The sequence below is a fragment of the Triticum dicoccoides genome, chromosome 6B, assembly GCF_002162155.2.
Source record: "Triticum dicoccoides isolate Atlit2015 ecotype Zavitan chromosome 6B, WEW_v2.0, whole genome shotgun sequence".
Taxonomy (NCBI): domain Eukaryota; kingdom Viridiplantae; phylum Streptophyta; class Magnoliopsida; order Poales; family Poaceae; genus Triticum; species Triticum dicoccoides.
Window position 1 is genome coordinate 163,024,074 of NC_041391.1, and position 72,089 is coordinate 163,096,162.

A 72,089-nucleotide genomic window follows, 5' to 3' on the forward strand; every position below is an offset into this window, starting at 1 on the left:
TGTCGAAACTCAATCTGTTAATGACCATTAACCTAGTGATAATGAAAAACATAATGATGATGTTCATGAAAATACTCAACCAGATAATGATAAGGAACCAGATAATGATGTTGAGATAGAACCTGTTGTTGATTTTGATAACCCACAACCTAAAAATAAAAGATATGATAAGAGAGACTTTGTTGCTAGAAAACATGGTAAAGAAACAAAACCATGGGTTCAGAAACCCATGCCCTTTCCACCTAAACCATCCAAGAAAAAGGATGATGAAGAATTTGAACGCTTTGCTGAAAAGCTTAGGCCAGTCTTTTTGCACCCGCTTGACTGATATTTTAAAGATGGCCCCTTATGCTAAATATATGAATGATATTGTCACTAATAAAAGAAAGATACCTGAAGCTGAAATCTCCACCATGCGTGCTAATTATTCTTTTAAGAACGGACTACCTAAAAAACTCGGAGATCCAAGAATACCAACTATGCCTTGCTCTATTAAAAGAAATTATGCCAAAACTATTTTATGTGACTTAGGAGCTGGTGTTAGTGTTATGTCTTTCTCTTTATATAAAAGACTTGATTTAAATAAACTCACACCTACTGAAAATACCATTGCAAATGGCTGACAAATGAACTGTCATAGCTATCGGTATTTGTGAGGATGTGCCCGTTGTTGTTGCAAATGTCACTATCTTAACAGACTTTGTTATACTTGAGATGCCCGAGGATGACAACATGTCGATTATCCTTGGTAGACCCTTTTTGAATACTACAAGGGTTGTTATTGATTGCAATAAAAGCAAAGTCACTTTTCATATCAATGGTAATGAGCATATGGTGCACTTTCCGAAGAAACAATTTCAAGTGAATGGTATTAATGTTATTGAAAAGTCTCCAACAATTACTATTGGAAGTTTTCAACTCCCTCTACCTACTGCCAAAAAGAAATATGACATACTCATTATTGCAGACATGCATATCCCAGTTGAGGTAACTTAGTGTTTTTACAAAAGTTCTTCGGTTTCATGCTAACCGAAAGTGGTTGTTAATAAAAACTTGATCAACCTTATTCATGGATCATTTTTGAGAGGTATGAAGTCGATGAATAGTAAGCACGACTTTCTGTTCCTACCTTTTGTTTTCTACTTTTCTTAGTTAAATAAAATAAAATGCCATGTTTATCCTGTCTTCTGGATTTTCCGTGCAATAAAAAATGACCCAAAAATAAAAGTGCTCAAAATGGCCTGAAATTTTAACATGATTTTTTTCTGAATATTTGAGAATTTTTGACACAAATAACATCAGAGGAGGGGTGCCCCTAGTGTCCACAAGACACCAGGGCGTGCCAGCCACCCCTGGGGCGCCCTGGTGGGTGGTGGGCCCCACATAGGTCCCCTCACTTATCTCTTTATCCCATGTCATCTCCTACCTCCAGAAAAATATCACCTTAGCTCTCTATTTCGTGTTCTTGCTCTCAAACCTGCTGATTTCGATCTCGTAGCTCGAATCTCTGTTTTCTGAAACTGTTTTGGGGGATTGCTACTTGGTATGTGACTCCTCCACTGCTCCAATTAGTTTTTGATTTAGTGGTTTATATTTTGAATAATTAGCTACTCTTGGTGTTGCTGTAAATGGGCTTGCATGTTGAATTCTTAGAGTTCTAAGTAGTTTGAATGCTTATTATGGCCTCTAGGCATCCTTATGATTAGTTGCTATCAATCTTGTGAAGTTTTGTTTTATGACCCAATTTTTTTTCTTCAAAAATTTGTGCACGAATAAAATTTACCTTTTTGGAAGGAGTTCTTCGAGGAGGAGGTCCTCGGAGGCATCATCGAGTAGTGGCTCAATACGACGGTCTTATGTTGATCCAAGTGCAAGCTCGATGCGGGATGCCGTGACCAAATCATGCATATGGCTGTGTAACGAGTTCATGGAAGGGGCATGTATTTAGGAAGAATTTGAGCAATATGTTCATAACACCGAGCTCGGTCCCTTCATCGCAGATGAGTGCATCCAACACCTCAACCTTATAGAAACATTCACAAAGAAATTAAAATATTTTCCTCGTGAGTCTAGAGTTTGATTTGGTCTTTATGATCATCCATTTACCATGCCTTTAGAAGTGTTCTGTGATGCATGCAAAATTCCATATTAGGGTTCACTAGACAAACCCAAAATCTGAGTATGAGTCATTTTTGATTAATCTTTGTTACGGTGAGAACAGGGGAGTGACACAGGGTAGAATAAAAATTATTCATTTCCCATCAATTCATTACTTTGCACTCTTTAATGGAAAATTCATCATGGGCAAGCAGGATTGTAGCACACTATGTGCCCTTGACTTGAGCCTCATACACGCAGCTCTGACCGGAATTAAAATTAGAATCTTAGAGTGATCGTTGCACAGAGATTGCAACACAATGCTTAAAGTGGTCACTTTTATGGTGGGATATATGCCTCTCATTTAGCTAAGGAGGTTGGTGTGTCACCTTTTCCTAGCGATCCCATTCTACCTACCCAATACTTAGACTTTGAGGCCTTGAAGCGCCATAAGTTCCTTAGGGCAAACCCACTGATTGTAATTATAACTTGATGTTTAATAAAGGTCCCATTGTACTTGTTGTTTTACCTGCGCCTGCTCTATTTGATTATCACAGTAAAAGAAAATATTACATTCTTGAGAGTGAGGCCTAAGGGAGTCCTAGACTAAGGGGTCCTCGGGCGTCTGGGCTATGTGATGTGGGTTGGACTGGTGGGCCATGAAGAAACAAGATAGAAGAACCTTCCCCGTGTCCGGATCTCTCCTTTGCGTGGATGGCAAGCTTGGCGTTCGGATCATGTGTTTTCCTTCTTCTGTAACCGACTCTGTACAACCCTAGATCCCTCCGGTGTCTATATAAACCGGAGGGTTTAGTCCGTAGGGAGGGAGCACAATCATACAGCTAGACATCTAGGGTTTAACCACTATGATCTTGAGGTAGATCAACTCTTGTAACCCCTATACTCATCATAGTCAATCAAGCAGGAAGTAGGGTATTACCTCCATTAAGAGGGCTTGAACCTGGGTAAACATCATGTCCCCTGCCTCCTTGTTACCTTCGATCCTTAGACACACAGTTCGGGACCCCCTACCCGAGATCTGCCAGTTTTGACACCGACATTGGTACTTTCATTGAGGGTTCCACTGTGTCGTCACCAGAAGGCTCGATGGCTCCATCAACCAACCACAATAATTCTACCCTGAAGGAGACTTTTCTTCCCGGCCAAATCTTCATATTCGGCGGCTTCACACTGCATGCCAATTCGATTGGCCACCTGGAGCAGATCGACAGCTACGCCCCTGGTCATCAGATCAGCTTCGGAAACCTAAACTATGTCGCTGATATCTGGGGAGACTTGATCTTCCAAGGGTTCGCGGCCTCAACCACAGCTCCAGACTTAGATCCGGAACTCCTCACCGAGTCTGAAGTCGGGAGTTTAGAGCCCGCCGGACCCTTTACAGCCATAGAGCTCAGCACTGGAGATACGGAGGGGATTGTTCAACCGACCAGCCCAGAATCACTCCTGGATCCCTTTATCCTCACCGAGCCGCTCACCTCCATGCACCAGCTCCGAACTCTTGAGGTCTGTGTTACGCGAGCTCGGCCAGGGAACTCCTGTCCCGCCCCGCTCCATGGATTCTCGCTTCCCTGTCCATACCTCGCCCTTAAACGAGTCTCTGGACTTAATGCGGTCTCTCGCCATTACAGAAGGATCGCTGCCGAACTATGCCCAGCCCGCACTAGGGGTTGAGTGCTGGGAATTCTACGTCCCACCCACCACCCACTTCATAGCCACTATCAGGGACTTAACCGACATGCTTGATTACGCTTCCGAAGACATCAACATCATAGAAGACGATGCCGGAGAAGAGCAAAGCCAGAAACCGTCACTTACCGGATGTTGGACGGCTACCTCCACATATGACGTATACATGGTGGACACACCCAAAGAAAATGACGGCAAAGGTGGGAACGACCCAGTCGAGGATAATTCTCTTGTGGCACCACCAAAGCATCGTTGTCAGCGGCGCCGCTCTAAACCGTGTCGAGAAAAATACAGCAATACTGGCACCGGAGACAACAACACTCCGGATAACACCGAAAACCAAGAAGCCCCTGTCGAACCACAATCCGAAGATGATGAGTGGGAGGAGGGGCAAGTCGACCCTGACGATCCCATCGGGAACGAGGGCTCGGAGGATGGTAGTTACGTACCGATCTCCGAAGAAGACGAGAGCTCGGCGATGAAGAATTCATTGTGCCAGACGAACCCTTCTAACAAGAGCGCTTTAAGCGCCGACTGTTAGCCACGGAAAGAATCCTAAAAAAGAAGCAGCAACAGCTTCAAGCTGATCAGGATCTGCTAAATGATAGATGGATGCTATGTCTTGAGCTTGCGTTGGTTTTCCTTGAAGAGGAAAGGGTGATGCAGCAATAGTAGCGTAAGTATTTCCCTCAGTTTTTGAGAACCAAGGTATCAATCCAGTAGGAGGCTCCTCAAAAGTTCCACGCACCTACACAAACAAACAAGAACTCGCAACCAACGCAATAAAGGGGTTGTTAATCCCTTCACGGCCACTTGCGAAAGTGAGATCTGATAGAGATAATATGATAAGATAAATATATTTTTGGTATTTTATACTATAGATAGGAAAAGTAAAGATGCAAATAAAAGTAGATTGAAAGCTTATATGATAAGAGATAGACCTGGGGGGCATAGGTTTCACTAGTGGCTTCTCTCAAGATAGCATAAGTATTACGATGGGTGAACAAATTACTGTCGAGCAATTGATAGAAAAGCGAATAATTATGAGATTATCTAGGCATGATCATTGATACGTCCATTTTGCATCATGCTTTTATATCAATATTTATTGCATTATGGGCTGTTATTACACATTATATCTCAATACTTATGGCTATTCTCTCTTATTTTACAAGGTTTACCATGAAGAGGGGGAATGCCGGCAGCTGGAATTCTGGCTGGAAAAGGAGAAAAAATTGGAAACCTATTCTGCACAGCTCCAAAAATCCTGAAACTCCATGGAACTTATTTTTGGAATTAATAAGAATTAGTTAGTGAAAGAAACACCAGAGGGGGGCCACACCCAGGCTAGGAGGGTGGGGGCGCGCCCACCCCTATTGGGCGCCCCTGTCTCCTGGGCCCCCTGGTGGCCCTCTGGTGTCCATCTTCTGCTATATGAAGGCTTTTACCCTGGAAAAAATCAGGGGCAAGCTTACGGGACGAAACTCCGCCGCCACGAGGCGGAACCAATCTAGAGCTCCGGCAGAGCTGTTCTGCTGGGGAAACTTCCCCCGGGAGGGGAAATCATCACCATCGTCATCACCAACGATCCTCTCATCGGGAGGGGGTCAATCTCCATCAACATCTTCACTGGCACCGTCTCCTCTCAAAACCCTAGTTCATCTCTTGTATCCAATCTTGTATCAAAACCACAAATTGGTACCTGTGGGTTGCTAGTAGTGTTGATTACTCCTTGTAGTTGATGCTAATTGGTTTACTTGGTGGAAGATCATATGTTCAGATCCTTAATGCATATTATTACTCCTCTGATTATGAACATGAATATGCTTTGTGAATATCCTTAGTGCATATTATTACTCCTCTCATTATGAACCACAAATATTTTTGTTTCTTTTTCGGTTTTTATTTCTAGTTTAATTTAGTTGTAGTACTAAAAGAGAAAACCCAAAAGGATTTCCCAATTCTTCTTTTGCTTGTTGGGAGTTTTCCCGTGTAAATAGTTTTCTCATTTTTTGTTTTTCGTTCTTTAACTTTCTTTCTTCAAGAAAAAAAATAAAAACTCCAAAAATATTTCAGTGTTTTTCTTTGAATTTCTTTCCCGTTCTTTTGTTGAGTCGTACCAAAGGGAAGACCACCATGAAAATGTTGAGTGGCTCTCATATGCATTATTGTTGATCTAACAAAGAGCCCATATTATTTTGTCTTTCTCTCTGAATAAAATCTTGCAGATTCCAGCCTAGTCCACGACACTCTTGCACTATTATTATTTTCATATCATTCGATCGTGCAAGTGAAAGGCAATAATGACGATATTCTGATGAAGTGACTATGGTAGCGGAAAGTGGATATTAACTCGACTTGTTTTTGTTTTTGTAAATATGTTTAACTTGGTATCCATGATTCAACATATTATGATCAAACATGTTTGTAGTGAAAATTAGAGATTAGAGTTGCTCATGACATGCTTAAGTAGCTAGGAGTGGATAACGAATCATTTTGGATGTCAATATGCATTTAAAATGATTGTGATGTAGTATGATGATATGGTATCCTCCTCTGAATGTTTCAAGTGGCTTGACTTGGCACATGTTCACGCATGTAGTTGAATCAAAACCGACATAGCTTCTATGATATTTATGTTTATGGTGTTTATATCCTACTCATGCTAGTATTCAATGTTGATTATTCATAAAGCATGTTCATGATCGTTTTCGCTCTCTAGCTAGCCGCTTCTCAATCTATTTGCTAGCCTTCACCTGTACATAGCAGGAATACTGCTTATGCATCAAAATTCCTAAACCAAAGTTATTCCAGATGAGTCCACTATATCTACCTATATGCAGTATTACCCTGCCGTTCCAAGTAAATTTGCATGTGCCACCTCTAAAATTTCAAATGAACATCTGTTTTGTATGCCTGTACCGCTCATGGAGCAACAGGGGGTGGTCAGTATCTTCCATGCTAAGCGGGTTATTCTCATGATGAGTGTTTATTCACTCGTCCTTGCACAAGAGGGGCCGGTATAGGGATGCCCAGTCCCGAAATAAAAAATTACAAATAACTAAACAAAACTCCCCCAGGACTGTAGTTTGTATGGAAGGTACCCATGGATTTGGCTGGCCGTGGAGTGTGCTTTGTTGGTGGAGGGGGAGTAAACATTTACTTTTACCGCTTGGGAACAGACGCTAATTTGTTTAGCATGGAATATATTCATAACTCTTGGTCGTAACATTGATAGGAAGGGTGTACCTCCCAAAATTATATTTATCTCTGATTTAAACCTTGAGCTTTGGCACCTCTGCAAATCACTGCTTCCCTCTTTGAAGGCACTATCTATTTAATTTTATGTTGAGTCATCACCTTCTCAAACAAGCGGCGGACCTGAGAGCACTATTGTCATCCTCATGCATTGTGTATAGTTAATGTTGAATGCATCATGACTGTATCTTCTCTACCATGAATTAAAATGTTTAGTCGCTGCTTGAACTTTGGAGGTGCTCTACATTTATGTTTTGCGGTCTCAGAAAGGGCTAGCGAGATACCACTATTGTCATATTGTATCATGATTGTTTTTTGATAAAGTGTTGGCATTCGAGATATCTTATTATTGCTCGCTAGTTGCTTATGCCATTGATTTAAGTTAATATAATTTTTAACAGTTATTGTTGATATGGCTAGTCATGATCTTTGCTGAAAACCTGGGTGTTATTTAAGCATGTTTGTGTAGACAAGGACAAAAGAGTTAGTAAAAGTTTTTCTTTATCACTTTCAGTTTGTCAATTGAATTGCTTGAGGACAAGCAATGGGTTAAGCTTGGGGAAGTTGATACATCTCCATCGTATCTACTTTTCCTAACGCTTTTGCTCTTGTTTTGGACTCTAATTTGCATGATTTGAATAAAACTAACCCAGACTGACGTTGTTTTCAGCAGAACTACCATCGTGTTGTTTTTGTGCAGAAATAAAAGTTCTCAGATTTGGAAGAAACTTTTTGGAGAATTATTCCAGAATATATAACAAATTATGGAGCCAAGACCCACTAGAGGGGGCCCCACATGCCCACAACCACAAGACACTAGGGCGCTTCCCCTCTGGCGCGCCCTGGTGGGTTGTGGGGCCCTCGGGGATCCACTGAACCTAATCCTAGAGCTATAAAATCCTATTTTTTGATAAAAAATAAAAAAAATCCATCGCGTTTCACGATACGGAGCCACCGCCACATCCTGTTCTTTATCGGGAAGCCAGATCTGGAGCCCGTTTGGGGCTCCGGAGAGCGGAATCTTTGGTATTCGTCATCACCAACCCTCCTTCATCACCAATTCCATGATGCTCCCCACCGGGAGTGAGTAATTCCTTCGTAGGCTCGCTGGTCGGTGAGGAGTTAGATGAGATTCATCATGTAATCGAGTTAGTTTTGTTATGGCTTGATCCCTAGTATCCACTATGTTCTGAGATTGATGTTGTTGTGACTTTGTCATGATTAATGCTTGTCACTAGGGCCCGAGTGCCATGATTTTAGATCTGAACGTTTATGTTTTCAACATTTATCTATGTTCTCGATCCGATCTTGCAAGACATATGCACCTCTTATGTGTTATGATCCGTAAACCCCAAGGTGACAACAATTGGGATACTTTCCAGTGATGACCATAGTTTGAGGAGTTCATGTATTCACTATGTGTTAATGCTTTGTTCCGGTTCTCTGTTAAAAAGAGGCCTTAATATCCCTTAGTTTCCTTATGGACCCCACTGCTACGGGAGGGTAGGACAAAAGATGTCATGGAAGTTTTTTTCCATATGCATGTATGACTATTTGCGGAATACATGCCTGCATTATATTTATGAACTGGAGCTAGTTCTGTGTCGCCCTAGGTTATGAATGTTATATGATGAATATCATCCAACAAATTCACTGATCCAATGCCTACGAGTTTTTCACATATTGTTCTTGCTAAGTTACTATTGCTATTGCTACTGTTACAACTGCTACCGAACTGTTACCACTGTTACCATTACCACTACAATCGTTAATGCTACTATCAAACTATAATATTACTATGCTACTAATCACTTTGCTACAGATATTAAATCTCTAGGTGTGGTTGAATTGACAACTCAGATGCCAATACTTGCAAATTTTCTTTGGCTCCCCTTGTGTCGAATCTACAAATTTGGGTTGAATACTCTACCCTCAAAAACTGTTGCGATCCCCTATACTTGTGGGTTATTGATAATTTTTGATTGTTCCATGCTGTTATATTATCATTCTTGGATGTTTTACAATCATTTTGTAGTCATTTTATATCATTTTTTGGTACTAACCTATTGACATAGTGCCCAGTGCCAGTTGCTGTTTTCTGCATGTTTTTTACATCGCAGGAAATCAATATCAAATGGAGTCCAAACGCAACACAACTCCTGGAGGATTTTTTGGGCCAGAAGAAAGCCAATGGGCCAACGAAGCACCTGAGGGGCTGTTCGAGGTGAGCAGCACTCACCAGGGCGCGCCAGGAGGCCCAGGCGCGCCCTGGGGGGTTGTGCCCTTCTCGGGTACCCCCCGAACCGCCTCTTTGCTCTATAAATACCCAAATATTACAGAAACCCTAGGGGAGTCGACGAAATATTGATCCAGTCGCCACATAATCTAGAACCACCAGATCCAATCTAGACACCGTCATGGAGGGGTTCACCACTTCCATTGGTGCCTCTCCTATGATGTGTGAGTAGTTCTTTGTAGACCTACGGGTCTGTAGTTAGTAGCTAGATGGCTTCATCTCTCTCTCTCTCTCTATTATCAATACAATGGTCTCTTGGAAATCCATATGATGTAAGTCTTTTGGCGATGTATTTGTTGGGATCCGATGAACTTTGAGTTTATGATCAGATCTATGTTATTATCCATGAAAATTATTTGAGTCTTCTTTGCTCTCTTATAGGAATGATTGCTTATAGCCTCGTATTTCTTCTCCGATATTTGGGTTTTGTTTGGCCAACTTGATCTATTTATCATGCAATGGGAAGAGGTGCTTTGTAGTGGGTTCGATCTTACGGTGCTTGATCCCAGTGACAGAAGGGGAACCGACACATATGTGTAACGCCCCGAGACCGACGCTCCAGAAGACTTCCAGATACTCCGAGTTTCATCGTGTGATTTGCTTTGTTTGTTGCATCATTTGCATTGCATCATGCCATCATGTCATTAATCTTTGCATCTCTACTCAACTAATAAATTCCATAGATGGTTCATCTATTTAAATCGAGGGAAGGGTGACTTCTCTTTATAACATATCCTCCCAATATTAGGGAGCTATTATAAAGTATTCCATGGATTTGGAAATCACCATAACACACTTGCAAATTATCCCAATGCCTTTGTTATCTCAATTCTTGGTCTCCAACCTTGCCCATAATTTCTGTCATCATTTTCCGGAGCTCCACCAAAATCTCAACATTTTTTGACCTTCCCAACCCTCACTTCCTATTCAAATCATTTGAATTTAAATCAAATGAGTTTGGATTTAAATCTCTCAATCATGGCCTTTTCTATTTTCTCGGAACAAGCACATTTTTGTGAGTCCGGGAAAATTATCCGCGTGTCCAACTTCTTCCCCAACACCTCATTCCTTCTTCTTTTCTTCTTTGTTATTTTCTGTTTTAGAAAATAAGAGGGAGGGAGAAGGGAGCCCAGCAACCCAACAGGCCATCTAGGCACACCTAACCCTCCTAATCCCTAGCCCGAACCTCCTGCCCGATCCCCATGCTCCTCCCTCCTCTCGCTCGCTCCCTCATCCCACACCTACACCTCGTCCTCGTGGACCCGCGCCTTCGTCGGCCTTGCTTGAGCTTCGCAGCCATGGCATCGCCACCACCATCTCCAGCCGCTCCCCTGCAGCTTGTCCTCGCCTCGTCTTCAATGTCCGGCCTCGTCCCCGACCCGTCGTCCGCCTCCTCCATCGACCGTCCCGGCCACCAGAGCTGTTGACGGCCGAAGCCCAGCCGTGTCGCAGCCTCTGCTGCCGGCGACCTCGACCTCCCCTGCGCCAAGCCCCGCCACCGGCCTGCTACCTCGCCTCCCCAACCCGAGCTGGTCCGGATTCGGCCATCTTCGACACCTCCTCGCCGGATCCCGCCGTCATCCGCATCCCCGGCCTCCTCGTTCTCCATGCCTCTTCGTCAGCGGTAGCAAGTCCCGGCCTCCTCTGCTTCGTGGTGACCACCACCATGGTCGCGGCTACCATCAGCCAACCACGCGGCTAGCCCCCTGCCTTGGCCGTCTTCGACCTTGCCTCATGCACGACATCGGCCGCCGCCTCTGCTCCAGCCACGGGCATCTCCTGCCCGAGACAATGCCTCTGTTTTGCCTGCAGCAAACCCGCATCTCCCGCACCTTGGCCGTGGTTTGCCGCTGCCTAGACCACCTTCAGCCGGGGCTCCGCACTGCCTCCACAACCACCGAACCAGGAACGCCAAGGCCATCTTCGAGATTTTCACCAAGTACCAGGAGGTCGATGAATGGTTCATCTACGTGCGTGTGCAACCATCTTCGGCAAGGACCCGTGTACGACTACACAACGAATCGTGAAGTTCCACAAGATAACGTGTACCACTACCGTCGCCCGAAGACGTTCGATTCGTCAAGTACCTCTTCGAAACGAACGTGTACCACTACTTCCACTACGACCGTTCCGAGAACGTCTACTTCCTCTATGCTGCTCCGAACCGCACGCTTTGGAGGTATAACCGCCGAGATGACCTTTCGAGAACGAATGTTTGCGATGCATGAGATGCTCGTGTTTGCACCGTGTTCGAGTTGTCGGATCATCGTAATGTTGCCGTGGCACCATTTCCATTGTCGTTGTCGTGGCACCCCTTTCATTCCGCCACGGTGACAAATGCTTCATAACATGCTCATGTCAACATTTTCATAAAATTTCATAAAACTTGCATATGTCATCCGCATCATGATAACAACATTTAAAATGTTTAAAATTGTTGCTTGCTTTAAATTGCTAAATAACATATGGGGATTTTCCGGAATTATCGTTTGTTGTTCCGGCCTCATTTAAACTTGCCTAGATAGGTAGTTTAATTATTCTTCACCTCTTGCCATGTTTAACAACATTTAATATTGTTTGGTAGCTTAAACGAGATTAAACTAAATCTGTCCATGTGGTGTTTTGTCAATATGCAACTCATTGCATATTGAGCTCCACTTAACTTGTAGTATTGTTTGTTGCACTTTGCCATGCCATCCTCATTAAACCAGACATGCATCATACTTCTTTGTGCATCATGCCATGATTATGCTTGTGTGTTTACCATGTTGTTTCCTCCTTTCCGGTTTGCTTCTCTCGTTAGCTTCGGCTTCGTTCCGGAGTTGTGAGGATTCGTTCGACCATGTCCGCTTGTCTTCTTCATGGACTCGTTCTTCTTCCTTGCGGGATTTCAGGCAAGATGACCGTCACCCTGGATCTCACTACTATCATTGCTATGCTAGTTGCTTCGTTCTATCGCTATGTTGCGCTACCTATCACTTGTTTATCAAGCCTCCCCAAATTGCCATGTCAGCCTCTAACCTTTTTCACCCTTCCTAGCAAACCGTTGTTTGGCTATGTTACTGCTTTGCTCAGCCCCTCTTATAGCGTTGTTAGTTGCAGGTGAAGTTGAAGATTACTCCATGGTGGACAGGATTTTGTTGGGATATCACAATATCTCTTATTTAATTAATGCATCTATATACTTGGTAAAGGGTGGAAGACTCGGCCTTATGCCTGGTGTTTTGTTCCACTCTTGTGGCCCTAGTTTCCGTCATACCGGTGTTATGTTCCCGGATTTTGCGTTCCTTACGCGGTTGGGTGATTTATGGGACCCCCTTGACAGTTCGCTTTGAATAAAACTCCTCCAGCAAGGTCCAACCTTGGTTTTACCATTTGCCTCACCTAGCCCTTTTTCCCTTGGGTTTCCAGAGCCCGAGGGTCATCTTTATTTTACCCCCCCCCCGGGCCAGTGGTCCTCCGAGTGTTGGTCCAACCTGAGGGATGTCCGGCGCCCCCTGGGCAACCAGGGTCTATGCCAACCCGACGTCTTGCTCATCCGGTGTGCCCTGAGAACGAGATATGTGCAGCTCCTATCGGGATTTGTCAGCACATCGGGCGGCTTTGCTAGTCTTGTTTTACCATTGTCGAAATGTCTTGTAAACCGGGATTCCGAGACTGATCGGGTCTTCCTGGGAGAAGGTATATCCTTCGTTGATCGCGAGAGCTTATCATGGGCTAAGTTGGGACACCCCTGCAGGGTATAATCTTTCGAAAGGCGTGCCCGCGGTTATGCGGCAGATGGGAGTTTGTTAATGTCCGGTTGTAGATAACTTGACACTTGACTTAATTAAAATGCATCAACCGCGTGTGTAGCCGTGATGGTCTCTTTTCGGCGGAGTCCGAGAAGTGAACACGGTTTCTGGGTTATGTTTGACGTAAGTAGGAGTTCAGGATCACTTCTTGATCATTGCTAGTTGACGACCGTTCCTTTGCTTCTCTTCTCGCTCTTATTTGCGTATGTTAGCCACCATATATGCTTAGCCGCTGCTGCAACCTCACCACTTTACCCCTTCCTTTCCCATTAAGCTTTGCTAGTCTTGATACCCATGGTAATGGGATTGCTGAGTCCTCGTGGCTCATAGATTACTACAACAACAGTTGCAGGTACAGGTTATGCGATGATCATGACGCGAGAGCGATGTTGCTTGTTTTGGAGTTCTTCTTCTGCTTCTCTTTCGATCAGGGGATAGGTTCCAGGTCGGCAGCCTGGGCTAGCAGGGTGGATGTCATTTGAGTTTCTGTTTGTGTTTCATCCGTAGTCGGATGGTGCTCTTATGTAAGATGATGTTGTATTCGTATGGCATTGTATGCCTTTTGTATGTATCCCCATCTATTATGTAATTTTGATGTAATGATATCCACCTTGCAAAAGCGTTTCAATATGCGGGTCTATCCTTGGTGGGACCTTCGACTTCCTTTTGGATAGGGTCGCATATTGGGCGTGACAATATGTATCGTTGCTACTAAGGATAACAAGATGGGATCTATATCTCCGCAATAGATAAACGGATCTCGTCTACTTCATGTCATCGTTCTTATTGCATTACTCCGTTTTCTCATGAACTTAATACACTAGATGCATGCTGGATAGCGGTCGATGTGTGGAGTAATAGTAGTAGATGCAGGCAGGAGTCGGTCTACTAATCTTGGACGTGATGCCTATATAATGATCATTCCCTAGATATCGTCATGATTATTCGAAGTTCTATCAATTGCCCAACAGTAATTGTTTTCCCACCGTTTGCTATTTTTCTCGAGAGAAACCACTAGTGAAACCTACGGCCCCGGGTCTCTTTTCATCATATTTGCCTTTGCGATCTATTTCCCTTGGCATTTATTTTCAGATCTATTAAACCAAAAATACAAAAATACATTGCTGCAATTTATTCGTTCCGTGATCTATTTATCCTATCTATCACTTTTTACCTCACGCTTTTGCCTATCTTGAGGCGTCGTACCCGAAAGGGGTTGACAACCCCTTTAACACGTCGGGTTGCGAGTATTTTTTATTTGTGTGCAGGTGTTGTTTACGTGGTGTGAGGAGGTTCCCCTACTGGTTCGATAACCTTGGTCTCATCACTGAGGGAAATGCCTACCGTCGCTATACTGCATCATCCCTTCCTCTTTGGGGAAATACCGATGTAGTTCTAGCACACATCAAAAGGAATTTCTGGCGCCATTGCCGGGGAGGATCTTCAACATCAACCAGGTTCCTAATCACAAATCTCATCTCCTCGCAATTTACATTATTTGCCATTTGCCTCTCATTTTCCTCTCCCCCACTTCACAAAAAAATGTCGTTTTATTCACCCTCTTTTTTGTTCGTCATTTTCTCGTCAGATCTCTTATTTGTTTGAACTTGTCGCCATGAGTGACTTTGGTATGGCAGAAACATATGATGGCCTAACTCCTAAAGTGGAGTGTACATGTAATCTGGATGCCAAAACTTTTGTTTTGGGGCAAGGAAATTTTATGGGAAAAGAACATATACAAGAGTTTTTCAATTATGTCGGAAAATTAAGTCTTGATGATATCCCTATACTTAAAAGGACTAAATCTTATGCGGAGGCTATTTCGGCACTTGTTTTGAAACTTGAAACTAGACTTATTCGTACTCATGCTACCTTGCAAATGTTATTTTATGACTTGCCCGTTATAAAGGATCCTAAAGCTAAAAAGTTAGCCACTCTTGTTTTGATGAATGAATTTGACTACATAATACAGGAAGTTAGGGAAATCTTTGATTTTTATGGCACGAATCGTGAAAAGCTCATGATTGATGAAATTCTTTATAATAGTGATTATGCTTTGAGACATTTGCTTGGAGATTACCAAATCTTTGATGAGAATCTTAAGAAGCAAGTCCCCATTTTAGAAATGATCCAGCAAGTTTTTAACGATGTGAATCAACACTATTCGTGGATCGCTGCCGGAAATCAAAGGGGTTATGATAAAAAGCAACTTGATAGTGCTAAAGTTTCCATGGATAATGTGTTTTATGTCTTATTTACAAAACCTCCCAACACAAATACTTCCAAGGGAAACAAGGATAAGAGTGACAAAACTTAGATCCTACGCGTTATGCCTAGCTAGGGGCGTAAAACGATAGCGCTTGTTGGGAGGCAACCCAATGAATAAAATTTATTTTTGCTTTTTGCTTTCCGTTCTTGAGTGTTAGAAAATTATGCTACTATTATGTTTGTGTTTTTGTGTTTTAATTAGTGTTTGTGCCAAGCAATGCCTTTGGAAAGACTTGGGTGAAAGTTTATTTGATCTTGCTGAAAAACAGAAACTTTTGCGCTCACGAGATTATTTGTCATTTTTATTAGAAGGGTGCTTTTGAGTTGATTATTTTTGCAGAAGATTAATAGACAAATTCCTCACGTCCACTAATTCATTTCAAAAAAAAATTGAGTTACAGAAGTATTCGAAATATTCAGATTACTACAGACTATTCTGTTTTTGACAGATTCTGTTTTCTTTGCGCCGTGTGCTTGTTTTGATGATTATATGGTTTTCTTTGATGAGTTTTTTGCCATAGAAAAGTTGGAATACAGTAGATATAATTAAAAAACAAAATAATAATAGGTTTTCTACAGTAGTTATAGTAGTGGTTTGGTTTCTTATACTAACGGATCTCAGAAGGTTTTTTTGAGTTTTGTGTGATTGAAGTTTTCAAGTTTTGGGTTATCTTACGATGGATGAAGGAATAAGGATAAGCAAAAGGCTAAGCTTGGGGATGCCTGAGGCACCCCAAGATAATATTCAAAGAATTAGCAAGCAACTAAGCTTGGGGATGCCCTCGAGTGGCATCCCCGCTTTCTTCTAACAACCATCAGTATTTTACTTGAAACTATATTTTTATTCATCACATGATATGAGTTTTTCTTGGAGTGTCTTGTATGATATGAGCCTTTACTTGTTTTACTTTGTGTTTAAAGTATTGAATCCTTGCTGGACACACCCTTTTTAGAGAGCCAAAAATTATGCTATGCTTGCTCCTATGCTTCACTTAAATTTTTAGAGCCATGGACTTGCTCTAGTAGTTCACTTATATCTTTTTGAGCACGGTGTGCTTTGTTAATTTTGAAGAAATGATCTCATGCTTCGCTTAGATTTATTTGGGAGTTAGTAAATTTTTAAGAAATTCTCTCTTGCTTCACTTAGATTATTTTGAGAGAAAGAAAAAATTATGCTCATGTTCTTCACTTATATTTGTTTGAGCTTATTAAAAGCAACATATGAAAATAGTCCCAAAGTGATAGATATCCAAGGAGGATATAATAAAAACTTTCATGAAGATCATTGGACAAAATAAACTTGATTCTTAGTAATGGTTTTGAGATATGACGATATGATATGTGAGTCATGTTGATGAGTAATTGTGCTTTAGTAAGAATATTGATGTTAAGGTTTGTGATTCCCTATGCAAGCATGAAAGTCAATAGTCATGCAATGAAATTCATATCCTACTTATGGTGCATTATTCGATGTTACTTATGCTTAATGCTTGGGTACGAGATTTTTCACTTTTTGGTTGGTCGCTTCTCAATCTTTTTGCTAGCCTTCATTTTGCACTAAGTATGATCACTACTTGTGCATCCAAAACCCTTTAAACTAGTTTTGCCATATGAGTCCACTATACCTACCTATATGCGGTATTTCCATGTCGTTCTAAGAAAATTTGCATGTGCCATCTCTAATGTTCAAAATAAATTTCTCTTTTGTGTGCTCTTCTACTCGTGAGGCGGTAAAGGGCAGCCAATATTTTCCATGCTAGACGTGTTATTCTCATGATGAGTGTTTATTCACTTGTCATTGCACGAGAGTATGGCAAAGGTACTAGGGATGCCCAACCCCGAAATGAATAAATGAATTTACTTTATTTTGTCAAATAATAAATTCCTTGGAAAGTGTTGGTATGTAGGGCACCCGTGGATACGACTAGCCATGGAAAGTGAAAGTTATGGTGGAAAAAGGAATAAACTTTTTTTTGGGAACCGCCTATGATGTATCTAGCATGGAAAGTGTTGGGGTTCTCTAAGTCGTTTTCGTTGGTAGGAAAAGTATGCCTCTCAAAGATAATTTTATCTCTCAATTTAAGCTTTGAGCTCTGGCACCTCTACAAATCACTACTTCCCTCCGTGAAGGGCCTTTCTTTTACTTATGCAATTTTTATTTTGAATCTCCATCTTCTCTTATAAATCACCAACTAAGGGGCACTATGATCGTATTTGAGCATTGGGTGTAGCTAATATTCGAGTATGTTTCATGAATGGATCAATGATTGAGCATGATGGGCTAGGGATAACTTGCTTTAGTGTTGATATTTTGAAAGACATGGTTGCTTGTTGGTACGCTTTAGTATTAAAGTCTTCATGTCAAAACTAGACTATTGCTTTGAACCATATAAAAGTCCATATGTCCATGCCATAAATAAAATATGTGATGAACATGTTATGCAGCATTCCACATCAAAAATTCTGTTTTTATCATTTACCTACTCGAGGACAAGCAGGAATTAAGCTTAGGGATGTTGATATGTCTCCAACGTATCTATAATTTTTTTTTGTTCCATGCTGTTATATTATCATTCTTGGATGTTTTACAATCATTGTATAGTCATTTTATATCATTTTTTGGTACTAACCTATTGACATAGTGCCCAGTGCCAGTTGTTGTTTTCTGCATGTTTTTTACATTGCAGGAAATCTATATCAAACGGAGTCCAAACGCAATGCAACTCCTGGAGGATTTTTTGGGCCAAAAGAAAGACAATGGGCCAAGGAAGCACCTGAGGGGCTGCTCGAGGTGAGCAGCACCCACCAGGGCGCGTCCTTGGGGGCTGTGCCCACCTCGGGTGCCCCCCGAACCGCCTCTTTGATCTATAAATACCCAAATATTCCAGAAACCCGAGGGGAGTTGAAGAAATATTGATCCAGACGCCATAGAGTCCAGAGCCACCAAATCCAATCTAAACACCGTCATGGAGGGGTTCACCACTTCCATTGGTGCCTCTCCTATGATGCGTGAGTAGTTCTTTGTAGACCTACGGGTCCGTAGTTAGTAGCTAGATGTCTTCCTCTCTCTTGAGTATCAATACAATGGTCTCTTGGCCATATGATGTAAGTCTTTTGGCGGTGTGTTTGTTGGGATGCAATGAACTTTGAGTTTATGATCAGATCTATGTTTTTATCCATGAAAGTTATTTGAGTCTTCTTTGATCTCTTATATGCATGATTGCTTATGGCCTCGTATTTCTTCTCCGATATTTGGGTTTTGTTTGGCCAACTTGATCTATTTATCTTGCAATGGGAAGAGGTGCTTTGTAGTGGGTTCGATCTTACAGTGCTTCATCCCAGTGACAGAAGGGGAACCGACACATATGTATTATTGCTACTAAGGATAATAAGATGAGATCTATATCTGCCGCAATATATAAACGGATCTCGTCTACATCATGTCATCGTTCTTATTACATTACTCTGATTTCTCATGAACTTGATACACTAGATGCATGCTGGATAGCGGTCGATGTGTGGAGTAATAGTAGTAGATGCATGCAGGAGTCGGTCTACTAATCTTGGACGTTATGCCTATATAATGATCATTGCCTGGATATTGTCATGATTCTTTGAAGTTCTATCAATTGCCCAACAGTAATTGTTTTCCCACTGTTTGCTATTTTTCTCGAGAGAAGCCACTAGTGAAACCTACGGCCCCCGGGTCTCTTTTCATCATATTTGCCTTTGTGATCTATTTCCCTTTGCATTTATTTTCAGATATGTTAAACCAAAGATACAAAAATACCTTGCTGCAATTTATTCGTTCCGCGATCTATTTATCCTATCTACCACTTTTTACCTCATGTTTTTGCCTATCTTGAGGCGCCGTACCCAAAAGGGATAGACAACCCCTTTAACAGGTCAGGTTGCGAGTATTTGTTACTTGTGTGCAGGTGTTGTTTACGTGTTGTGAGGAGTTTCTCCTACTGGTTCGATAACCTTGGTCTCATCACTGAGGGAAATACCTACCATCACCATACTGCATCATCCCTTCCTCTTTGGGGAAATACCGACGTAGTTCTAGCAGACATCAGTTATCAATGAGCCCTTGCATACCATAATCCAAGCATTGGTTTGTGAGCTAAATATCGAAGAATTCGTTTCACAGACTGGTGGTGTGATTCCTTCGGTGTCGCCTGAAATCGGGCACACATGAAAACACTAAGCATGATGTTTGGCCTAGATGCACATAGGTAAAGAAGCAAACCAATGATGGAGAGATATACCTTCTGATCAAAATCTTTACCATTTTCGTCAATGCAGAGTTAACCATTAGTAGGCGTTGATATTATGAGGCCTTTGCAGTCTTGCATGCCCAATTTCTTCAAGCAATCTTTTAGGTATTTCTCTTGAGAAATGAAGATGAAATGGGTCTGTTGACGAATTTGAAGACCAAGAAATAATTTCAGTTCTCCCATCATAGACATCTGATATTCTTCACGCATCATATATGTGAATTCGTCATTGAAACTCTTGTTAGTGCAACCAAACATAATATCATCAACATATATTTGGTGTATGAACAGTTCACCATTCATAAGACTTTGTGAAAAGAGTAGGGTCAAGTGAATTGGGTTTGAATCCCTTTTTCTTCAGGAATTCCTTCAACGTATCATACCAAGCCCGTGGGGCTTGTTTGAGGCCATAGTGAGCCTTTTTTTTTCAATCTGAAGACTTTGTCAAGATGCTTTGGATCTTCAAAACCTGGTGGTTGAGCAACATATACTTCTTCCTCGGGCTTACCATTGAGGAATGCACTTTTCACATCCATTTGATATAAGAGAATATTATGATGGTTAGCATATGCAAGCAATATATGAATAGCTTCAAGCCTAACAACTGGTGCAAAAGTTTCACCAAAGTCAAAACCCTCAACCTGTGTGTAGCCTTGTGCTACAACACGAGCCTTATTCCTTACCACTTGTTCATTTTCGTCTTGCTTGTTGTGGTAGATCCACTTAATGCCGATGATAGTGTGCTTGTGTGGATTAGGTCGATACACAAGCTCCCACACATTGTTGAGCTCGAATTGTTGTAATTCTTCTTGCATGGCTTGAATCCATTCAGGCTCCAGAAATGCTTCATCAACTTTGGTGGGCTTTGTGATAGAGACAAATGCAAAATGCCGACAAAAGTTAGCTAATTGTGAAGCTCTTGATCGAGTGAGGGGACCAGGTGCATTGATGTTGTCAAGCATCTTCTCAATCTGCACTTCATTCACCACTCGTGGATGAGCTAGGCGAAGAACTTGTTGTTGTTGAGCATTTTCCTCAGTGTCATTTTCTTCAGGATCAGCAGTTTCTTCATGACGAGGAATGATCACTGAGGGAGTCCTGGATTAGGGGGTGTCCGGATAGCCGAACTATCACCTTTGGCCGGACTCCTGGACTATGAAGATACAAGATTGAAGACTTTGTCCTGTGTCCGGATGGGACTTTCCTTGGTGTGGAAGGCAAGCTTGGCGATACGGATGTGTAGATCTCCTACCATTGTAACCGACTCTGTGTAACCCTAACCCCCTTCGGTGCCTATATAAACCGGAGGGTTTTAGTCCATAGGACGAACAACAATCATACCATAGGCTAGCTTCTAAGGTTTGGCCTCTTTGATCTCGTGGTAGATCTACTCTTGTACTACCCATATCATCAATATTAATCAAGCAAGAGTAGGGTTTTACCTCCATCGAGAGGGCCCGAACCTGGGTAAAAACATCGTGTCCCTTGTCTCCTGTTACCATCCGCCTAGACGCACAGTTCGGGACCCCCTACCCGAGATCCGCCGGTTTTGACACCTACATTGGTGCTTTCATTGAGAGTTCCTCTGTGTCATCATCTTTAGGCCCGATGGCTCCTCCGATCATCAACAATGATGCGGTCCAGGGTGAGACTTTTCTCCCCGGACAGATCTTCGTATTCGGCGGCTTTGCACTGCGGGCCAATTCGCTTGGCCGTCTGGAGCAGATTGAAAGCTACGCCCCTGGCCATCAGGTCAGATTTGGAAGTTTGAACTATACGGCTGACGTCCGTGGAGACTTGATCTTCGACGGGTTCGAGCCACAGCCAAGTGCGCCACACTGTCACGATGGGCACGATCTAGCTCTGCCGCCGGACAGTGCCCTGGAGGCTGCACAAGTGTCCGCTCCGACCCTTAGCTCAGAGCCAACTACGCCGACCGAGGACGGGTGGCTGGACACCGCCTCGGGGGCTGCTATCCCTACGGCGATGGAGCCGAATACTATCCCTGTCCTTTGCAAGGCTCGTAACTCCAAGGTACCGGACTCCTCTCCGAGCTCCGGACCTTCCACGCCCCTGCCAATCGAACCCGATTGGGCGCCGGTCATGGAGTTCACCGCCGCGGACATCTTTCAGCACTCGCCCTTTGGCGACATCCTGAATTCACTGAAGTCTCTCTCTTTATCAGGAGAGCCTTGGCCGGACCACGGTCAGGAAGGCTGGGATGCGGACAACGAAGAAATTCAAAACCCACCCACCACCCACTTTGTAGCCACTGTCGATGATTTAACCGACATGATCGACTTCGACTCCGAAGACATCGACGGTATGGACGGCGCTGCAGGAGACGACCAAGAACCAGTACCTACAGGGCACTCGAAGGCCACCTCGTCCTACAACATTTACATGGTGGACATCCCAAAAGACAGGAACGGCGATGGAAAAACGGAGGATGACCCCTCCAAGAAACAGCCTAAGCGCCAGCGTCAGCGGCGCCGCTCTAAATCCCGCCACAACAAAAACGGTGATTCCGGCACGGGAGACAATAACACCCCGGAAAGTGCCAAAGACAACCCCCTCCAGCAGGATTCAGCACAGGAGGATGAAGAAGCCAGCCCTCATGAGAGAGCGGCAGACAGAGAGGTAGAGGATGATAATTACATGCCTCCCTCCGAAGACGAGGAAAGCCTCGACGACGACGAATTTGTCGTGCCTGAGGATCCCGTCGAACAGGAGCGTTTCAAACACAGGCTTATGGCCACGGCAAGCAGCCTCAAGAAAAGTAGCAGCAGCTTAGAGATGATCAAGATTTGCTAGCTGACAGATGGACTGAAGTCCTTGCGGCCGAAGAGTACGAATTCGAATGCCCCTCCAAGAGCTACCCAAAACACAGGCTGCTACTCCGATTAGAGGAGGAAGCACTCAAACCTACATCACCAGCGCAGGATGTGGCCGACCGGCCACCTCATGGCTGCGACAGAGAGGCCTCTCGGCCCTCCACTCAAGCTGCATCCTGGTGCCGCTCAAAAAATACCAAGGCACGGGGAAGTGTGCCAGACCTGCGAGATATATTGGAGGACAAGGCAAGGCAGACAAGATCGATCTACGGATCGCATGGGCGCCTTACTACACGCGACGACAACCGTCATGCCGGATACAACAAATCCGGCCGGGCCGAACACAGCAGACAAAACCCATTTGAGCTATGTCGTGATATAGCCCAATACAGAGGCGCCGCACACCCACTATGCTTCACAGACGAAGTGATGGATCATCAGATCCCTGAGGGTTTCAAACCTGTAAACATTGAATCATACAATGGCACAACAGATCCTGCGGTCTGGATCGAGGACTATCTCCTTCATATCCACATGGCCCACGGTAATGATCTACATGCCATCAAATACCTCCCACTCAAGCTTAAAGGACCCGCTCGGCATTGGCTTAACAGCTTGCCAGCGGAGTCAATTGGTTGTTGGGAAGACCTGGAAGCCGCATTCCTCGACAATTTCCAGGGCACCTATGTGCGACCACCAGACGCCGATGACCTAAGCCACATAATTCAGCAGCCAGAGGAATCGGCCAGACAATTCTGGACACGGTTCCTAACCAAGAAAAATCAAATCGTCGACTGTCCGGATGCAGAGGCCCTTGCAGCCTTCAAACATAACATCCGCGACGAGTGGCTCGCCCGGCACCTAGGACAAGAAAAGCCGAAATCCATGGCAGCCCTCACAACACTCATGACCCGCTTTTGCGTGGGAGAAGACAACTGGCTAGCTCATAGTAACAACATGACCAAGAGCCCTGGTAATTCGGATACCAAGGACAGCAATGGCAGGTCGCGTCGCAACAAGCACAAGCGCCGCATTAACAGTGATAATGCTGAAGATACGGCAGTCAATGCCGGATTCAGAGGCTCTAAACCCGGTCAGCGGAAAAAGCCATTCAAAAGAAATACTCCGGGCCCGTCCAATTTGGACCGAATACTCGATCGCTCGTGCCAGATACACGGCACCCCCGAAAAACCAGCCAACCACACCAACAGGGATTGTTGGGTGTTCAAGTAGACAGGCAAGTTACATGCCGAAAACAATGACAAGGGGCTGCATAGCGACGACAAGGAGGAACCCCGGCCGCCGAACAATAGAGGACAGAAGGGCTTCCCCCTACAAGTGCGGACGGTGAACATGATATACGCAACCCACATACCCAAAAGGGAGCGGAAGCGTGCACTAAGGGACGTATATGCGATGGAGCCAGTCGCCCCAAAGTTCAACCCGTGGTCCTCTTGCTCGATCACTTTTGATCGAAGGGACCACCCCACTAGCATCCGTCATGGCGGATTCGCTGCATTGGTTCTAGACCCAATAGTTGACGGATTTCACCTCACTAGAGTCCTGATGGACGGCGGCAGCAGCCTGAACCTGCTTTATCAGGATACAGTGCGCAAAATGGGCATAGACCCCTCAAGGATTAAACCCACAAAGATGACCTTTAAAGGCGTCATACCAGGTGTAGAGGCCAACTATACCGGCTCAGTTACACTTGAAGTAGTCTTCGGATCTCCGGATAACTTCAGAAGCGAGGAGTTAATCTTCGACATAGTCCCATTCCGCAGCGGCTATCACGCACTGCTCGGACGAACCGCATTTGCAAAGTTCAATGCGGTGCCGCACTACGCATATCTCAAGCTCAAGATGCCAGGCCCTCGAGGAGTCATTACGGTCAATGAAAACACCGAACGCTCTCTCCTAACGGAGGAGCATACGGCGGCTCTCGTGGCGGAAATACAAAGTAGCCTCTCAAGACAATTCTCGAGTCCAGCTATTAAATGTCTGGACACCGTCAAGCACGCCCGGAGTAACCTACAACAAGACCGCCCGACACGTCCCGAACACGCGTAGCAATGCGGCCCCAACCCCAGCCCTCATGAAATTGCGAAACCAGTACTACACGTACATAATTACGCCCTGGAAATACCATGGGCATAGGGGGAGGGGCACGACCACGGCAGGCCCAGAATGCGGCTCAACCGCACCAGGGGCTCCCGATTGTGTAATTCTTTTTTCTTACTTTCAGGACTCCTTTATCAAGAAGCCCTGCCCGGCAGTAGAATCGCCAAACACACTATGCAACAGCCGGGGAAGCAGAAAGCTACGTCGAGTGTCCAGGTGGTCTCTATAACAAGCAGTATACCTATTTTATATATCATCCCGCAGCTTGCTTCTGGAGGAGGACATGTCAAATAGTCCCGTCCCTTGCTTATCGCACTATTTGTATCGTTCTACTTTTACCGCAACTTTTTTCTATTATTGCATTCCTTTTTTTAACCTGTATATGTTCACTTATGACATGTTGCATCCGTACGCTTTGGTACAGCCAAATACACCAGGGGCTTAAGTACCCCAAAATATGGTGTGATAAGTCCGAACACTTTCACAAGTGCGGCACCCCGAACTTATAGCATTATATGCATCGGCTCCGAATCATGCCTTGGGTCAATAGTTGGGTTTACCCGACTCCCATGTTTTGGTACCTTACGTTCCGTTATATCGGCTAAGGTAGCGTTGGGAGAACCACTGCGATTGTGCCCCGGTTGAGCTAGGTTGAGCACCTCAGTGGAGAAAGCTAAAACTGACCGTCATGATAGGGCAAGAGCCGGTCGCTATTCGAGAGGTTTTTGAGTCCCTAAAGACTTATGTCGCTTAGAGCGAGGAGCCGGCTTTGTCCGGCCCAGGCGTGGATAGCGCCCCGAATTCGGTCTTCCGAATACTAGGGGCTTCGCCGAAATTTAAAATTATAGAATTCTATGGCTAAATGAGAGTGTTCAAGCATTATAGTCCGGTTGCTTTGTTCGTTGCGTTGAGCGCCTCCCTCGAAGGACCCAAGAATGGGAAAAAGAGCGCTCAAGTTTATCCCGAACACCCCAGCACTCGCGGCACGGGGGCAGAAGCCGACGACTCGCCATCTCTCAAAATTAATAAACAGCCACACAGAAGGTAATATTTTAAATTCACAAGCGTTGCTTAGCTCATATGAACTAGTTTTCAAGTGTACATGATAACAAATGCGAGTTTACTCAAAAATTACATCTTTGGAGCATTCACCCGCTATAAGGCGGGCACCCTTCAGGATGCCCGCATAATACATCTCGGGTGTGCGATACTCCTTGCCCGGCGGTGGAGCGTCCGTCACAAGCTTCTCAGCATCCATCTTGCCCTAGTGCACTTTAGCACGGGCAAGGGCCCTACGGGCACCTTTGATACAGACGGAGCGCTTGACGACTTCAATCCATGGACAGGCATCCACCAGCCGCCTCACCAGCCCGTAGTAGCTCTGAGGAATGGCTTCCTTAGGCCACAGCCGAACTATGAGGCCCTTCATGGCCTGTTCGGCCACCTTATGGAGCTCGACTAGCTGCTTCAGCTGGTCGCTCAAGGGCACCGGGTGTCCGGCCTTAGCATACTGAGACCAGAACACCTTCTCCGTCGAGCTCCCCTCCTCGGCCCGGTAGAATGCGGCAGCGTCGGACACACTGCGGGGCAGATCTGCGAATGCTCCTGGAGAGCTCCGAATTCGGGTAAGTAACAAGTAATTCACTTTCACGTGTTTGCTTTGCATGAAGAATGCCTTACCCGCCGCTATCTTCTTCATCGCCTCAATTTCCTGGAGGGCTTTTTGGGCTTCGGCCTTAGCGGCTTTGGCACTCCCAAGAGCCGAGGCGAGCTTGGACTCTCGAGTCTTTGAGTCATGCTCCAAACTCTCGTGTTTTTCCATGAGAGCCTGGAGCTCTTGCCGCACCTCCGCCACTCGCGCCTCCTGCTTCTCTTGCTCGGTGCGCTCCGCGGCTGCATTGCCTTCGGCCTTGGACACCGCTTCCTTCAGGGTCGCCACCTCGTTCGTGGCCCCTGCAATTCTCACGTTATTCCTGCTATCTTTTTGCAACCACATCTTTTATATACTTCCATAAGGTACAACTTACCTTCCTTGTCCTCGGGCCGCTTTTTGGCAAGGCCGAGTTCGTTCTCGGACCACTCGAGGCTCTGCTTCAATGCATCAACCTCCGCAGCCAGTGCGGCAGAGGTCAGCAGCGCAACCTGCATTCCCCATATTGACATACCTATGTTAGACTCCTGCGTACATCTTTTTAGATCCTCAGTTCGTCTTTTCTTTCCGAACACCAAACTGAGCATTAGGGGCTACTGTCTATGCGGTAATATTTTTACATGTCTTAAATACATACATCAAAGCCTGCTAGAAGGCTGGCACAGGCTTCGGTCAGCCCGCTCTTGGCGGATTGAACTTTCTGGATCACCACACTCATAACAGTGCGGTGCCCCTCACGATGGAGGCGCCGTTAAGCGCCTCCAGCAAATTATCTGGTGCCTTCGGTTGGACGGAGGTCACCGGTGTCACAGTCTTGCCCTTCTTACGAAGGGGTCGCCTGCCGGACTCCGGAACCACTGAAGGTTCCGGTGTGGAGTCTGGCCCAGGGCCCGACTTAGAGCCCTTTGGGGTTTGATCCCCCTTATGCCCGGAGTCTGGGAGGTTGCCTTGCGGCGCCTCCGGGACCTCCTCCTCCTGGCTGGGCCCCTTTTGGGACCCTACCTCGGCGTCATCCGCAGCGCGAGGAGAGGAGGCGGCCGGAAGTGAAGTACTATTCACGTCCGACGGAGCCAGGGAGCCACTCGTTGAAGTGTCGAGCCCGTCCTTGGGCGGGCTGCAGGGTTGTACTCGGCGTCAGGAGACTCTATATGACAAATGAAAGGCCATGAGTTATTCTGGTATTCGGATACTTACGATGTCGCCGGGGGCTTATCCCTCAGTGGCCACTCCTCTTCGCCGTCGTCGGTGTTGGTGGAGAAGTCCGGAGGAAGGGTCCTTCCCTTCTTGGACCCTCCGGCCTCCCCAGTTGGGGCGGCCTTCCTTTTCTTCTCTCCCCCCGCTGGGGGGAGGCCTCTTTTTCCTCCTCCTAGTCTTCACGGGAGGAGTCCGCCTCAGAGTCATCGGATGATGAGTCCGATAACACCTGGCGTCGGGAACTCTTTCGAGTTCCCGTGGCTTTCTTCTTGGCCTTCTTCTCCGGCACCACGTGAGGTGCTGGAACCAGCAGCCCCGTCAATCGGGCGTCCGCTGGGTCTTCTGGCAAGGGAGCCGGACAGTCAACCTGCCCGGACATCTTCTGCCAGGCCTGTCAAAGGTAAGGGAGTTTAGATCCCGCATAGAGTCAAACTATGAAAAATGAGTGTCATGTAAAGGATAAATAGCTTACCTCGCTGGCTTGACGCTGCGAGCTGAATCCGCGATCTTCGGTAGCGGATGCGGGAGCCTCGGCGCCCTTGAAAAGCACCTTCCAGGCATCTTCGTACGTAGTGTCGAAGAGCCTGCTCAAGGTATGGTGCTGTGCCGGATCAAACTCCCACAGGCTGTAGGCCCGTTGTTGGCACGGGAGGATTCGACGGATGAGCATAACCTGGACTACATTGACAAGCGTGAGCTTCTTGTTCACCAGGGTTTGTACGCAGGTTTGGAGTCCGGCCAGCTCTTCTGAATTACCCCATGTCAAGCCCGTCTCTTTCCAAGAGGTAATCCGTGTAGGGAAGCCAGATCGGAATTTGGGGGTTGCCACCCATTTAGGGTCACGCGGCTCAGTGATGTAGAACCACCCTGATTGCCACCCCTTTATGGTCTCCACGAAGGAGCCCTCGAGCCATATAACGTTGGGCATCCTGCCCACCATGGCACCTCCGCACTCCGCCTGGCGGCCGCCCACTACCTTTGGCTTGACATTGAAGGTCTTCAGCCACAAGCCGAAGTGGGGCCGGATGCACAGGAAGGCCTCGCACACGATGATGAACGCCGAGATGTTGAGGATGAAATTCGGGGCCAGATCGTGAAAGTCCAGGCCGTAGTAGAACATGAGCCCCCGGACAAATGGGTGAAGTAGAAAACCTAGTCCGCGGAGGAAATGGGTGAGGAACACCACCCTCTCATGGGGCATGGGGGTGGGGATAAGCTGCCCCTTGTCGGGGAGCCGATGTGCGATGTCGCTGGACAAGTATCCGGCTTTCCGCAGATTTTTTATGTGTCCCTCCGTGACGGAGGAGACCATCCACTTGCCTCCCCCTCCGGACATGGCTGGGGAAGGTTGAGGCGAGATGTGCGGACTTGGGCGCTGGAGCTCGAGTGCGCGAAGATGGATAAGCAAAGGAGGAAGAAGGCGTCGATGGAAAGAGTGGATCCTTATCCCCTTATATGGGCGGATGAAGCTATGCGTCCCCACCAGCCTGGTAAAACTCGCTCATCTCCCAAGCGCCATAATCAATGGCGCGGTTGGGTTACCCACGCCCGTATTGATGAGAATCCCAGAATAAGGGGACACGATCTCTGCTTTGACAAGACGTGCCAAGGAAACCGCCTCGCTAAATGTGCTGAGGTGGGACAATAAAACGATTCGAATAAAGGCTTGGCCGCGGTGTGATGTCACGCCACGGAATACGTCAGCAGATGGAATTTGTGTGAATATTATTCTCTCTACGGTGGTATGTGGAACTTATTTTGCAGAGCCGGACACTATCCTTGTGTTCAAAATCTTCTATGAAGTATTCAGAGGAGGAACCCGCCTTGCAATGCCGAAGACAATATGCGCGCTGGACTCATCGCCATTGAAGCCTGGTTCAGGGGCTACCGAGGGAGTCCTGGATTAGGGGGTGTCCGGATAGCCGAACTATCACCTTTGGCCGGACTCCTGGACTATGAAGATACAAGATTGAAGACTTCGTCCCGTGTCCGGATGGGACTTTCCTTGGCGTGGAAGGAAAGCTTGGCGATACGGATATGTAGATCTCCTACCATTGTAACCGACTCTGTGTAACCCTAACCCCCTTCGGTTCCTATATAAACCGAAGGGTTTTAATCCGTAGGACGAACAACAATCATACCATAGGCTAGCTTCTAGGGTTTGGCCTCTTTGATCTCGTGGTAGATCTACTCTTGTACTACCCATATCATCAATATTAATCAAGCAGGAGTAGGGTTTTACCTCCATAGAGAGGGCCCGAACCTGGGTAAAAACATCGTGTCCCTTGTGTCCTGTTACCATCCGCCTAGATGCACAGTTCGGGACCCCCTACCCGAGATCCGTCGGTTTTGACACCGACAATCACTTCTTCTTCAGATATTTCTTCACTGGGCACAATTACACCAGTGCCCATCAGCTTGATAGATTCCTTAGGAGGCATTTCATCAGCACATGAGGCAGGTGTTCTCTTTTTGAGCCGTTAGTTTCATTGAACTGCACATCTATAGTTTCAACAACCTTGTCGTGGTAGGTGTTGAAGACTCTGTAGGCGTGCAAGTCCTTTCCGTAACCAAGAATAAAACCTTCATGTACTTTCGGTGCAAATTTAGAATTGTGATGTGGATCTCCAATCCAGCATTTAACACCAAAGACTTTGAAATAACTTACATTGGGCTTCTTGTTAGTAAGCAGCTCATATGAAGTCTTCTTGAGGAATTTGTGAAGATATACCCAATTGATGATGTGACAAGTAGTATCAATTGCTTCAGACCACCATCGACGAGAAGTCTTGTATTCATGAAGCATAGTGCAAGCCATCTCAATGAGTGTCTTGTTCTTGCGTTATACAACTCCATTTTGTTGAGAAGTATATGGAGCAGATAGCTCATGAGTGATACCAAGTTCATCAAGATAGTCATCAAGGCTGCTATTCTTGAACTCTGTGTCGTTGTCGCTTCTGATGTGCTTGATCTTGGTACCATAATTCGTCATGGCCCGATTTGCGAACCGTCTGAAGACACCCTGCACTTCAGTCTTGAAGGTAATGATATGCACCCAGGTGTAATGAGAATAATCATCAACTATGACGAATCCATATAGTGATGCTGCATTGGTTAGTGTGGCATAATGAGTAGGACCAAAGAGATCCATATGACAAAGGGACGAGTAGTGGTCATGATTGTCTTTGTTGAGTTCTTGGATCTGGTCATCTTTCTAGACTCGCAGACACCGCAAAGGTGATCTTTGATGAATTTGACGCCCTCAATGCCAATGATATGCTTCTTCTTGACGAGTGTGCTCAAATTCCTCATGCCAGCATGTCCAAGTTGTTGATGCCATAGCCAGCACTCTAAAGCTTTTGCTAGTAGACACGTGGCCGGATGATGACCTAGAGAGAAATCTACAATGTACAAATTGCCTCTCTTGAAGCCTTCAAAGACTTTGCACTTGTCAGATTCCATTAGCACAATGCATCTATATTTTCCAAATATGACAATCATATCAAGATCACAAAGCATTATGACAAACATGAGGTTGTATCCTAGGGACTCGACAAGCATCACTTTTTCCATGTGTCCATCCTTTGAGATAGCAACCTTACCTAGACCCAATACCTTGCTTTTTCCTTTGTCAGCGTAGGTGATATGCTTCAGATGAGACTGAGTAAGGGGAGCATCGTGAGGAGATTCCTCTCACTAGTCATGCGATTGGTGCAGCCACTTTCCAGAACCCATTCTGTAGCTTTTGGAGTATCATCTTGTAGAAGCATTAGTCTCACTTACAAATTCATATACTTCAGTTTGAAGAATATGACGATCAATTTCGTCAGTGAATTTCATCAATAAGAACATAACTAGCAGCACAGGGATGTGTGAAATGAGGAATTCATTTCATCATGATTAGGTTGCATCCCAACAAGCATTATGTCAGGTATTCAGTAAATTCATCAGACATTCATTGTGTCTGAAGACCTGACCCTGCAGAAGAGATTAGTTCTTCTTCTTAACCACCCACATATGAATGAGTGCCCGAGAAGAAATGTACTGCAAGGCATTGATAGAGAACTTAGGCATAGAAGAATATGCATTTCTTTTCACAGGAGGAGTATAATACTCATAAGATTATGCAGAGAAATTTTTAGCAGTTTTGTGCACATAGTGATTGAAGAATAATGCACATATTCATCAGAATGCTATTTGTTTCCCTAGGAAGAAGTGTTATTACGAGCATGAGTTGGCCCGCGCCCATTTGACGACTTTGGTCTAGGTGAATAATTTGCCCTAAGGTTTTTCTTCTTCTTCGGTGGTGTCATGATGATGTTCACCTAAAGATTTTGAAGACGAATTTTGGGCACCCAGATTTTCTTCACTAGGGGACCATTCTTGTAGTTAGTACCAACAAATCTAGCAAATACTTCACCCTTTTGATTTTTGAAAAGCTTATAGTTGGAGTCAAATGACTCATCAGAAAAATGTGGAGAATCACAATTGTAGGCAGATAGAGTGGATGGATCACCTAGAGGTCCTTTTGCAGCAATCCATGTGGTTTTGGGATACTGCTCAGGTTTCCAATAAGATCCATCTGCATTTAGCTTTCTCTCAAAAGCAATACCCTCTTTTCTAGGGTTCATGTTCAACTTCTTGAGCACATCACAAAGATTTTGGTGTGCCCTTTGAGGCTTTTGTACATGCCAGTGACGTACAATTCCTTCATACCTGCATTTTCACAAGTAACACTTGTGATCTCCTCAGATGAGGGGATTGAAACCATAGAGACATTTGAAGATATAGCAGCAATTGAAGCATTTGAACATTCAGCTAAAGAATTTGCACTAGCACGTTCAAGGCATTTTAAGCATGGAGCAACAAATTCTTCCTGAGAGGTGCTGATCTTTTGAGGGAGTAATGAATCATTGTTTTTCTAGAGATCATCATGAGACACTCTCAGCTTCTCGAGTTCTTGCTCCCTTTGCAGAAATTCACAGGAAAGCTTCTCATGTTCGGCTGAGAGGGCCACATGACGACTTTCAAGTTCGTCATACTTTGATTGAAGACGCTCAAGCTCATCAGTCAAAGTTTGAGTGCATTCCATTTAATCGTTCAACCGATCATCGCTTTTATATAGCATAATCCTCTACATAGCAGTTTATTTCCTTGTGGCAATATTAGCAAGTTTGGAATAGCTAGGAGTCATGTTTTCATCAGTTTCACCTTCACTTGAGAAAGATGAGGAACATTTGTGTACCTTGGTGCCTTTGGCCATGAGGCACGTAGCTGAAGAAGACGAATGTGGATCGAAAGGCATCGTCTTGAGTGACTCCTTGAACTTGAGGAACCAGGGATCTTGACGAGTACGGTGCCCTTCATAGACATAAGAGATTCTATCCCAAATGAGCTTAGCACTGCAGAGATCCATAATACGCCTGAACTCGTCTCTGGATAAACAAGAGCAAATGACATCCCTCGCTCTAGTATCCAGTAGAGTGCACTTGCGAATTTCATCATCGTTGGTCATCTTGCACAGGTCAGTCAATCCTATCTCAGTAACAGTCCACAGCTCATTGTTCATCGATAAGAGATGCTTCTGCATCATGGCCTTCCACATGGGATAATTTGTGCCATCGAAGATGGGCACGCAGTGGAGATCTTGATCATACATGTGATCGACATAACTAAAACTCCAGGTTGTTAAATCAAAATCGCACAGAACAAGGGAGTACCTTGCTCTGATACCAATTGAAAGCGCAGGTTTACTCCTAGAGGGGGTGAATGGGAGATTTTTAGAAAATCGTCAAACTCTGATGAATTGGACGAAGATCAAAGTGATGAAATAGAAATGCTAGGGAACTAAGTCATCACAACAATGAAAAACATGCATACATGATACATACAAATGAAGAACATGCAATCATATAGTCATACAAGCATGAGGATGATAAACTAAAGAAATAGAATATAGCTTGATGAAATTCTTTAGTTCAAGTTCTTTAGAAAGTAGATCACAAATTCTTCAGTAGCGGAATAAACTAAAGGGATGGGTGATGAATTTGAAACCAAGTTGACTCGATGAAGACACAACGATTTGGTAGATCATTTCCAGTTGCTGTATCAACTATACATCTGGTTGAGGCGGCTGAGATGAACTCAGAGGGCACACGGTCCTCATCGTATGCCTCTTGAGCTAAGGTCACTTAGACCTAGCCCAATCACTCATGGTAAGTCTTCAAGGTAGACTTCCAAAACCTTCACAAACTTGTTCACCGGCACACCACAATGACTCTTGGTGTACTCAGAACGTGACGCCTAACCGTTTGTAAGAATGGCGGTCTTCAAAGGTAACAGGCATCGGATCACACAGATCAACCTCATCAGTGATGCTCAATCACTTTGGCTCAAGGTTTTTCCTCACTTAGGATTCTCTCAAAGTCGTCAGAGGAAGGGTTAGTCTCAAATGACAAGTGTATAATTCTCCAGAGCAGCCAACCAGCAAGTGGTTGTGGGGGCTGGCTATTTATAGCCAGGGCAACTCGACATGAATTGTCATACTCTGATTCGACCGTTGTCAGGATAAGGATCCACTCGACAGTTGGCCCGCGGCATGGCAACGGTCGGATTTTGAACTCTCAAATTCGTCGGGGCACTCAATTTCCTCATGGTAGGCAGATTGCACTGGAAAAATCCTAACTCCTCAGCCTGGCCAAAATCAGCAACGACCAAATGAACTTCTCATTGTCGCTAGCAAATGCGCCACTGTTCCGGAGATTTCTAAAGGCTTCACTCGAAGCGGCTTGTGTGTGTATAGGTTTGAGCGTCACTTTGGAAATGTGAACTATGATTAACCTAGACCCCCTTTAACAATATGTTTTTTTCCTATGACTCAAATAAGAAGGAAACTACAAAAACAGAAGTCTTCAATCTTCTAGTCTTCACATCAATTTCTTCAAGGCTCGTACCAATTTCATCACCAAATTCTTCACTTGAAGAAATCCATTTTTAGGGGTCGTCTTTCATGTGTTAAACCAAATCTTCAAGGACTCTATCTTCTGTGTATACTCACAAACACATTAGTTCCTCAACCTATTTGTCTTCAATACTCCAAAACCACTAAGGGGGCACTTGATGCACTTAACAGTAGCAAGCACACATAAGCCTCTTTATATCTTCCTCAAAACAGCCACCATACCTACCTCTTATGGCATTTCCATAGCCATTCCGAGATATATGGCCATGCAACTTCCACTGTTGTCATATTGCTTTGCATGATCATATAGCTGACATAGTATTTGTGGCTCAACCACCATTCATCATTTTTTATACATGTTATGCTACATCATTGCACATCCTGGTACACCGCCAGATGCATTCATATAGAGTCATATTTTGTTCTATTATCGAGTTGTAATTTTATGTTGTAAGTAAATGGAAGTGTGATGATCATCATATTCATTATTAGAGCATTGTCCCAAGTGAGGAAATAAAAAAAGAGGCCAAAAAGAGCCCAACAAAAAAAAGAAAAAAGAAAAAAATGAGAGAAAAAGAGAGAAGGGGTAATGTTACTATGCTTTCCACATTTGTGCTTCAAAGTAGCACCATGTTTTTCATATAGAGAGTCCCCTATGCTTTCATTTTCATATAACTAGTGTGAATTTTTCATTATAGAACTTGGCTTGTATATTCCAATGATAGGCTTCCTCAAATATCCGAGGTCTTCATGAGCAAGCAAGTTGTATGCATACCCACTTAGTTTCCTTTTTGAGCTTTCATACACTTATAGCTCTTGTGCATCCGTTGCATGGCAATCTCTACTCCTTGCATTGACATCAATTGATGGCCATCTCCATATCCCGTTGATTAGCCTCGTCAATGTGAGACTTTCTCCTTATCAATCTCTACCACCCTACTCTATTCCACCCATAGTGCTATATCCATGGCTTGCGCTCATGTATTGCGTGAGTGTTGAAAATGCTGAAACGTGTTAAAAAGTATAAACCAATTGCTTGGCTAACACTGGGGTAGTGCATGATTTATACTTTGTGTTAAGAACATGAAGCGCGACAAGGCTATATGATTTTGTAGGGATAACATTCTTTAGCATTGATATTTTGAAAGGCATAATTGTTTGTTGGTATGCCTTATTATTATAGTTTTTATGTCAAACTATAGACTATTGCTTTGAATCACTCGGATCTTAGTATGCATGCCACAAAAGAGAGATTACATGATGAACATGTTAGGTAGCATTCCACATCAAAAATTCTATTTTTATCGTTTACCTACTCAAGGACATACAGTAATTAAGCTTGGGGATGCTTGATACGCCTCTAGCGTATCTATAATTTTTAATTGTTCCATGCTATTATAATATCAATCTTGGATGTTCCATATGCAATTATATATCATTTTTGGGACTAACCTATTAACTTAGTGCCAAGTGCCAGTTGCAGTTTTTTGCCTGTTTTTTGTTTTGCAAAAAGTAAGTACCAAACGAAGTCCAGATGCCACGAAACTTTTTGACGATTTGTTTCTAGACAGAGGAGACACTAGAAGCTTAAGGAGGAAGTCATAAGGCGAAGGAGATGTCCACGAGGCACCAGGGCGTGCCCAGGGGGTAGGCACGCCCTGGTGCCTCGTGGGCCCACCTTTGCCCCGTTTGACCTAATTCCGCCTCTATAAATTCTCTAAAATCGGGAAACCACCAGAGAGCCATCCAAAACCCTTTTTCCGCCGCCACATGCTTCTGTTCTCATGAGATCACATTTGGAGGCCTTTTCTGGTACTCTGCCGGAGGGAGAATCAATCACGGAGGGGCTCTACATCAACCTTGTTGTCCTTCCGATGATGTCTGACTAGTTTACCACAGAGCTACGGGTCCATAGCTAGTAGTTCGATGGCTTCTTCTCTCTCTTTGATCTTCAATATAATGTTCTCCTCGATGTTCTTGGAGATCTATTCGATGTAATCACTTTTTTGCGATGTGTTTGCTGGGATCTGATGAATTATGGGTTTATGATCAGATTATCCATGAATATTATTTGAGTCTTCTCTGAACTCTTTTATGCATGATTATTATAGCTTTGTATTTCTCTCCGATCTATTGATTTGGTTTGGCCAACTAGATTGATTTATCTTGCAATGGGAGATGTGCTTTGTGATGGGTTCGATCTTGCGGTGCTCAATCCTAGTGACAGAAGGGGACATGAAACATATTTGTATTGTTTCTATTAAGGATAAAATGACGGGGTTTATTCAAATTAATTGGATTTACTTTGGCTACATGTCATTTTGATTAAGGTGTTACTTTGTTCTTTATGAACATAATACTCTAGGTGCATGTTGTATAGCGGTCGATATGTGGAGTAATAGTAATAGATGCATGCATGAGTCGGTCTACTTGTCTCAGACGTGATGCCTATAAACATGATCATTGCCTTGTATATCTTCATGATTATTCGCTTTTCTATCAATTGCCCAACAATAATTTGTTTACCCACTGTATGCCATGTTCAAGAAAGAATCCTCGAGTGAAAACTATGGCCCCCGGGTCTATCTTTATCATATATTAAAATTCAAAAATACCTTGCTGCAATTTTATTTATTTTATTTTATTTTGTGTTTTTGTTTATCTCTCAATCAGTACGAGATTTGATCCTTGCAATTAACCTTCAAGGGATTGACAACCCCTTGTTCGCGCTGGGTGCAAGTATTTGTTATTTTGTGTTTACAAATTACTAACAAGGTGTTGTGTGATTCTCCTACTGGATTGATAACCTTGGTTCTTAACTGAGGGAAATACTTATCTCTGATGTACAGCTCGAGCAGGAAGACGAGATGGGCCAACGAGAAAGTCATAGAAAATCATAAAACCGTAGTCAAGGCCCAACAGAATAAGAGCCCATTATTTTCTATAGCCTTTGAGAGTTGATGTTCCCAACTCCTACGATTTCCATCAAGCGATCACTCATCCACGCACGCCGCCCCGCTGAGTCCCACTGATGGCGCTCCATGGAGAGGGGTCCCTCTGTTCGTGCTACTCAGGGTGCCGTACACACGGGAGATGACATCGTCGTCGCCGCCGCCACATGGCCCGCTCAAAATTACAAGCGAGCAAACAATAGCAGGTTCTTCCACTCTCCCCCAATCTTCTACTTTTCCGTTCTAGTAGGTTTCAGTTTCGTCTCACTTGGCCTACTTCCTGAAATAAGAGAATTGTTGGGATTGAAGACCAGAAAATTGTTGACCATTTCCATGGCATAAGGAACCCTAGTGGCCATATACAAAGTCCTCTTCATATAACTATAACTTAGTGGCAAATACTTGTCTTATCTTTTGTTTGACAAGTGTCATTTTTGATAGACACTTTTTTAATGTTCCTAGTTCTTGAAATTGAAACTACTTTGAAAAGTAACCGTGTTCATCGTCTTGTCTAAATGCATACTACTACTTCGTCAATTACTTGGGTTAATTGTCTTTGTTTGATTGCATTGTGGCTTCAATTTTTTGTTTCCTTTAAATGTTTGCCCCGGGTAACTTCAAATCCTAGATCCGCCACTGGTGTTAGTGATCCAGTGCGGTGGATTTTCAACAGCGGCATGACCTGGCTAGGTCACTGGAGAAGAGGCAGTTGATGCATGGTCCTGGATGATGGTCAGCTTGACATCAGACCTGGACCTACCGTGCAGCGGCATGGATGTTTTTCTTCAGGTTTCCTTTAGGGAGTCATTGAGTTTGGTTTCGGGCAGCGAGGTGCGACAATACCATTGTTTAGGAATTATGTTTTCTTCGTCCCCCCCATTCCGTTGGTGTGTACATCACCGACAGAGGGCGTGTGGAGTCTTGTCTCCGACGGGTCTTTCGGGATCCGGGATCCGGTTGGTTTAGCTTTCCCGTCCATTTGTATGGATGCGGACTGCGTTCATGATCTTTGGAGTTTCTACATGACCTCATCGGCGTTTTCTTCTACAGGGCGACGATTAGCTTTATAGATCATGGCCGCCGTCGTCTCCTGGTCTGCATCGATAACTTCCTAACCGCTGCTTCCACAAGCTCTTGGGTTATAAAATGTCTGCTCTGCTGAGGCGGAGGCTCGGAGGCGATTGTACTAGGGGCTTCAATAGGCTTAGGCCCACCCTTCAAAAATCATATTTTAGCTAAATATACCATTTAAAAATTATATCGAGGCGCTTTACATACAACAATTCGACCCATTTGCTAATTAGACTTACAACTTATTGTTTTAAGCCTATCCTCCATTGTTATGCTAGATTCGCCACTGCTCAGAGGTGGTATAAAGGTTTGCTCATGACGCGCCGCCAGTAAATGCAGGAGAAAGAAGACTTCGTCACCCTCAAGAATTTGAATGCATTTTTAATCTCTTTGTATGGATGCGTTTGGAAGGATTCATGATACTTAATATATAGACTTTCGCAATATTTGTTTTTGCAAAAATTGGCCACCAGTAAATCATTGTATATTTTTTTAGGGACCAAAAATTAGAGAATAAGGCCCTGTTCGGCACTGGCCCAGCTCCGCAGAATACGAGGATCTGCGGAGTACCTCTTCGGCCACTTCATAATTTTAAACTGTAGCTCCGGCCGCTCCGGGAGAGAGTTGAGGAGTGGAGAGCCTCCGAACGGGCCTTAAGTATTTGGCAGATAAGGCTATTTATTCCAAAAGCATCGGCGGAAAAAGAGCAGGCAAAAACGGTGCGGATCGAACGGCCACGATCCCACCTCAAAAGCCCACACGCCACGCGCTCCATCGCAGGTCGCAACCCATCTTGCGGCTACTACACCCGAACGAGGCCCTCTGCCTAGGGTTCCACCCCCGTCGTCCGATCCGATCCCGTCCCCCACCATGAGCGGCCACCACGACGCCAGCAAGCCCTACCAGCCCCGCCGGGGCCCGGAGCGCCCCCCGCCGCAGCAGCCGGCGGAGGACGAGGAGGCTGCCGCGGCTGCGGCGGCGATGGCCGAGGTCGAGGCCGCGGCGGGGGCGATGGAGCAGTACGAGCCGCATCTGGAGCACGGGGAGGAGGAGGAGGAGGAAGAGGAGGAGGGGGAGGAAGAGGGGGAGGAGGAGGGAGAGGAAGGGCATGGGTACGCGTACGATTATGTTACCGGAGAGGCCGTCCCGATGGACGAGGAAGGCGCTGCGGCCGCGGCGCACGCCCACCACGGGGCGGCGGGGCCGCACGGCATGGAGGCGGGCGGCGCACCGCAAGCCCCGTCGAACACGCTCACGCTCTCTTTCCAGGGCGAGGTGTTCGTCTTCGAGTCTGTGTCCGCCGAGAAGGTGCCGCGCTTCTGATCCCTATTTCACTCTCCTGCCCTGATGTACTTTGATTGGATGGATATGAATCCTTTGATTTGGTAATTTATCAGGTGCAAGCGGTTCTCTTATTGCTTGGAGGAAGGGAGCTCGGCCCGGGTATGGGCGTGGGGCCGTCGTCTTCAGCATCATACAGTAAGGTTTAGACCTCTCTTGGTGAGCTGTATCATTTATCCGTTGAGAAGCTTTCGAATTATGTGGTGCCCATGTCATTGTGTGTACCCTGTGATATAGAGGTTGAATTCACATCGGATGGCATCGCTGATGAGGTTCCGCGAAAAGCGCAAGGAAAGGAACTTCGATAAGAAGATCCGCTATTCTGTTAGGAAGGAAGTTGCACATAGGTCAGTGCTAGCTTGGTAACATAAAAGGTAGCTCTGCCCTTTGCATGCTGTGTCATGACTCTATACATACTTTTGTTCACATTTGCAGGATGCAGCGCCATAAAGGTCAGTTCACATCATCAAAAGCAAAGGCCGAAGAAGCCGCAGCTGCGGCTAATTCAGATTGGGGTGCAGTGGAAGGTCGACCTCTTTCTGCGCCTGTGTAAGTCCACAAACTGTTGTACTGATTATATGCAAGCACTTGAAAATTTCTTTTATCCGGATTCCATAAGTTGAGAATGACGATATTTGCATATTGTGAATAAATGATTTCGTTGTAAATCAGTACCGAAGTTAGGTTCGGTGTGATGTCCCCATATGCCTGCGCAGGATAGCCAGGAGCTTGCTGTTATGAACAATGCGTGGTTTAGTGTCTAGTGCAGTGCGTTAGTTGCCTGGCTTCTCGTTGGCTCTATATCACTATCTGGATACTCTTGTGTACAAGGTTGTCCTGTAAGCCCATGATATGATGCTACATAGAACTGAATTCAGTGAATTAAAATGCTAGCTTGAAGATATGCATCTATCATTGTTACCAAGGCTTGCACTCACTATTTTTTGCTATTCGGTTGTTGCTTGCCGAACATTTTGTTGGTATTAGTTGAAGTACCTGTGATCTTTGGATGGCATGAGATGCTTCTTGAACACTTCTATTTGTACATGTCACTGTTTATCTGTAGCAACAGCTTGCTTCAGAATACAATGTGCCCTAGTTATTGCACATCTAAGTGACTCAATCAAGCATAGAAAAGGAAAAGAAAAAAGAAAGAAAATACCTGCATGAATCTTCGGGTAAAATCATTGGCACAAGACTTCGATGTGCAATACTTAGGGCACATTTAGATGTGCTTTAGCAAAACTGTTTTTGATAATTGTTTCACTATCCAATTCTTTCAGATGCCAGCATTGTGGTATTAGTTCTAACAATACACCTATGATGCGTCGAGGACCGGATGGACCAAGGACTCTGTGCAATGCATGTGGACTCGCGTGGGCAAACAAGGTACTTAAAATTCTTGTGGTATTGTGTTAGTATGTTCATTTACCTTGTTGTTTGTACCAACATCCACAGCACTACCGCAGGTTCTGTTGTTGCACAACCTATATATTGTGAAGAGGTCCTGTCTCCTTTAACATCAATAAGTAACAATCTCTTAGTTGTCTACAGTCCAGCTGTAACAATATATCCTTCTGTACCGTCTATTACATTGGATGCTGGTTCTCTGATATTCTGGGAAGATGGTTTTAACTTTATCAGCAACAATGTGCTTACATCAATACAGGAAAAGTAGTCACAATGTTTGAGTGCCTCATGCCTGACTTTGCATTTACATATTGATATGTTAATGATTCTTCAACGTGTTTCTCCTTCCTAGGGTATGATGAGAGAGGTCAAAGGTCATACACCTTTGAAAGTTGTGCCGCCAGCAACCGATGACGCTGTAAGCACTAATTCTCCCCTTCCATTAGATTAACAGCCTACCTTATCAGATTTGATGTACTCCCTCCGTTCCAGAATATAAGGTGTATTGTTTTCCGTGCAAGTCAACCATTTGAATGTTTGACCAAGATTATAGAATAAAATAACAACATCTGCAATACCTAATAGATAAAATATGAAACTACTTTTCATGATGGATCAAATGATATAAAATTTCGTATTGTGGATATTGATATATTTTTCTAAAAACTCGGTCAAATATGCACTCGTTTGACTTTTGAAAAAACAACATATAAAGGAACTGAGGGAGTATATAATTTACTATTTTTGTATATTTTCATAACCTGAAGCCGAGATTGTGTACCATTTTCTGAACTGCTAGAAGCTTCTATTTTAAACTCTTGATGAAACTACAACAAATATACATGTCCCTATCAAAATTAGAGGGCTGGATTTTTTTTGAAGTACAAACTTCATATGGTTAGGATTTTCAAAGAATAAAGAGTCTCTTTCTGTATTTTGATTGGTTCAGTTATCTCATTTAAATATAATTCTCATAACCTGCAGCAGAATGGAGTTGCTGAAGCACCCACTGCTGAGCAGCAACATCTCGCACTAGAAGCTGCACCAGAAGCACCAGTAGCTCCTGCTCCTGCTGCCAATGGCCATGATTCATAGCCATCAGGTGGTGGATGCTTCAGAGGACTCTGCGTTTGTCATGGAGTTGCATGCTTAGAAGTTATAATCGGCATAATTTGAACTGGAGGCTTGCAATGTGCGCATTGTGGTGTGGATGTACCGACGGTCTGACTCTGTTGCCGCATGTGTATATAGAGATAATGGATGTTTTTCGACATGGGTTTTTCTGAGTGTTCATTAGGTTTAAATCTTCTAGAAATGACATTGTTAGCGACAGCAACATCTTCTCCTGTATGGCTGTTTTGCTGCTTTAGAATCGTATGAGATAATCTGTTAGACAAGTGCTTCAGGATGACATTTTTTCATTAATTATACATGGATATGTCTACCAGATAATTTGCGTGTACTTGGTAGCGACTTGGTTGGCTACATGAAGATGTTTAACTTACCATACAAGAAGGTGGCCCATGTTTTGCTATTATTTGATTAAGCTTTTGTGTGTGTGTTATATTTTTTAAGAGTAAAGTCTTTTAAAACTAAACGCAGAGCTTTCTCTTGCAATTGTGTGAAGTTTACTCCTGCAAAGTTTATTTGCATAGAAAGACAGGGGAGAGACCATTGATCTTTGCAGTCAATGGGAGAGATTTTGTCTAGGGTATTTTGGTTTTGACGTTCTCTTGTCGTTTGTCTAGATGGTGGAGGCGTCGGTGCAGTGGAATAAGTGTTCCGTCATTGTTGTGGTGTTGTTGGTTTCTATGTTGTCGTGTCCTCGTGGGCATGTTGGGTTTCTGAGATCTGATCCTCGGGGTTGTGAGTGGGGGTATGTTTTCGCCTTAGTTTGCATTGACACCAATCTTTTCAATAACATCCTATCCTACACCTTATTGCTTTGGATTGTCATTGTTGGTCTCTCTCCCGACAATAGTTACAACGACTCTGGCTCCAACATTGAGCTAATCTGGTTTCCATTGTTATCAAGGGTGTTCTTGTAAACTCTGACTTGTTTGATACTTCCTCTGTTCATTTAGGAACAGAGGGAGTATATGACTTCTGGCATAAATAAACTAGTCTATCTTGGTTTCTAAAGCGGGCATGAGTTTTTATTCTTTAATTTACCAATGAAACATGTGTTATAAGCTACTAAAAATACGTCATATGATTCGTCGCCGAACAAAGTTTGTAAACATATCTAGATTTTTGAATATCTAATAAAATATACGTATGTCCGTCTTATAAGCCCGGATGGAGGTGAACAATGTAATGTCACCGGTCTAGTTGGAAACATCTCAAATGTGCCCCTTGAAATTTTTCTTGATTGATGAAATAAAATCTCGCTTTCACCCGCAAAAAAGAAAAGAAAAGAGAAGTTCTTTACTGTAATATCACCCGCGCTGCTTCCCCCCGTAGTCCTGGGGGTGGTGCTTCCCCACGCGCGTCCGGAGCAAGAGTAACGCTTGGCGCCAAACAACTCCCATTTCCCGCCACCTTCTGCTCTCGGTCGCAGGCGAATTCATTGGTGACGACAGATTAACCTTTCGTGTGGTCCGCATTACCTTTTTTCAGGGTGGTGAGAATGCGTTGAATAAGGTGACGCTGACTAGACCTGTCCTCCACCCCTTCCTTGCGTACGGCGTAACCATAACTATTTGTGGTACCTGCATATTGTGTCAGTCACAAATACTCCCTCCGTTCCTAAATACTCCCTCCGTTCCTAAATATAAGTCTTTGTAGAGATTTCACTATGGACCACATACGGATGTATATAGATGTATTTTAGAGTGTAGATTTATTCGTTTTGCTCTGTATGTGGTCCATAGTGAAATCTTTCCAAAGACTTATATTTAGGAATGGAGGGAGTATAAGTCTTTGTAGGGATTGCACTATGGACTACATACGGAGCAAAAAGAGTGAATTTGTACTCTAAAATGCATTTATATACATCCGTATGTGGTTCATAGTGAAATCTCTACAAAGACTTATATTTAGGAACGGAGGAAGTATGTTTTATTGAAACTTTTTGCTTCTGCGGACGATCATACATTGATGTTCTGAAATGCTTCTTCGAAGACAAACTATAACATAGCCAACAACTATTTGCTTCAGAAGAGAGATGCCAGAAGATACTCGAACTTATTCCTGATGAAAGTAAGAAAGAAAAACCCTAAGAAGCTGAGACAATGCTCTTCAAATATCATTGATATTGACAATTTTTTGTTCATTAATTATGAAATGTGTTCAACATTATCCTAAAAGGTTTCCATATCTAGATGTTGCTAGTGAGCTCCATGATAGGTGGCAAGGAAATAGACGGTCCTCTATTTCGAAGGAAGATGTGAATCCAGCAAGATGGGAGCAGTTAAAGACGACCTTGCAGTCAGGAAAACATGAGGTTAGTGTTTAATCTCCTGCTGTTATATTCCTTTCTATTGCATATATTTTAACTGCAGTAAGTGTGTGTGTGTGTGTGTGTATACATATACCTTTTGAGATTTAACAGGATGCTTTGTGAACTGTGCAGTACTCATTCTTCAGACTTACAAATTATAGTTGCATCTTGTGACTCAGCTTATCATTTTGAAATGTAGGATGAGTAACTCTAATAAATCATTTTTATGTCTCAGACGCAGGGGCTTCGCAGATGTGTAGAAGAGATTGTCTTCTCATACACGTATCCTAGACTTGACATGGAGGTAAAAGAAAAATCATCACCAATACATTTTGGTAACAAATGAATTATTGATATCTTTTCTGTCCATTAATCAGACTTGATGTTGTATATCAGGTGTCAAAACACATGAACCATTTACTGAAAGCCCCCTTCTGCATACACCCAAAGACAGGTAAAAAGCCGGATATATTTCTAATTTTAGTTTTCTAATGTATTGAGGCGGCACAATTCCATACATGGAAAAAAGAAACATGGAGCTTATTATCCATTAGAAGTTTCTAATATGACTGTTCCTTGAATGACGCACACCTTTTAACACACTTCACTTGATGCCCACACTTATGCTTTTTGGAGTTGACTGTTTTTGTTGTAGAACTGTATGATTGATGATTTTGTCACCTCATGAGTTCTAACAACTGTTCCAATGTTTCTCCAGGACGTGTTTGTGTTCCTATCGATCCCAACAATTGTGCGATTTTGATCCTTCGGCTGTTCCAACTCTATCACAGGTATTTCCTAGACAAACATAAAAACATATTATGTGCTAAAATTTATGCGTGCCTTTCGATGCGTGATAACACAATCCTGACCTGCTGGATTTACCATACACGCCCAGCTGTTAGGAGAGCTCAATGCTGCTGGTATGCAGATTGATTCTGAGAGTGGTAAGTTATTTAAGAACTGCACCTTTTTGGATTTGTGTTGAAGTGTGTCATTTTATAACTTGTGAATGACATCTTTGTACCACACAACGTTGTCTTGGATACACCTCATAATCCTGTTTTGAATTGCAGATCGGGAAAGGACATCCCTTGAGAAATCTATCAGATTTTTTCAGAACATCATTCCTGCAACCAATGCTGAAAGCTTGCAAGGTATGTATTCTTTGCTGCTATACTTCTACGGTCATATCACTATCAAAAGGCATTGATATCTACTCCCTCCGTCCCATAATGTAAGACGTTTTTTGACACTACACTAGTGTCAAAAAAACGTCTTACATTATGGGACAGAGGGAGTAACAGTTTGACCTGAGCCATGTAAATTTCTAGTTGATTAAAATGATACAATAGAAGATGGCCCAATAATGGGATGATCTTCTTTCATACTGGGTGGTTGGAAGAATCCCTCCAGTCTCTAGTGATTTGATGTTTCCTGAGAAGTGGACAAACTCGTTTGTTTTCAGTGAAGCTATCTTCCACGTTTTGAACTGAAAGGATCAAACTTCACCGTCATTTATTAGCGTAGTTCTCAGGCTGGCTGTTAGTATATTTGCTAGAAAAAGATCCATAATACTTGTCACAAGTATGCTCCTTGTCCGGATAAGCTCTCGGAGTTCTTTTTGGCTTACTTAAGATACTTTGTGCTTTGAACACCAGATTAATTTACTCTCTAAAGTGGTTTTCAGTGGTCCATGTCATCCGCCCCACCGGTTATGCGACTGGTGGTCCCGTCACCCTTCTGCCTCCCATAATTCCCCTTGTCCTCCCCCTCTCATGTCTCATGGCACAAAATCTTTGCTGCTCCTAAAGGTTCTTCCTCCTACCAACCTGTTATCCTCAGCCAAGCGCATTCACATGGTGCACAAGCATTACATGGGTTTAAACCATTGAGAGAAGGGCCCTGTTCCAGGCCACCAAGCACGTGTGGCAAGACTGTAGGATCTGTGCGCTCCTTCCCCTGGTCGGCGTCGGAGTTCTACTTGATTGAGTTCATGCTAATTTTAATGGAGTTGAGGGCAAATGGCGGCGGTTACGTCGTGTAAAGAGTAGTGTGGGAGAAGGAGAGGGGTGTAGCTTTATTGAGAGATTATGAGAAGGGTGATGTGGATGGCCACATGGACAAAAAACCGGTGACGTGAATGCCAACCTTGCAATAAAATGGTATGTGGATGCCGCGGGGGAAGCTGCCCTCAGGAGTTACAGTATTGGAGGTTCGCTGGGAGTAAGTAAGCGAAAATGCCGGGGGTTGTTCACAGAACAGCGGGAGAACTGAGCGTAGCTCGGTTGGCAAGGCACGGGAGTTCGCAGCCAGCCCACCAAAGTTTAAGTCTCGGCTTGAGCGTTTGGTGCTCACGGAGTTTTCTTCTATAAAAAAATGCCAACAGGCTAGTCTAGCCCGGGTTGGTCTTGCTTTTTTTTTCAGAGAACAGCGGGAGGAGTAAGCTACATTTTTCTGTACTTGCTTACATGAAACGAACACTTCGCTACAGAGGCGGCAACGACTCTGCGCATCAACAGCCACACCCTAGAGTTTAACTTGGGGACAAAGGACTACCCTTTTTTTTTGTGAGGGTAAAGAGATTTTATTCCAAGATTACAGGGTTACAATCAAGAGGCAAAAGTTTCTCCACACATGGTGGTCCTCTACCTAGCTATACAGCAGTAGTACTCTCTGTACGACTATACGAAGCCAATCGATCTGCTACCCTATTTTGGTCACGTTTAACTTTCAACGGAATAAACTCTCTTACACCCATATGATGTTGAATCTCAGCTACCAAATGACCATAAGCAGAATACCGAAGACTGTCCCCCTTCATTGCCATCAAAGCTTCCGATGAGTCGGTTTGAACAATGATAGACCCCTCACTATGTTGAATAGCTAGGGCCATTCCTTACGTTAGAGCATGTAGTTCGGCTTCTAGGGCGTCATTGCAGTTGAATATGCACCGATACGCTGCGAAGATGACACTGCCATCACTCCTTCGCAACACCATTCCCGCTGCTGCTGAACCATCTGCACCTGAAAAAGCTCCATCCACAGACAGGGCAATCTGTCCCGGTGGAGGTCTCGGCCAGTGCAGCGCCGAAGCTGCTGTTCGTGGGGTAGCTTGGCTAGTTACCCCGGTCGACATTTTTCCTTTCAGTATTTCCTTAGTGGTATATCTCCTGGCCAGCTGTATTGATGACATGTAGCTCTGAAGATAGTCGGCTGTCGCTGCGGTCGTCGGAATCGTCGTAGCATGTGTGAGATCATTACGCAACGACCAAATTCTCCAGAGAAGCATGATAGTACAGTCCCTCATTGCATCGTCACAATTTAGAAGAATATTAAGGAGCCAGTCCTTCCCAGTGTCCTTTAGCAGCTGGTTGTCCGGCAGCGCCCAGACCTGGCGCATTTGACTCCACAGCGCCTGTGCATGATCGCATGTGATAAGAGCGTGGAAGCTGGTTTCCTTCTCCGAACCACACAGTGGGCATGTATCACGAGTAGCAATGTGTACTTTTTGCATGCATTAGTAGCTAACGCCCTGCTGAAATCTGAGATGGGCTCTAGGCCCATATTGCAATTTCTGAAAAATCTCTAAGGGCCCATGTGGGTTATATGGCACTAGGTGTGGTGGGAAGTTTAGTCCCACCCCGGAAGTGGAAGGAGAGTTGTAGTGGTTTATAAGGGTTTCTCTTCTACATGCTATTGGAGCTTGAGAAGAGAAGAGGCCCTCGCGCACTCCTCCGCCGCCCGCCGCGACGCGACGCGACGCGCCGCGCCGCGCCGCGCCGCGCGGCTATAAGTATGCGGTGTCTCCTAACCCTAGTCGACACGAACAGATCACATCTGCTCACGCGCACGCCCACCGTCGCGGTGAGTCCATCCCATCCGCCACGTACACGGTCGACGGGAGAGCAGGTCTCCGAAACCACGCCCTTCTTGTTCCTGTACGGGGTGAGGGGCGAATAGGTTTTTGGGCAGCGATTACGCGACTGCTCGCTTCCGATCGTCTACTTCCTCCACGTCCGCGTCGCCTTCGTCATCACCATGTCCACCGACGCCGACCGTGCCGCCGCCGAGAAAGCTGAAGCCGACAAGAAGGTCGCTGAGGACGCCGCTGCTGTCACCAAAGCCGCGGCCTCTGCGTGGCCTGCTGGAGGGTATAACTCGTTTATCCCGCTCCTGATTATTTTCATATTAGCAGTACTAGCAGTATGTGTAGATTTGTCTACTGTTTGCTTAGTACGTGCATGTTTAGATCAGAGTCAGTACGTCATCAACTTAGTCAATGCCATGCTAGTGATTTACTCATGGATTAATTTAATCGAGAAATTGCCTATTTACTCAACAATCCAAAAACCTATTATGTGTACGAATTTCTCGGCAAGTGGCTTTGCCGCTGCACTGAAACCGGATAAGTTTACCGGTACATACTTCAAGCGTTGGCAGACTAAGACCACGTTATGGCTCACGGCTATGAACGTGTTCTGGGTCACCGGTGTCTCCACGGGAACGATTGCTCCTGAACAGGAGAAGGCGTTCAAGGAGGCTACCGTTGTGTTTCTCGGAGCAGTTCTTAGCGTGATCGGAGATAAACTGGTCGACGCATATTTACATGTGCATGTCGCCAAGGACTTGTGGGAGGCGCTCGAATCTAAATTCGGGGCCGCCGATGCAGGGAGCGAGATGTATATTATAGAGCAGTTCCACGATTACAAGATGGTTGAAAACCGTCCTGTATTGGAGCAGGCTCATGAGATAATATGCATTGTTAAGGAACTTGAGCTTCTCAAGTGCGAGTTACCGGGCAAGTTTGTCGCGGGCTGCATAATCGCTAATCTCCCTAATTCCTGGAGGAACTTTGCCACCACTCTGAAACATCAGAGGCGTGAATTCTCTGTGGAGGATGTCATTGGCCATCTGAGTGTTGAGCAGAATTCGAGGGCAAAAGACTCGCACGGAAAAGGGGCCGAAGGGACTTCTGTTGCCAACATGGTGAACCAGAAGAACTTCAACTCCCACAAGCCCAAGGGAAAGAACGGTGTCCAACACAATACCGACTTTAAGAAGAAGGGTAAGAAGACCTTCAAGAAGAACAAGAAGGACGAGGGCTGCTTTACTTGTGGTTCGGTTGAACATTGGGCCAACAAGTGCCCAAACAAGTACAAGAAGTCAGGACAGGACTCCAAGTCTGTCAACATGATTGTGGGCAACAATGAGAATGGTGCATCTGGGTACGGTAATTTATTTACTGTTTTTTCAGTGTTTCAACCCAACGATTGGTGGGTGGACACAGGTGCAGGTGTTCATGTGTGTGCTAACATTTCATTGTTCACTTCTTACCAGGTCACAGGTCACGGGTCCGTATTGATGGGGAATGGCGCGAGTGCTTCTGTTCATGGTGTTGGCACGGTCGATCTGAAGTTTACTTCGGGAAGGATCGTGCAGCTGAAGAACGTGCAGCATGTCCCCGCCATCAAGAAGAACCTCGTTAGTGGCTCCCTTCTATGTAGAGAAGGGTTTAAGTTGGTTTTCGAGTCTAATAAATTAGTTGTTACAAAATATGGACTCTTTGTTGGAAAAGGTTATGAGAGCGGAGGGATGTTCCGCCTTTCCCTCGCAGATTTTTGTAATAAAGTCGTGAACCATATTCATTCGAATGTTAATGAATCTGAAGTTTGGCATTCACGTCTTTGTCACATTAGTTTTGGTGTTATGACGCGGCTAGCCAAGTTGGATTTAATCCCGAGTTTCACTTTAGCCAAAGGTTCTAAGTGCCTTTCATGTGTGCAAGCTAAGCAACCTCGCAAGCCTCATAAGGCCGCGGAGGAGAGACACCTGGCACCATTAGAACTCATACATTCTGATCTTTGCGAGATGAATGGTGTGTTAACTAAAGGTGGAAAGAGATACTTCATGACATTGATAGATGATTCCACTAGATATTGCTATGTGTATCTGTTAAATACTAAAGATGAGGCTCTACACTACTTTAAAATCTATAAGGCAGAAGTTGAAAATCAACTTGAAAAGAAAATTAAACGAGTCCGGTCAGATCGTGGTGGAGAGTACTTCTCGAGTGAGTTTGATTCCTTCTGTGCGGAACACGGCATTATTCATGAGAGGACGCCTCCCTATTCACCCCAGTCAAACGGGGTTGCCGAGCGGAAAAACCGTACTCTAACTGATTTGGTTAACGCCATGTTAGATACATCGGGTTTATCCAAGGCATGGTGGGGGGAGGCTATATTGACGGCATGTCATGTCCTGAATAAAGTTCCGACAAAGGATAGTGAGATCACTCCCTATGAGAAATGGGCAAAGAGAAGGACGACACTCTCGTACTTGCGCACTTGGGGCTGTTTGGCGAAAGTCAATGTGCCGATCCCCAAAAAGCGTAAGCTTGGACATAAGACCGTGGACTGCATTAATTTGGGCTACACTAAGAACAGCGTTGGCTATAGATTTCTAGTAGTGAAATCTGAGGTACCTGACCAGAAGATCGGTACAATTATGGAGTCTAAGGATGCTACATTCTTTGAGGATATTTTTCCTATGAGAGATATGCAAAGCACTTCTAGACAGGAATCTGAGGAGACTCCTGAACCTGCCATCCCTATGGAATATTATGAACAAACACATGATGAAAATCCCGAGGAGGATGACGAGGAAACCCTTGGTAGGGGCAAGAGACAAAGGACTGCAAAGACCTTTGGTGATGATTTCTTCGTGTACCTCGTGGATGATACTCCCACTTCTATTTCAGAAGCGTATGCCTCTCCAGAAGCTGACTACTGGAAGGATGCGGTCCGTAGCGAGATGGATTCCATCATGGCTAACGGGACATGGGAGATCACTGACCGTCCCTATGGTTGCAAACCACTGAGATGTAAGTGGGTGTTCAAAAAGAAGCTTAGGCCCGATGGTACGATTGAAAAGTACAAGGCTAGGCTTGTGGCCAAGGGCTATGACCAGCAAGAAGAGGAAGATTTCTTTGATACTTATTCACCTGTGGCTAGACTGACCACCATTCGAGTATTACTCTCGTTGGCGGCCTCACATGGTCTTCTCGTCCATCAGATGGATGTTAAGACGGCTTTTCTAAATGGAGAGCTAAAGGAGGAAATCTACATGCAACAGCCTGATGGCTTTGTGATAGATGGTCAGGAAAGAAAGGTGTGTAGGTTGATAAAATCTTTATATGGCCTGAAACAAGCACCTAAGCAATGGCATGATAAGTTTAATACAACTCTGACATCTGTTGGTTTCGTTGTTAATGAGGCTGACAAATGTGTATACTATCGCCATGGTGGGGGCGAAGGAGTTATACTGTGCTTGTATGTTGATGACATACTGATATTCGGAACAAACCTCAAAGTCATTGAGGAGGTCAAATCGTTTCTATCTCAGAACTTTGAGATGAAAGACCTTGGTGTGGCTGATGTTATCTTGAACATCAAGCTACTGAGAGATAATGAGGGTGGGATCACACTTCTGCAATCCCATTACGTTGAGAAGGTGTTGAGTCGTTTTGGATATTCGGACTGCACACCATCTCAAACACCATATGATCCTAGCGTATTGATTCGAAAGTCCAAAGGCATGGCTAAAGATCAATTGAGATACTCTCAAATCATTGGTTCACTGATGTACCTAGCAAGCGCAACGAGGCCTGACATCGCGTTTGCTGTGAGCAAACTGAGCCGGTTTGTTTTCAAACCGGGTGATGTACATTGGCATGCTGTTGAGAGAGTTATGCGCTATCTGGAAGGTACTATGAACTATGGACTTCACTATACCGGATACCCGTCGGTACTTGAAGGGTATAGTGATGCGAATTGGATCTCTGATGCTGATGAGATGAAGGTCACAACTGGGTATATGTTTACTCTTGGAGGTGGCGCTGTTTCCTGGAAGTCTTGCAAGCAAACGATCTTAACGAGATCGACAATGGAAGCAGAATTAACGGCATTAGACACATCTGGTGTTGAAGCGAGATGGCTTCGAGATCTTTTGATGGACTTGCCATTGGTTGATAAACCGGTTCTGGCTATCCTTATGAACTGTGACAATCAGACTGTCATCACCAAGGTGAAGAGTTCAAAGGACAACATGAAGTCCACCAAACACATAAGAATGAGATTAAAAGCTGTCAGAAAATTAAGAAACTCCGGAGTGATAGCGTTGGACTATGTCCATACGGCTAAGAATCTGGCAGATCCCTTTACAAAAGGGCTATCACGTGTTGTGATAGATAATGCATCGAGGGAGATGGGTATGAGACCCACATGAGTTGCCATGGTGGTAACCCAACCTATGTGATCGGAGATCCCGTGAACTAGGACCTGGGAAAACAAGCCAGTGGTGAACTGAGGAGAGTAACTATACTAACCCACTCCGTTGGAGATGCAATACTCTCGATACTGTATGGTAGGATGACTACGGTCTCAATGTGTTCCAAAGCTTATAAAAGCAAGATGCTATCCTACAGAGCGATCTTTGGAGGAACACACCTATATGAGCCCGACTGCTGGTCACAGTCTATGAGATTGGGGTGATCTCTAGTAAGCTCATGAATAGGCCAGGAGTGTGACTTATATGCTCCACCCGAGGGGTCAGCCTTCGGCAGCCTAGTACTAGTAAGACATGTAGTGAAACTTCTTTACGCCAAACTGACAATTCAAGGCATAGTCCATTGTTCAGTTGTGAAGGAGTGTAGCCACTTGTTCTAGGTGAAGTTCAACCTTAACAGGTCTTTACTAAAACACTGGTATATCGAAACAGCAATTGGAACAGAGGACACAATGGGCCCTCGAGATCTGGTGGGGGATTGCTGAAATCTGAGATGGGCTCTAGGCCCATATTGCAATTTCTGAAAAATCTCTAAGGGCCCATGTGGGTTATATGGCACTAGGTGTGGTGGGAAGTTTAGTCCCACCCCGGAAGTGGAAGGAGAGTTGGAGTGGTTTATAAGGGTTTCTCTTCTACATGCTATTGGAGCTTGAGAAGAGAAGAGGCCCTCGCGCACTCCTCCTACGCCGCCCGCCTCGCCACGCCACGCCTCGTCACGACGCGCCGCGGTTGCGGGATTGAGCCGAGCCGAGCTCACACCTACGCGCTTATTTTTGCCAGTCACTAACAGAGAGTTTTCTGATAGCTGGGCCACGATATGAGACGTCGGATCGTGGGCTGTCACGGACTCGGACGTGGGTCGAGCCCACGTCTCTCCACGCGGCTGCGCCTATAAGTATGCGGTGTCTCCTAACCCTAGTCGACACGAACATATCACATCTGCTCACGCGCACGCCCACCGTCGTTCCTTTGCTGCTGCTGCCGCCGGTGACTCCATCCCGTCCGCCACGTACACGGTCGACGGGAGAGCAAGTCTCCGAAACCACGCCCTTCTGGTTCCTGTACGGGGTGAGGGGCGAATAGGTTTTTGGGCAGCGATTACGCGACTGCTCGCTTCCGATCGTCTACTTCCTCCACGTCCGCGTCGCCTTCGTCATCACCATGTCCACCGACGCCGACCGTGCCGCCGCCGAGAAAGCTGAAGCCGACAAGAAGGTCGCTGAGGACGCCGCTGCTGCCACCAAAGCCGCGGCCTCTGCGTGGCCTACTCGAGGGTATAACTCGTTTATCCCGCTCCTGATTATTTTCATATTAGCAGTACTAGCAGTATGTGTAGATTTGTCTACTGTTTGCTTAGTACGTGCATGTTTAGATCAGAGTCAGTACGTCATCAACTTAGTCAATGCCATGCTAGTGATTTACTCATGGATTAATTTAATCGAGAAATTGCCTATTTACTCAACACGCCCCAGACACCACCTTCCAGGCTAGTATCTGCATTTTCAAAGGCATGTTTGCGTTCCAGATCCGTCGCCAGATCGACCGGTGCGCGTCAGGAGCGGCGCTAGAATACCCCACCTCTGCCAAACCGTCTGATGTAGCTAGACGATAAGCGCTTCTAACAGTAAAACAACCATTCTTTTCTGGAAACCATGCTAGAAAGTCTTGCCCACCCCTCGGGGACGTCCGAAATCTTCAGTATTTCACACACATCCATGTCCCAAAAATATTATCGTAGCCTGTTCACATTCCAAGCTCCTGACTCCTCCAGGAAATCAGCTACCCAGTTGTATCTGCAGCGCCTTTCGGGGTTATCGGTCTGAAATCATGTCTGCTGGGAATCCATGCATCCCTCCATGTTTTAATCATTGTGCCGTTCCCTTTCTTCAACAATTCAAGGCCATATACAATTCCTTTCCATATTGCAGAAGAGCTAGACGGGAACACCGTGTCCAAAAGATTTCCGTTAGGGTAGTATTTAGCCTGTAGAAGGTGAGCACGAAGACTATCCCGGCTGTCAAGCAACCTCAAGGCCTATTTCGCAAGCAACGCTTGATTGAATGTCCGCATGTCTCTAAACCCCATACCCCTTGTCCTTGGGTAGAATCATCTTCTCCCAACTGAGCCAAGCCATCTTTCTCTTGCCCTTCTCCACTCCCCACCAATACTGTCTCATCATCCAGGTTAGATCATCACACACGGACGCCGGCATGCGGAAAACGCTTATCACATACGTAGGAATTGCTTGCGCCACCGCCTTTATTAAGATCTCCTTGTTGCCCGATGACACATATTGCTCACTCCAATCAACAAGCCTTTTCCTAAGCCCGTCCTGAACAGTCTCAAATTGGCCTTTATGTACCCTTCCTTCCGGTACAGGTAAGCCTAAGTACTTAGGTTCAAACACTTGTTGTGTAACCTCCAAGATATTTTTCATCTCCGCTGCCACCGAGTCATTGCAATTTTCTGAAAAAAGGATGGAACACTTTTCGGGGTTGATAAGTTGACCCGTTGCCTTGGAATATGTGTTCAACAAACCTTTGACAATTCTCTCTTGGTGGCTCATAGCTTCAAATAGTAACATAGTATCATCTGCGAACAGTAGATGAGAGATAACTGGTGCTCCATGGCAAATGGAAATCCCCTTCAACTCTCCCTCATTAACTGATTTTGATAACAGAGAGGACAAGGCATTAGCAACAAAAAGGAAGAGGAAGGGGGACAGTGGGTCACCTTGCCTCAGCCCCGTGTTGGGGCAAACAACTCAAGTAACTTCCCATTGAACTTGACAAAATATTTGACAGACTTAACACAAGCCATTATCCACGAAATCCACTCCAACGAGAACCCCCATTTAATTAGGGCTTGCTCCAAGAAATCCCAATCCACCCGATCATATGCCTTCGAGAGATCCAGTTTGTACGCACAGGCTGTTAGTCTGTTAGATTTCATAGTTTGTATATAAAGGATGCACTCAAAGGCAATGATGGAGTTATCAGGAATAAGACGTCCAGGAATGAACGCACTTTGATTTTCTGAGATCATCTCCCCCAACAGGGGTCGTAGACGATTAACCAGGCATTTAGAAACGATTTTACAAAGCACGTTGCAAAGACTTATCGGTCTGAAATCCTTAAGCTCCTTTGGGTGTTGAACTTTTGGGATAAGGACGATGGCCGTGTCGTTCACTCTCTCTGGCATAACTCCTGATTTGAAGAATTCCAACACCGCAACTATCATCACCGTCTTCAAAACCGCCCAGTTGCGCTAAAAAAACCTAGCCGGCAGGCCATCCGTGCCAGGTGCTTTAATTGGGCCGATCTGAAACACAACATTAGACACCTCTTCCTCAGAGAGGGGCGCACATAAAATGTCATTCATGCCCTATGTCACTTTAGGTGCAATTCCGTCGAGCACACCCGCAGGCCTAAGTGTTGCATCCTTGGTAAATACTTCCTTAAAATACGAGGTTGCCATCCGCACCATATCTGACGGCACTGAGCACCATGTACCATTAGTTTTACGTAGTCGTTGGATGAAGTTCCGACGCGCCCACCACACAGCCCGACGATGCAAGTATGTTGTGTTTCGTTCTCCCTCCTTTAACCATGTAATTCTCGATCGCTGTAGCCAGAGCATCTCCTCCCTGTAAAGGAGTTCATCTAACTGGTACATCTTCTATTTTATCAAGGTTCTGTTCGCGCCATGAAGTTGCAACTCCGCTAGCTGTCCCCGGAGTTTTTCAATTTCAGACGTGACATGACCGAAGTTCTCCTTACTCCAGGAACGCAACTTCACCATCATCTCTTTTAGAGCATCCCTAACAACACCTAGGTACCTTACAGGTTTGCTTTTCCCCCAACGATCCGCTATAACCGAAGCCAGCGTCGGGTGCCGTTCCCACATGATCTCATATCTGGGCGTAGCTTTAGTTTTTGGTGGTTCCACATGTGATAGCCGCACCAACATAGGACAATGGTCTGAGCATGAGGACGCGAGGTGGTCAACCTGAGTAAAGGGAAATAAATCCTTCCAAGCTTCATCTGCACAAGTTCTGTCCAAACGAACACGGACGTTTCTGTTACCCACTTGACCATTATCATATGTGTACAGGATCCCGGAGAACCCCAAGTCATCAGCTCACAAGAGAGTAAACAGTCCCTGAACTGTTGCATTTGATTTTCAGACCGTTGCGTAAGGGAGAGGTGTTCGTGTTGCCACATAGCTTCATTAAAGTCTCCACAAACCAACCACGGTTCCGAGGAGAAGGCCCGTAAATTTGACAGAGAGCTCCACATACGATGTCTGTTCTCCACCCGTGGTTCTCCATAAACATAGGTCGTCCTCCATGATATATCATTTGCTCCATCTACAATCCGCACGTCTATATACTGTGCACAGGAATCCAAAACTGTCACTTGCAAATTCTCATACCAATAGAGGGCCAAGCCCCCACTCAAACCATCATTGGAAACACCAGCAAAACCTTTCATATGCAGTCTCCATTTGATTTTCTCCATCTTGCTTGAGGCTTGTCTAGTTTCAGAGAGAAATACCAGCCCCGGGGAATTGGCTTTGCAGAGGGCCAAAACCTCACGAACTGTCCGACAGTCCCCCCCTCCCCCAGCAGTTCCAAACTAGAGAACTCATTGTGTCCAGCGGTCCTCCTCGAAGGAGGTCGCCGATCGATCGTCTGAAACATCTTCAGAACCAAGTTTGGCCCGTTTACTGCCTGAACTACTAGTAGGTGACTGAGTGCCACCTCCATCTTCCCCTTTACCCAGGGTCAAAGTGAGAACACCAGATGGGGCCTTGGTGTTCCCTATCTTGTCCCCTGTACCCGCCTCCTCCATAGCTAGCCTTTTCCTCACCGATGGATCAACTTGCATGTCTTTCCGCGAGGTTTTTGACGGGCTTGTGGCAGTATCCAAAGTTTCAGGGTCAACAGACTTTTGTGACGAGTTCCTACGGTTGGGCGTGTAGTCAGGCTTCTGATCTCCACCCCGATTAGCACCTTCCGGTTGTGGCTTGTTAGGGCCATCTGCATATAACCACGCGCCAAACTTCTTGTTCTTCTCCTCATGGATTCCAGTGCCACACTCTTTAAAATCATGGCCTATAATGCCACAGACGCTGCAAAAATGGGCCAGTTTCTCATAACGCACTAGGAACACCTGATGCTCCTTGCCTCTTACAATACTAACGAACTTGGTTAAGGGCTGACTCACATCATGTCGAACCCTAGTTCTCACATAGTCACCATGGGTATTCCCATTCAATCTCATCTCCAGAATCTTCCCTGAATTCCTAAGAAGATGTTCCACAATGCCTTTCTTACAGAAACCCTCTAGGAGTTTGTGGATCTGGAGCCAAATTGGCATGAACACCATAGGAACCTCCTCTACTTTGGTGAATCCATCATAGGGGCACATCAGCACTAAGAAGTTCCTAAACAACCAGGGACCTTCCTCAATTATCCGTTCCCAGTCGCCGAGGCACGCGGCCTGAACAACGAACAAGTTTGGGCCGACATGACGAAATTTTACTTGTTGGGCAGGATTCCATGTCGCCCGCATATCCTTGTAGAAGGCTGGCGAGCTGAAGGTTTTGTCCGTGTGAACCCTAGCAAGGGCTAGCCACCTGACGCTCTCATTGATCTCAGGATCATTCTCGTCAATCACCAGATCATCAAAGACTTCATCCTCCAAGTTTAACTACTCCATGAACTCATCAAGATTAGATCTCATGGCGGCACCACTGCTGCTACTCATACCTGACTGCGCGTCTGCGGCCGATTCCATCGGTGCGAGGCTTGGGCAGCCTCCCTCGATGTAGACGGGGAACCCTACGTAGGGCATGCGAGGATTGTTGGGTAGAGACTCACCTAGGATCAGATCGCCAGGGAGGACATGAAAACCCTAGCCGTCGCTAGGGGAATGACAAAGGACTACCCTGCCCTGGAGATTCTAGTGCCACACCGCTGTTCAAGTTTTTTACATGGGTATAATAGACACAACCAAGTGTTATGTATCTTCTGTTTTGTCAAGTTGATTTTGGGGAACAAGTGGTGCTGCACTATTGTTCAGTTACTCTTAATGAAGGCACATTACATTTATGTCTGCATCTTTGATTCAAAACAAGCAAAACATGCGATTCCTGTGTGTTGTTACAAAGACATCTTCAGGACTGTGTGCAATCATCCTCGTAACCCAGATGTGGTTTCTAGGGTATCACACATACTATACAAACAGAGTCTACATCAGGGGTAAAAGAAGGGCGAATTTTATACGCAGCTGGCTACGTACTATCAGACCTGGTGGAGGGCGACTTGGGCGACGCCCAAACCCTAGCCACTATTGAATTCATGCTCCAGCCAACTTATCCAAAAGTCAAGACCTCTTGGCTCTGAAGCCATATTGAATTCATGCTACGACCAACTCATCCAAAATCCTGAATTGATGGAGGGAAGCGGGCAATATATTTCAACAGAAGTTGGGGGCGCAATCTCCCTCTTCCCCTCCCTCTGCTGCCGCCGGGCTAAGCCTGGAGGCCAACAACGGTGGCGGGGGACTCCCTCTCTCACGCGTCTTAGGGGTGGTGAGGTAGTCCATGATTAGGGGGTCCTCGGACAGCCGGACTATATGCTTGTGTCGGACTGTTGGACTATGAAGATACAAGATTGAAGACTTCATACCGTGTCCTGGTGGGACTCTCCTTTGCATGGAAGGCAAGCTTGGCAATTCGGATATGTAGATTCCTTTCTCTGTAACCGACTCTGTGTAACCCTAGCCCCCTCCAGTGTCTATATAAACCGGAGGGTTTAGTCCGTAGGACAACAACAATCATAATCATAGGCTAGCTTCTAGGGTTTAGCCTCTACGATCTCGTGGTAGATCAACTCTTGTAATACTCATATCATCAAGATCAATCAAGCAGGAAGTAGGGTATTACCTCCATAGAGAGGGCCTGAACCTGGGTAAACATTGTGTCCCCCGCCTCCTGTTACCATTAGCCTTAGACGCACAGTTCGGGACCCCCTACCTGAGATCCGCCGGTTTTGACACCGACATTGGTGCTTTAATTGAGAGTTCCACTGTGTTGTCACGGTAAGGCTTGATGGATCCTTCAATCATCCACAATGTTGCGATCCAGGGTGAGGTTTTCCTCCCCGGACAGATCTTCGTATTCGGCGGCTTCGCACTGCGGGCCAACTCACTTGGACATCTGGAGTAGATCGATAGCTACGCCCCTGGCCATCAAGTCAGGTTTGGAAGCCTGAACTACACTTTCAACATCCGCGGAGACTTGATCTTTGACGGATTCGAGCCCATCACAGGTGCGCCATACAGTCATGATGAGCATGACTTAGATCTGCCATCGGACGACGTTCAGGAGATCACACCTTCAGCTGCCCCGGCTCTAAATCTGGAGCAGATCGTGCCATCCGAGGACGGGTGGATGGACCCCGCCACGAAGGTCGCACACTCAGCGGCGATAGAGCCGAACACAGACTTCGCCTCCAATGAAGTCTGCGCCATCGGACCCCCAGACTCGTTTCCGACTAGGGGCTCCGAACCGCGTGCATCCGTGCCCATCGGATCTGACTGGGCACCGATCATGGAGTTTAGCTCCACGGATATCTTTCAGCACTCGCCTTTGGGTGACGTGCTAAACTCGTTAAAATCTCTCTCCCTGTCAGGAGATTCTTGGCCGAACTATGTCCGGCTTGAGTGGGAAGCGGACGATGAAGAAATTCGTTACCCACCCACCATCCACTTAATAGCCACTGTCGACGACTTAACCGACATGCTTGATTTCGACTCCGAAGACATCGACGGTATGGACGACGATGCCGGAGAAGAACATGAACCACCGCCCACAGGGCGCTGGACAGCCACCTCATCATATGATATATATATGGTGGACACACCCAAAGAAAGCAATGGCGATGAGGCAACGGAGGATAATCCCCTTGAGAAGCAATCTAAGCGCCGGCGTCAGCGGCGCCGCTCTAAGCCCTGCCATGGCAAGAATAGTGATACCGGCACAAGAGATAATAGCACTTCGGATGATGCGGAAGACGAAGACAATCCCGCCCAACCAAGCTTCGAGCAAGCCGGACGGGAGTATGGGCAAGCTAGCCCTGATGAACAGGCAATGGATGGAGACTCAGAGGATGATAATTACATGCCTCTCTCCAAAGACGAGGTGAGCCTCGGCGATGAAGAATTTATCGTGCCTGAGGATCCCGTCGAGCAGGAGCGCTTCAAGCGCTGGCTTATATAGCCACTGCAAAAAGCCTGAAGAAAAAGTAGCAGCAGCTTCAAGCTGATCAAGATCTGCTAACTGATAGATGGGCTGAGGTCCTGGCAGTCGAGGAATATGGACTCGAGCACCCAACCAAAAGTTACTCGGAGCGCAGGTTGTTACCTCAATTTGAGGAGGAGGCACTAGAGCCTACACTACCAGCGCAGGATGCGGCTGACCGGCCACCTCGTGGCCGAGACAAAGCAGCGTATAAGCCCGAACACCAGCCTGCACCCCACCGCCAAACAAACAAAACATGAAGGCCCGGGGCTACACGCAGGACTTGCGAGACAAATTGGAAAATAAAGCAGGACAGTCAAGATCAATCTACGGATCACGGGGACGTGCCCCAACGCATGACGATGACCGCCACGCCGGATATACTAAACACAAATCCGCCCGGGCCGAATACAACAGACCAGACTCATTTGAGCCGGGTCGTGATGTAGCCCGGCATAGAGGCGCCGCACACCCCCTATGCTTCACTGACGAAGTAATGGAGCATGAATTCCCAGAAGGGTTTAAGCCCATGAATATCAAGCCCTACGATTGGACTACAGACCCCGAAGTGTGGATAGAAGATTTCCTTCTCCACATTCACATGGCCCGCGGCGATGAACTACATGCCATCAAGTACCTCCCGCTAAAACTCAAGGGACCGGCTCGGCATTGGCTGAATAGTTTGCCGGCAAACTCCATTGGAAGTTGGGAGAACCTGGAAGACGCATTCCTGGATAACTTCCAGGGCACTTATGTGCAACCACCGGATGCCGATGATCTAAGTCACATAACCCAACAGCCTAGAGAGTCAACCAGGAAGTTCTGGACTCGGTTCCTAACCAAAAAGAACCAAATTGTCGACTGTCCGGATGCCGAAGCCGTAGCAGCCTTTAAGCATAACATCTGTGACGAGTGGCTTGCCCGACACCTCGGCTAAGAGAAGCCGAAGTCCATGGAAGCCCTCACGACACTCATGGCCCGCTTTTGCGCGGGCGAGGATAGCTGGTTGGCTCGTAGCAATAACACATCAATAAATCCTGGCACCTCAGACGCCAGAGATAGCAACGGCAAGCCCCGACGCAACAGACACAAGCGTCGCAATAATGGCGATAACGCCGAAGACATGGCCGTCAATGCCGGTTTCAGTGGCTCTAAGTCCGGTCAGCGGAAATTCAAAATAAACAATCCAGGCTCGTCCAGTCTGGACCGTGTACTTGACCGTCCATGCCAAATTCATGGCACCCCAAGAACACCAGCCAATCACACCAACAGAGAATGCTGGGTCTTCAAACAAGCCGGCAGGTCAGGTGCCGAAAATAAGGAGAAGGGGTCTCAAAGCGATGACGACGACGAGAAGCCCCGGCCACCGAACATAGGAGGGCAAAAGAAATTTCCCCCGCAAATCAAAACGGCGAACATGATAAATGCCACCCATGTTCCCAAGCTGGAATGGATGTGCACTCTTAGGGATGTCGACACAACGGAGCTAGTCGCCCCAAAATATAACCTATGGCCGATCACCTTTGACCGTATGGACCGTCCGGCCAATACCAGTCAGGGCAATTCAGCCGCACTAGTCCTTGACCCAATAATTGACGGATTCCACCTCACACGAGTCCTTATGGACGGAGGCAGCAGTCTAAACCTGCTATATCAGGACACAGTGCGCAAGATGGGTATCGATCCTTCAATGATCAAGGCCACTAAAACCACCTTTAAAGGTGTTATACCAGGTGTGGAGGCCCATTGTATAGGCTCCATCACTCTAGAGGTAGTCTTCGGACCACCGAACAACTACCGCAACGAAAAATTAATCTTTGACATCGCCCCTTTTCGCAGCAGCTATCATGCATTGCTCGGACGAACCGCGTTTGCTCGATTCAACGCGGTGCCACATTATGCCTACCTTAAGCTCAAGATGGCCGGTCCGCGCGGTGTCATAACAGTTAATGGCAAGGCCGAACGCTCCCTTCATGCCGAAGAATTCACCTCCATCTTCAGAGTAGAAGCACAGAGTGGCATCTTTCAATTGAACCTTGAGTCGACAACCAAGATTTCGGACACCATCAAAGGAGTCCGAACTACTTCGCGGCGGGTTAGCCCGGCTCGTCAAGAGCTCAATTAATACTCCGGCAGTAAATGGAGGCAAAGCTAGGATAGGCCACACAATGCGGCTTAACCGCTCCGTGGCACATAAAGGTTTTTTGCATTTTCTTTGCAGGTCCACTTTTGTGTAGGCCAAGACTGGCGACATGGAGACCGGACCCATGAACGGACGAGTATACCAAGAAGGGAAACAACTTGAACGTGTAAGGGGATCCTTAGATATTCCCCTCGATGACCATATGATTACAACCCGGATCCGCACACAGCCTCCCCCCGCTTGGTCTCAGCAGGTTCCGAAGTCATATTTCTTTTTATCACATTACCTGTACTCGTACGCATCAACGTGTTATTCAAATACAACATGTGGCTTTATATTACGCTTATCTGCGGTTGTTTCTTATTGACACTCTTTGTCAAATGGCATTCATACACTGCGACATGCCTTAATATGCCAGGGGCCTCGTTGTACCCATAATACGGCAATAAAGTCCGAACACCTTCACGGTCTTTCAGCACCCCGTACTTATAGCATTATATGCATCGGCTCCGAATCATGTCTTGGGTCAATAGTTGGGTTGCCTGGCTCCTGTGCTTGCTACCCTACGTTCCGCTATATCGGCTAGGGTAGTAAAGGGAGAACTACTACGATTGCGTCCCGGTTCTTTCGGACAAGCGCCTCAGTAGTGAAAGCCGAAAACTGACTATCATGATACGGCGAGAGCTGGTCAGCTGTTCGAGAGGTTGCAAAATCTTTAAGTATTTCTTCCGCATTATGCGATAACTAATGCAGCGTGCGATGGATCGGCTTTTCTTCCGATCAGGTGCTTATAGAGCCCCTAGTGCGGTCTTCCGAACACCAGGGGCTGCACCTACCTTTCTTTTGTCAAACTCCTATGGCTAAGTGAGAGTGATAAAGCCTTATAGTCTGATTGCCTGGTTCGTCGCGCTGAACACCTCCTTCAAGGACCCAAAACTGGGGTAAAGAGTGCTCAGGTTTATCCCAAACACCCCCGTACTTCCTACGTGGGGGCAGAAGCCGACGACTGGCCAACTCTCAGGATTAATATATAAAACGACCGCACAGGAGGAAAAAATTTCAAATAATAGGCAATAAATAATAGAAATGACCTTGTTCAACATTACATAGGACAGCATGAATGTATTCATGGGAATATAATGTCCTTGGCGCATTGCTCCGCCACAAGGCGGGATCCTTTCAGGACACTATCATAATATAACTCGGGCTTGCGGTGCTCGTTCCCTTCTGGTGGTCCTTGGGTCATCAGCTTTTCAGCATCCATCTTCGCTCAGTGCACCTTCGCGCGGGCAAAGGCCATTCGCGCACCTTCCATACAGACCGACCGCTTGATGACGTCAAGTCGATGGTAGGCACTAATAAGCCGCTTCACAAGCCCGAAGTAGCTGCTAGGAATTGGCTCGGCAGGCCATAGCCAGATAATTAAATCCTTCATGGCTAGTTCGGTCGCCTTATGCAGTTCGATCAGCTGCTTCAGTTGATCGGCAAAGGGCACTGGATACTCTGGCACCAGATACTGCGACCAGAAGAGCTTCTCCGCAGTACTCCTTTCTCCGGCTCGGTAGAATTGTGCGACATCAGATATGCTGCATGGCAGCTCTGCAAATACCCCTGGAGAAATCCGAATTCAAATTAGTAACGTGATTTTCTCTTCAATTACTCGCTTTGCATAGAAAAAGCCTTGCCCGTTGCGATCTTCCTCGTCTCCTGGATTTCCTACAGGGCGCCTTGGGCTCCCCCCCGGGCATCGCATGCGGCTTGACGAGCCTTGGTGAGTTCAGATTCTTTCTCCATTAAACTCTGCTCCAAGGTCTCGCATTTCTTCACGGCCTCTTGGAGATCTTGCTCAGCTTCAATAACCCTGGCCTCGTGCTTCTCACGAGGAGCCTACTCTGCAGCTGCCTTCTCCTCGGCCTCGGCCACATCCTTTCTTAAGAGCCTCGACTTCGGTCATCGCCCCTAGAGCACACCATGAAAATATTTTCATCATACTAAATTATTCATTTGCGCTGAATGCGAGCAAGGTTTTTGCATACCTTGGTTATCCTCCAACTGCTTTTTCAATTGGCCAAGTTCTTCTTCGGCCCGCTCCAGACTCCGCTTCAGTCCGGAGACTTCCGCAGTATGAGAGGCGGTAGTCACTACAGACGCCTGCTTATAAAAGAGGGAGAGGTGCCATAAGGTGAGTCTCCTGTGAACATATATTTGATGCTCTGTCCGGTTCTTTCTTTCATCGAACAGTGTATCAGGGGCTACTACCTATACTATAACACTCTTTGAAACCTCACAAAACATACCTCGAAGCCTGTTATAAGGCCGATGCAGGCTTCATTTAGCCCACTCTCAGCGGACTGAATCTTCTCAATCACCGCACCCATAAGGGCATGGTGTTCTTCAATGATGGAGGCACTCTTCAGCGCCGCCGATAAGGTATCCGACACCTCTGGTTGGGTAGAGGTTGCAGGTGGAACAGGCGCACCCCCTCCCGTCGAAGGAGGCTGCCTGCCTGATTCCGAAGCCGTACCGGTCTCCGGAATTGTGTCCGGTTGGGGGGCGAATTCGAGATAGCCCTCGCCGTCGATGTCCATGGGAGCCTTTTTCCCGTGTGTTCGGTCACCGAAGTTTGACCCCCTGCTGCCGCCTTGACGGTCTTTTCACCCCCTCCTTGGCCTGGGTCCCTTTGGGACGATGCCTCGGTGTTGCTCATGTGTTTTGGGGAGGGGGGCTTCGGGGGTGTCCCGCTGTCCATAGAATCCGAGCCCAGTAAATCCTCCGATGAGGATTGTTTGGCGCGGGACCTTGCCGGACTGCAAAAAAAGAGGTATGGCTCCATGATTAAATGTCATACAATAGTAAGTCTGGATAGCAAACGTGTCCGAATTTTATATACTCATGATTTCACCAGGGGCTGGACCCTGGGATCCCACTCCGGGCTGCTGTCAATGGCAGTGGCGGATTCCTCCGGAAGGGGAGTTTTTCCCTTCTTAGGCGACTCTGCCTCCAATTGTGTGGAGGCCATCCTTTTCTTTCTTCCCCTCGCTGGGGGGATTGGTTTCCTCCTCTTCCTCGTTCTCTCCGGAGGAAGAGCGGGCATCGGAGTCTTTGGATATTGTGTCCGAAGTGCCGCGATGATGAAGGCCGCCCCTGGTCTCTTTGGCCTCCTTCTCGGCTTTCTTCTTCAGCGCCTTATAAGGCGCCGGGACCAGCATCTTCGTCAGAAGTGGGCCGGCTGGTTCTTCTGGCAGTGGGGCCGGGCAGTAGATCCGCCCCGCCTTCTTCGTCCAGCCCTAGGAGGGTTGTGGAAAAACACATTAAGAATTTCCCTTGGATTATGCAAATGAAACGTATGACTTGCCAATGTACGATGACTTACCGAACTTGCAGGGTGGGACAGTTGATACCCGCGGTCCTCGGCTAAGTCCGGCCAAGATTTGCCGGACTTAAAGAGCACCTTCCAGATGTCTTTGTGCGATGAGCCAAAGAACTCTAGCAGGGTCTGGTGCTTGGTCGGGTCGAATTCACATAAATTGCAGGCCCTGTGTTGACAAGGGAGAATCCGGCGAACTAACATCACGTGGACTACATTGACAAGTTTGATATTCTTGTCTTCCATATCCTTGACACTCGTCTGGAGCACCGACAACTCGTCGGGCGAAGACCAGTTCGGGCCCTTCTTGGGCCAGGACGTAAGCCGCAGGGGAGCTCCGGATCAGAATTCGGGAGCTGCGACCCATTTTGTGCCGTGTGGCTCAGTGACATAGAACCACTGCTATTGCCACCCTTTGACGGAATCACTGAAAGTACCTGATGGACATGTGACGTTGGGCATCTTGCTCACCATGGCACCTCCGCACTCAGCATGCTCGCCGCTCACTACCTTGGGCTTCATGTTGAAAATCTTCAGCCATAAGCCGATGTGTGGTGAGATGCGGAGAAAGGCCTCGCACGCGACGATGAATGTCGAGATGTTGAGGAAAGAATTGGGGGATAGATCATGAAAATCGATCCCGTAGTAATACATAATGCCCCGAATGAACGGGTGGAGGGGAAACCCTAGCCCGCGGTCAAAGTGAGGGAGGAATACAACCCTCTCGTGGGGTTCCGGAGTAGGGACGATCTGTCCCGCCGTCGGGAGATGATGGCTGATTTTCTTGGCCAGATACCCGGCCTCCCGAAGCTTCTTGATATCCTTCTCCCAGACGGTAGAGGCCACCCACTTGCCTCCTGCTCCGGATCTGGACATTTTTGGAGGGCCTTGGTGGACGGAGAAGGTGCACACTTGGGCGTCGGAGCTCGAGCGAGAGAGAATGGATGAGCAGAGGAAGAAGAAGGCGTGGGTGAAAAAGGGGAGTCCTTATCTCCTTATAAAGGCGACAGGAATCCTGCGCCTCCCCACCGGCCCTGGAAACTTGCTTATCCCCCAAGCGCTGTGATTAATGGCATGGTTGGGTTACCCACACCCGTATTGATGAGAATCCCGTGATAAGGGGACACGACCCCTGCTTCGACAAGACGTGCCAATAAAACCGCCTCGCGAGATGTGCAGTAGCAGGTTGAGAAAAATGGTTCGAATAATGACCGGGCCGCAGCGTGATGTCATGCTAGGAAAAGTTGTCAGCAGATTAGACTTGTGGAATATTGTGCTCCCTACGGTGGTATGTGGAATTTGTTTTGCAAAGCGGACACGATCCTTGTGTTCAAGATCTTCTATGGAGTATTCGGAGAAGGAACCCGCCTTGCAATGCCGAAGACAATCTGCGCGCCGGACTCATCGTCATTGAAGCCTGGTTCAGGGGCTACTGAGGGAGTCCAGGATTAGGGGGTCCTCGGATAGCTAGACTATATGCTTGTGCCGGACTGTTGGCCTATGAAGATACAAGATTGAGGACTTCGTCCCGTGTCCGGGTGGGACTCTCCTTTGCGTGGAAGGCAAGCTTGGCAATTCGGATATGTAGATTCCTTTCTCTGTAACCGACTCTGTGTAACCCTAGCCCCCTCTGGTGTCTATATAAATCGGAGGGTTTAGTCCGTGGGACAGCAACAATCATAATCATAGGCTAGCTTCTAGGGTTTAGCCTCTACGATCTCGTGGTAGATCAACTCTTGTAATACTCATATCATCAAGATCAATCAAGCAGGAAGTAGGGTATTACCTCCATAGAGAGGGCCCGAACCTGGATAAACATTGTGTCCCCCACCTCCTGTTTCCATTAGCCTTAGACACACAGTTCGGGACCCCCTACCCGAGATCCACCGTTTTTCACACCGACAGGTGGCGCAGGGCCCCTAAATGTGTGGTGATGCGTCCAATAATCTATGCAGCGCGTCAGTGATGGCTGCGACAAGCAGCGGCGTGGTGGCCGGCCCTGCCTCGGGCGGTGGCAGCTGCAAGTGTGGCATATCACTATACCGGGAAGGGCGGTGGCTATGGTCGGCGGCGCGCCATCGAGCATCGGATTGGCGGCGACGGCATGGAGTACTTGCTATTCGGTGGCGCCTCTAGTTAGATTTGATCTGGCCGGTGTAGCCGGCGATGGTGGCCATCTCCTCCGTCGGAGGTGGTCAGCCTGAAGCTAGATGGTCAGATCTCGAGAACCGTCATCTAGTCCTGACTGCAAGTTGAGAAGACAGAGTTGCCGGTGAAAACTGATCCAATGGCGGCGTTCTGCATCGTTGCCTTGATGAAGGCATTATCGTGTAACTTCTATCGACCCACTTGTCCTGCTCCAGGGTAACCCTAAGATCTGGCCTTCCAGATCGGACAATGGTGGCACTGCGGTGTCGTTTCCCTCTTGGGATCATCGTTTGTGGAGTAGCGCTGGAAGATAGAGGCAAGAGGTGGAGCGGCTTCGTCTTGCACGGAGATTAAGTGGAGATGTCAAGTCATGCCTGGCCTGCAGGTGCTACATTGTGTCATGCCTGGTCGGCAGGTGCTACACATGACAGATCCTCCAGAATCTTTGCATTTGGATGGACGAGCGCAGGGCGGTGGCGTCGTTGGGCGCCATGGTGGCGTCTACGGATGGACGGACTGGCAAAGATGATGTGGATCTCTCTCCTGAAGATGGGTCAGTGGTTCGCTAATGATGGCGGCTTCTAAAATGTGTGCATGTAGTGTACGCTTTAGGTCTGCTGCACTGGCTTTAGTTTCGATACGTTATGTGGATGGATTCGCCACAACACCGGTTTTAGATATGGGGAGTGAAAGCACTCCATATTATCGAGTTTTGTAACTGTGAGTGGTGGCTTCGGGTTGCTTGATGTATGTTCTTATTAGACCTTTGTTGAAAAATAAATAAAGATGCCCGTATGCATCGATTGATGCAGAGGCCGAGGGTTTTAACCTCCTTTCCGAAAAAGGGGTAAAAGAAGGGAACATGGCGGAAGTGTGATTTGGAGCCCGGCTTGGTGAGCCTGGAACCTGTTGTTTTTTTGTTTGAAAAAATTGAATGGTCGAACTGTCAAACATGTCTGAAAATAAATTGACATAAAACATGGATGTGATTCCTGTACTTATAATTTTTCATGTAATTAGAATAAGGTAGTAACACAGTCATGCTTACTATCAACAACCTTAATTTTCTATGTATTGTTTCAGTGGCTTGAACCGTGCCATTTGGTCTAGATTTTGATATATTTCTCGTTCCATTACAGATATGTACATTTATGCTTGTGCTTTTGAGAGACATATAGTACACCCTCTGTAAAGAAATATAAGAGCGTTTAGATCACTACCCTCTGTAAAGAAATATAAGAGCGTTGAGATCACTACTTATTGATCTAAACGCTCTTAATTTCTTTACATAAAGAGTAGGGGTTAGATCACTACAAGTGCAACAATTCCAACTCGTGCTCACCCTGCTAAGGACCAGGCCAAAGCCCACCCCTTGTAGCTTGTTGGGTCTGGTCGGGCGTCCGGTAAGCCATGCCAGGAACAAGCAGATAGTGGCTGCGAGCATGATAATGTTGAAGACAGACATGCTGGATGCCGGGATTGAAAATCCCCGCCAAGGTGTGGTTTGGTGCATCGTGGTTCCCTGCACGAGCTGAACGACGCCATTTGGGTGTAAATGGCGGAGTAGAGGATGGTGTAGGGCTAGACTGGGAGGGTCCGCAGGATGCTCTTCCGAAAGTGCAACTAATCCCTGGGTGGTTTTGGTAATTCTTAACAACATATAACTCATTGAACTAATGCTCTTTCAAGATGATCATTTTAGAAAGTTCAATGATTGGCATAGTATAGACTAGAGATGTGGACCCCTCAAAATGCTAAGGACATATATTGGAAACAAGCTCAAGACTCTACATTTTCATTTTAGTGATCCAAGATCACATTGAGTCCATAGGAAAGCCAATACTATTAAAAGGGGATGAGGTGTTGCTTAATGGCTTGCTTGCTCAAAATGCTTAGTGATATGCTCCAAAACCCTCAACCACTTTCTCACTTCCACATATGTCCTAAATGTAAAAGTCAAACTCGGCCCCTCCGATTTGATCTATCCAGCGCCACCGAGTTCATTTGACATAGCCACTGCCACAAACCCTAATCACTTCGGTTTCACTGATAGGGATTTCAGTCTCACCGAGATGGGATTGCAAACTCTCTGTTCCCTTCGTAATGTTTCGGTCCCGCCGAAATGAGCGATCGGTCCCACCGAGTTTGCAATGCAAACTCCATGTTTCCTTTTCGTAACGTTTCGGTCCCACCGAAATGAGTGAATCAGTCCCACCGAGTTTGCCTGACCAACTCTCTGTTTGCCTATTACTGAAATTGGTCCCACCGAGTTCATGTGATCGGTCTCACCGAGATCAAGTTATGCCCTAACCCTAGCACATCGGTCCCACCGAGTTTATCATATTGGTCCCACCGAAAAGCCTAACATTCACATTTTGAACTGAATCGGTCTGGCCGAGTTTCACCATTCGGTCTCACCGAGTTTGGGAATCTGTGTGTAACGGTTAGAGGCTATATATACCCTTCCACCCACTCTTCATTCATGGAGAGAGCCATCAGAACGTGCCTACACTTCCACCATTCATTTTTTGAGAGAGAACCACCTACTCATGTGTTGAGACCAAGACATTCCATTCCAACCACAAGAATCTTGATATCTAGCCTTCCCCAAGTTGCTTTCCACTCAAATCATCTTTCAACCATAGCCAAATCTGTGAGGGAAAGTTGAGTGTTGGGGAGACTATCATTTGAAGCACAAGGGCAAGGAGTTCATCATCAACACACCATCTATTACCTTTTGGAGAGTGGTGTCTCCTAGATTGGTTAGGTGTCACTTGGGAGCCTCCATCAAGATTGTGGAGTTGAACCAAGGAGTTTGTAAGGGCAAGGAGATCACCTACCTCGTGAAGATCTACCCAAGTGAGGCAAGTCCTTCGTGGGCGATGGCCATGGTGTGATAGACAAGGTTGCTTCTTCGTGGACCCTTCGTGGGTGGAGCCCTCCATGGACTCTCACAACCGTTACCCTTCGTGGGTTGAAATCTCCATCAACGTGGATGTACGATAGCACCACCTATCGGAACCACGCCAAAAATCTCCGTGTCACAATTGCGTTTGCTCCCTCCAAACTCCTCCCCTTTACCTTCATATGTAATGATTTACA

General features: G+C 46.0%; 1 protein-coding gene and 1 pseudogene across 2 annotated transcripts; both read left to right on the forward strand.

Annotated features, from left to right (window-relative positions):
• Positions 1 to 39,271: 39,271 nt before the first annotated feature.
• On the forward strand, positions 39,272 to 42,686 carry LOC119323699 (GATA transcription factor 17-like). 2 transcript variants are annotated; one of them, XM_037597403.1, is made up of 7 exons: positions 39,272 to 39,791; positions 39,881 to 39,967; positions 40,062 to 40,171; positions 40,260 to 40,373; positions 41,108 to 41,213; positions 41,587 to 41,652; positions 42,222 to 42,686. In XM_037597403.1, the coding sequence occupies exons 1-7, from the start codon at positions 39,354 to 39,356 to the stop codon at positions 42,327 to 42,329; spliced, it is 1,029 nt and encodes a 342-aa protein (XP_037453300.1). In that variant the 5' UTR covers positions 39,272 to 39,353; the 3' UTR covers positions 42,330 to 42,686. The 2 variants fall into 2 exon arrangements, with proteins under 2 accessions (XP_037453300.1, XP_037453299.1); XM_037597402.1 differs by having other exon boundaries at positions 39,354 to 39,791; positions 42,219 to 42,686.
• An 846-nt stretch (positions 42,687 to 43,532) lies between these two features.
• Positions 43,533 to 47,790, forward strand: LOC119320964 (annotated as a pseudogene).
• The last annotated feature ends 24,299 nt before the right edge of the window (positions 47,791 to 72,089 follow it).

Bases quoted from the DNA above. Each gene is read 5' to 3' on its own strand.
- LOC119323699 (XM_037597402.1), top strand. From the start codon at position 39,354: ATGAGCGGCCACCACGACGCCAGCAAGCCCTACCAGCCCCGCCGGGGC. The intron at 39,968-40,061 runs GTTTAGACCTCT...CCTGTGATATAG, and splicing joins CTTCAGCATCATACAGTAAG to AGGTTGAATTCACATCGGAT. The intron at 41,653-42,218 runs GTAAGCACTAAT...CATAACCTGCAG, and splicing joins CGCCAGCAACCGATGACGCT to CAGAATGGAGTTGCTGAAGC.